Below are 67,806 nucleotides of genomic sequence, written 5' to 3' on the forward strand. Positions count from 1 at the left end.
TCTCTCCCTCCCTCCCGGGGGGCGGTTCTGGCCTGGCAGACACAGCCCTGTGATAGTTTGGGTTCCAGTTATTCCTGTGGAGGCGGCTACAGCCCTTGGAGGGGGGGAGCGCCTATGCCGGCCGCGCCGTCTGCAGGCACTGCCGTCCACAAGTGGCTTGTCGCATCCAGAGGACTGGCCGGGTAATAAGGCGCTGCCCCTGGGAGCTTCCACAGCCTTCCCGGGATAAGCAGACCATTGGCCAGTCCCAACCCCTGGTACAGCCGGGGAGAGGCCCGTCCTAGAAGCTCTGGTGGTGGAAGGATTTCCTTCCAGGCTCCTGCCGTGCAGCCAGGAACCAGGTCGGCGATCGGGGACGGGGGGCGCCGCCTTCCCACAGGAGGGACGCCTCGCATTCGGCACTCCGCGGCCACGGAAACTGCTGACCCCTTGTGGGCAGAGTGTAAATGCGCTGTGGCCAGACAGCCTTCCAGCGCCAGCCCCGCAGCCGCTTGCCTCTCGGGAGCCCGGCTCCCTCGTCTTCCTGTCCTTCGGCAGCCGGTTTACCAGCCTTACCAGGTTTGACTTGTCTCTGACAGTGCCGGAGTAGGTAGGTCTCTGGACCTTGGCTTCTTTCCCTATCAAATGGGGATAAAAAAAAAAAAAAAAGACCCCCACCATATTTTAAGACACGAGGAAAAGCTTCAACTGGGGGGAAATGTAAATTCAAGACGCCAAAGGCCCCCAGTGCCCACTCAAGAAATTCTTGGTACCTGGCCAGAGTGATCAGAGATCATTCGACGACATGAATCAACCCTTTTCATGTCACAGCACACCCAGAAAATACTTGGCTAGCACACTGGGAGAGACAGGAAGAGGCTTCTGTGGACCAGAGCTGTGGAAGGAAGGAAGGAAGGAAGAGGCTTCTGTGGACCCAGGCTCGCGGCCCAGCTAGCCCCAAGGCCAAGGGCGCGGACAACGCTGCAATCCTGAGCTGTCCGCGCCAGAGACAGAAGCGGTGGCCGAAGCGGTAGCGAGCCTTGCTGACCTTCTCTCTCCCCTCTTTCCTGGCCGTCAGCCGGCCCAGGGCTGGGGTGGGAGGCCCTGCTCGCCGAGACTCGGGTGGGAGTGGTCGCTGAGCCACGGGCAAGGCTCTTCTCTGCCAGGCTGTGGCCAGAGCGTGGCCGGCTCGCTTGTGCTCCCTCCTAATGCGGGAAGGTGAGGCCATCCCAGCCAGCCGCAGAGCTCGGGGCAAGCAAAATCCTGAGAGGGGCACCTGCCTTCGGTCTCCTCCCAAGCTTCTCGTTCTCTTTCCTCCTCCTGCTACCCCTTCGTGCCTCATTGACTCATCCACCCCCCAAGCCCTTAATAAGTGGCGACCGATGGCCAAACCCCGTGCCCGGTACTGGGACTGCAGGATGGAACTGTTGGCTTCAAAGAACTCAGTCCGGCGGAAAGAAAGACCTGGAAGGAGAGGCAGTGAAGAAGGTGCCCTAAGTCTAATGGATGTCTGCAAAGAGGAGGGAAAACCCGGGGGCCAGAGACAGCCTCGGAGAGCCTGGGAAGTTTGCAAGGACACTTGCAGCATAGATGGGGCCTGGAGGAGGGAAGAGGAGCCCGGGGAGTAATGGGGCAGCTTTCCAGAGAGAAGGACATGCACAAAGGAGGCTTTGAGACATGGGAGAATGAAGCATGTTCAAAGCACTTCAAGTAGTCCGGTTGTTCGAGAATATAAACCACTAGATGGGGTCGGGGTAGGGGGGTGAGGAAGCCAGGCAGGCGGTAGCCAGATGAGAGAGGTGCCAAGTACAGGAGTTTTTACTTCATTCTAAAGGCCACAAGGGGCCGCTGAGGCATTTTGAACAGGGGAGCCCCACGATCCCAATGCCTTCGAAGGAACACTTCTCTGGCAGCAGAGGCAAGGGCGGGTGTCAAGGCAGAGAGGCTGCTGAGGAGGCTTGTTGCCGTCATTCATTTGAGTTATACAGATCCAAAGCTCGAACTAGGACATTGTCAGTGAGGGCGGGAAAGAGGGATTCGAGAACCTTCGAATGAGCAGAATCAACAGACCATGACGGTTGTGGAGAAGGTGACAGGGGAGAGGGGTCGTGCCGAGAACAGTGGCAGTTTTCCGGCTCGAGCCACTGGGCACGCGGCGGTCCCATTCACTGAGATTGGAACACAGGGAGGACGCAGGCTGGGGCAGGGGTGGAGACGAGCGCCATGGCGTTGAGGTACTTGTGGGACGTCAAGGGGGAGCTGTCTCATAGCTTGGCCTGGAGATAGGAATTTGGACACCTTCGACCTATGGGGGTGGTTAAAGCCATGGTCATGAATGACTTTCAGAATAAGGAGAGAAGAGGACTAAGGGTGGAGCTCTGGACATCACACCATTCAAGGAATGTAAAGAAAATGGGAGAGAGCCACGTGTCCTGGAAATAAAGAGAGAGGAGGGAGTGGCCATCAGAGCCAGACGCCCCAGAGAAGTCAGATGAGACAGGGCCGAAGCCAGACGGCAGCGGGCCAGTTCCAGAAGCTTAGACTGCGAAGGGGAAGAAAGAGCAGAAGCTCGAAGGGGGCTCTGTGTCAAAGGAGGTTTTTGTTGAAGACAGTTGTTCAGGTTTCCATGCCGAGGGGAAGAGATGGAGGGGGTGGGGAGGTTGAAGCTTCGGGAAAGAGAGAGGAAATGAGTGAGTGATGGAGCAGGGCCCAAGGGGAGGTGAGGGGGACTGGACCCCAGCACACCGGGGAGGTGGGTCTCAGCCTTGGGCAGGAGGAGGGGGTGGGGGTAGGAGAAGAGAGTGTGGCAGGTCGGGTTTGCTGAAAAGCCAAATCTTTCTATTTTAAGATTTTATTTATTTACTTGAGGGAGAGATCACAAGTCGGGGGGGGGGGGCAGAGGGAGAGGGAGAAACAGGCTCCCCGCTGAGCAGGGAGCCCGAAGCGGGGCTCAATCCCAGGACCCTGGGATCATGACCCAAGCTGAAGGCAGACGCTTCACGACTGAGCCACCCAGGCGCCCCAAGAAGCCAATTCTGAGATCAAGATCAGCAGGTTTATTAGGGAGTGCTCTTGGGAGCACTTCCACCACCCATGGAAGGGAAGGAGTGGGAGCAGGATGGGAGGAAGGAGATGTTGAGCTGCAACATCGGTTCCCCAAAGCCTCAGGCAGCCCTATGGGAAGCTCTGAAGCTAGGAGTGGGGACCAGGGGACGGGCCTTTATACTCAGTCATTCATGGGGTGCAGGCTGCCCTAGGAAGGGGGCCTGCCCTCGGGCAGAGCAGCTTTCTTCAGCTGAGGCAATCCCCAAAGGGGTCTGAGAGCTGACGGCCATGTACCACAAGCACCACTGAGTCCAGTCCTCAAGGGGGTCCCAAGAGCACACCCAGTGCCCACGACAGAGAGGAAGGGGGCGCTGTTGCATTTGAGTTGAATCTGTGGGCCAGCTGGTGACACTGAAGAGGAGCTGCTCGGGGACAAACGACAGGATTGCCAAGTGGTGTTGGGATCTTAGTGAAAACTAGAGGACAAATCATTTAGGCACGCCCAAATAGTGTTTAGATTTCAAGGTCCCTCATCTGTGGCCACATGGATCCGCCCTCTCTCCCTTGGATTAGTTTGTACCAGGAAACGTGTGTATTATTTAGAGAAGAACTGTGTTGCTAAATTCCCCAACTTTTTACCTCAACTACTTCCTTTTTTTTTTTTTTTTAAAGATTTTTATTTATTTATTTGACAGAGAGAGAAATAGTGAGAGCAGGAACACAAGCAGGGGGAGTGGGAGAGGGAGAAGCAGGCTTCCCGCCGAGCAGGGAGCCCGATGCGGGGCTCGATCCCAGGACCCCGGGATCATGACCTGAGCCGAAGGCAGACGCTTAACGACTGAGCCACCCAGGCGCCCCAACTACTTCCTTTTTTAAAAACGTTTATTTTTTTGTTGTAATCTACACCCAACATGGGCCTCCAACGGACAGCCCCCGAGATCAAGAGTCACATGCTCTTCTGGCCGAGCCAGCCTACCTACACTACTTCCTAAACGGGACTCAGATCCCAGGATTTGGGTAGATAACCACTATTTTTGTTACGACAATCACTACTTATGTTAATGCCAACAATCTAGCTAATAGGCAAATAAAATTATGTGGATATTGCATGTTCTAAAAACCACTCAGAAAACTATTTCTGAACGGACAATGAATAAACACTTGTCTCTGAGCAGATGAATGAAAATTACAGGCGTCAGGACTAAATCTAATTAGTAGGCAAATACAATATGTAGAAAATGACAAAGGAAAACTAATTATAAAGCTACAAAGGAAAACCCACGACGGTGGTGACCCGACATAGAACCGGAGGCTCATCAGGTACTAGAGTGACAAAAGAGAAGTATGCTGCCTAATTACATGGGCTTTCTGAATCCATACAGGAATGACATAGATGACCATTCAGAAACAGTGCGGTCTGTTCTGAGAAGAAAGGGTCCCTGATTGGGGGGGGTGTGCGGCGCAGAATGAGAGCCCCCCTCGGTTTACAGGGCAGGCCAGGCCACCAACTGTGCCTCACTCAGGAAGACAGCTTGCCACCCCTGAGCAACTCTGAGTGAGTAGCAACGACTTTTCTAACCGGCCGTAGCAATAGGGTTCCTAGGACGAAATGAAATATCCAATTCAAGAACAAAGTCAGCCTTGATGACGGGGCCTCACCCTGTGTCCCCACACAGGTTTGCCGCCGAGCATGCATTTTAACAAAGGCTTTGTCGATAGGGCGATGAGTGACTCTGATTGCAGGAACATTAGGACAGAGAGAGTGGCAGACCGGGAGGGGAGCTATTTAGGAGGGATCACCTTGGTGTGCCCTAAAATCATTCTAGATACAAGGGGAGTCAGTCCTGCTGCCAAGCCTGGCCTTAGGGGAGAGATGGGGCTACCTACAGCTTCTAGGGGCAGATCCCTCCTAGTAGATACCATCTTCTAGCTCTTGCCGCCAGCCTGCCAGACCACTAGGTGTGAGTTCTCGGAGTGCCAACTCTTGTTCGCCATCCCATACCTCCTAACCCTGGAAACACACGCGCGCGCACACACACTCACACACATGCACACACAAACACATGCACACACACATCCCACAGGTGATCTTCTGAATCTCTAATGACAGTACCTACCTTACCATGTTCCAGACCATCTACTGGGGGTTTTGCCTTGTCTTTTCCCCTCAAGAACCCTATAAAGTAGGCACTGCTGTGTTCCCCACTTTATAGATGAGGACATGGATGCAAAGACGTAAAGTGATTTGCCCAAGGTCACAGGCAAGCTGAAGGTAAGGTTGTGCGTTTCCCATAGACTATTATGCCTCCCACAGTTTGAGTAGATTCCTCTCACAGACAGGTGATTCCTAACCATTCTTTCTTTCTTTCAAGATTTTATTTTTTTATTTGAGAGAGAGAAGGAGCAGGGGAGAGAGGCAGAGGGAGAGGAAGAAACAGGCTCCCTGCTGAGCAAGGAGCCCGATGCGGACTCCATCCCAGGACTCCAGGATCATGATCTGAGCCAAAGGCAGACACTTAACCAACTGAGCCACTCATGTGCCCTTTTTTTTTTTTTTTGTAAGATTTTTATTTATTTGAGAGAGAGAGAGCATGAGCAGCGGGGAGAGGGAGAAGCAGACTCCCTGATGAGCAGGGAGCCCAACTCGGGGCTCGATCTCAGGACCCTGGGATCATGACCTGAGCCGAAGGCAGACGCTTAACCGACTGAGCCACCCAGGCGTCCCTAACCATTGTCTCTTCATGGGCCCCTCTGGTGAAATCAGTGACTCCCCTTCACAGAAAAATGCCCATCTCTCGCATGCACACAAAACATACTTAATTTCAAGGAGTGCAGGGACTCTCTGAAGCTCAACCTGAACCCTGTGGAACCCAGTTTAAGGACCTCTGTTGTAGGCTAGTCCACTCCCAGGAAGCAGCTTGTCCCAGACCCAGCTTGGCTCATCGTGCCCCTAGCTTCCTCTGGGAGAGCTGACGTCCCGGCTTGGGGGCTACCCTCACAGCTGAGGTTCAGAATGCTCGGGCTTTGTAACCCTGCACTCGGGACCTCCCCCACCCCCACCCCCCCAACCCCGTGAGGTTTCTGGTGGGCTGGCCCAGCCGCGGGCCAGAGAAGAGAAGAAAGCTCTAAGCTGTTCCACAACGAGACCCGGGCACTGGGCTCGGACTGCGGAAGCCGAGAGGGAGGGAAATCGAGCTCCCCGGCAGAGCTGGTGAAAACAGGTGAGGCCAAGGGCGCCCCAGGCCCTGCCACAGGTCAGAACTGGAAATGAAGTGGAGAAAGGATACAAGGGGGCCCGCAGAGGGAGACTCGCTTGAGGGCCTGTAGGGTGGGTGCTGCGGTGTGGCCTCCCCTCCCAGAAGGGCAGTAGATGTGAGCCGTTCCAGAGCTCGAGGAGCTGGCTGTGCGGCCGAGCCGTGCGAGATTCCCCTCCGAGCTCAGGGCAGAGGGGGCGACCCCGTCGGCGGCTCATGCACGAAGCAACAGGTAGCCCGGCACCCGTGCTACGCACTTGACAAATGCGAACCCGCTCAGTGCTCCCAGCGCCAGGGCAGGTGGGTACTACCGTCGCCTCCGCTCGACAGATGGGGAGCCCTGAAGCCCGGGGGCGGGGGGGGGGGGGTCAGGCGACGTGCCTGAACTTACACAGCGAGTAAGAGGCAGAGCGGGCTTCAGCCTCCGGCAGTCCCCGCTCGGCAGCACGGAGCTCGGCGCAGAGCGGGACCAGGGGCCGCGCCCGCGACGGGCCAGGGAGCCGGGAGCGGCGCCGACGCAGACGCGGTCTCTGCCCCGGAGGGGGCGCACGCCTAGCGGGCCACAGGTGACCACGGCCCGAGGGGATGCGTGTCCCCACCAGGGCGGGGAGGCTGTGGCCGTGCTCCAGAGTGGCCGGGGAGTGGAGGGGGGCGGCCCAGGCTCCAGAGCGGCAGCCTGCAGCTTGCAGGGGCTCCTTTCTCAGGCCCCGGTCGGAAGCAGATACCTGAGGGAAGAGCATTCCAGGCGGGGGAAGGGCAAACGCGAAGGCCTCAGGCGGGGAATGTGCCAGGCGTGTATGAGAGCCCCTGACGAGACCGCAGGGGCTGGAGGGGAGTGAGTGCAGGGGCATCTCGTAGTAGGAGCTGGGGGTCAGAATGAATGAACGAGCACTGGAGACTGTGCGTGGTGCCTACGAGCAGGGGGAACCAAAGTGGTTCCCCAGCTTGGAAGCCCTCCAAATCGTGCTGGACTCACTGCGGGAGGGTGGGAGGCCCCACAGGAAACTCTATTAATAACTCGCTCTCTCCAGAGCTCCATTCCAAAGGCATGACTGGATTCCCTCCTCCACCCCCGACCCCCAGCCACCCGGGAGGACAGGCAGGGACTTTCTGGAAGCTCATCCTCCCTCTCGGTCTGAGGCTGGGGCTGAGCCGGCAGGAGCAAGCTGAGATTAAGACCTGACCTTTTCGGGGCGCCTGGCTGGCTCAGTCGGTAGAGCATGAGACTCTTTACCAAAAAAAAAAAAAAAAAAAAAAAAAAAAAAACGCCCTTTAAATTTAACCAGAGTACCCCTTTTCCCCCCAGGAGTAACCCCCCCCCTCCTCCCCCTTGAGCCTGCGATGGAGGCCATGATGGGCTGGGCCCACCTGTTCCTTCTGGTCCTTCTGAGACAAAAAAAAAACCTTTCAGTGAGGGTCTTTAGACAGCAAATTCTCTTTCAGAGTCCTACTTTCCCACTTCCCTCCCTCTCTCTGGCTCTACCTTCAGAGGCAAAAAGAGTAAGTGGCCTTGCCCTCCTTGTGGGATGTCTGTGTCTCAGTCCCAAAGTCAAACCCTCTGTTGTCTAGAAGATAATTTGTAGTTCTCTAGAGGTTTTGGACATGAGCTTTATACTTTCCTGTATTAGAAATATCTTCGCCCGCTCTGTGGTTTGCTATTACACTCTCTTAATGGTGGTTTTTTTGTTTTTGTTTTTTATGAACGGAAGCTCTTAATTTTAATGTAGCCAAATGCATACATCTTTTATGGTTAGTGCTTTTTGTGTTTTGATTGAAAGGTCTTTCATTTCCCAAAAATAATGAAAATATTTTGCTATATTATTTCCTAGACATTTTTTTAGAAGTTTTGTTTATTTGTTTTGTTTAAAGATTCTATTTGACAGAGAGAGCGCAGGCGCACAAACAGGGGAGTGGCAAGCAGAGGGAGAGGGAGAAGCAGGGATCCCGCGGAGCAGGGAGCCCGATGGAGGGCTCGATCCCAGGACCCCAAGATCATGACCTGAGCGAAAGGCAGCCGCTTAACGACTGAGCCACCCAGGTGCCCCTAGAAGTTTTTTTTTTTTTTTTTTTTAAGTAAACTCTACACCGAATGTGGGGCTTGAACACATGACCCTGACATCAAGAGTTGCATTCTCTACCAACTGAGCCAGCCAGGCACCCCATTTTCTAGAAGTTTTTTTTTTTATTTAACCTTGCTCAAAATTGCTCATTTAGATCTATGATTTATCTGGAATTGATATTTATGGATAATATGAGGTAGTGGTCAAGTTTTCTTTTTGCCATTCGGCTAGATAATTGTCCTAGCAAAGTTTATTGAAAAAAAAAAAATCCTTTTCCCACTGAAGAGCAATGGCACCTTTGTTATATAGCGGTTATATCTGTGTGGGTCTGTTTCTGGATTCCCTATTCTGTTCTATTGGTCTATTTGCCTATCACTGGGCCAACATCATATTGTTTTAATTACTTCCGCTATATAATAAGATAATATCTAGTAGAACTATCTTCCCACCTAGTTCTTCAAGAGTGCCTTGGCTATTCTTGGACCTTTTCCATAGAATTTATTTTTTAAAAGATTTTATTTATTTGTCAAATAGAGAGAGCGCACAAGCAGGGGGAGCAGCAGGCAGAGGGAGAGGCAAGCTCCCCTACTGAGCAGGGAGCCTGGATGCGGGGCTCAATCCCAGGACCCTGGGATCATGACCCGAGCCGAACGCAGATGCTCAACTGACTGAGCCACCCAGACGTCCCAAGAATTTAAATTACCTTGTCAAGCTCCCCCCGCCCCCAAACACACACACACATACAAATGTTGGGATATTTGAATGGGGTCTCATTGAATCTATAAATCACTCTGCTGAGAACTGATGCCTTAAAGCTATCGAGTCTTCCAACCCATGAATATCACTACATTCATTTGGGTTTTAATTTTTCTCGATACTCTTCCATATTTTTCTATGTAAAGGCCTTACCCGTTTTCCTAGATTTATCCCTAGGTATTTTTTATGTTATTATAATGACTTAATATTTATTAAGTTTCCAAATGCTTGTTGCTTATATTGACAAATACAATTAGTTTTCCATATTGACCACATGTTCAGCAACCTATCTAAATTCATTTATCAATTCAAATGTTTATCCTTCAATTCTTTTGGATATTCTTTGTACACAGTTGTGTCTTCTATAAATGATGACAGCATTATTTCTTCCTTTCTAGATCTTTAATCTTTTTGTTTCTTTTTCTTCTTTTATTGCACTGGCTAGGCTTTCCAATACAATAATAATAGAGGGAATCCTTGTCTCATTTCCAATTTCAGGAGGCAAGCTTTTAAGCATGATACTTCCTGTATAATTTTTTGTAGATACCTTTGATCATAATGAAGAATTTTTCTTCTATTCTTAGTCCCTTACTCCCATGTGTATCCTTACAGTAAATCCCAATTATTTAAGATAACTTGAGTATCTGTTCCTAATATCCAAAAAAACCCTAATTAAAACAATGATCATTTTGTCACTTCCTTTAAAATATTTATTCCTCTCAATTTTTTTATTTTATTCAGTAAGGTAGAACATCCAAAATAATATTGAGTAATAGCAATGATGGCAGGCATCCTGGTCTCATCCCTAACATTAATGAAAATGCCTCTAGGATATCATCTAAATTTTACTTGTCAGTATCTTATTTAGAACTTTGAAACATCTATATTCAGGATTTTTTATATGTATATTTTTAGGTGAGATTGGTCCACACATTTCATTTTCCTGCTATCATTGTTAGGTTTGGTATCAGTTATCCTACTTTCATATAAAGAATTGGGGGAAATGACCTTTTTCTAGTCTCTAAAACAGTTTAAGAACTGTCTGTTCATTGAAGTTCTGCTAGAACTCAATGACACATTTTCATTACCCAGAGATCACCGCTGTTAGTATCTTAACGCATATCCTTCCAGATCTTCCCCCTCCCCGTGTATGTGTATATACACATGAACAGATATATAATAAACCAACTAAGATCACTCCAATACTGTTCTGCAAACTGCTTTTTTCAGCCACTAGTCTTCACAATTTTAATAAATTTTCATCTCATCTAATCCCACATATTTATATTTTTCCAATTGACCCTGAAATGACTATCCAAAGCATAACCCAATCCACAACAAGGCATTAATTGCATCTGATTGGTTTTTTTTAAATATTTATTTATTTGTCAGAGACAGAGAAAGAGAGCACAAGCAGGGGGAGTGGCAGGCAGAGGGAGAAGCACGCTTCCCGCTGAGCATGGAGCCCAAGGCGGGGCTTGATCCGGGGACTCTGGATCATGACCTGAGCTGAAGGCAGATGCTTCACCGACTGAGCCACCCAGGTCCCCTGCATCTGATTGTTTTGAAAAGGAAAGTTTTTCTAACAATTATATCTGCCTTAAAATGGAAATGGCTGCTTTGGGAAATGGTAAGACTGGAGACTCTCAAGCACTGAGACATGGACCAATGTGTCTGGGGGGCTGCCCGGAGAATTCCAGCACATGGGAGATTAGAGCACATGACTTTTAAGGTGGTTTTCTAAAGTTGGGTGATGAAGATACTAGGACTGATTTTCTACAAATCGTATGATTGTATCCCTTTTGCCCTGGCTCCTATCCCCTCCTGTCTACTCAGGTAGATTACTCCAGTAATTCTCTCTCCAGCATGATCAATTTCTACTTCTCTCTTGGCTTTTTCCTCACCAGCATTCAAGTATGCTGTTATTTCTTCCATCTTGAAAATACCTACTGTCAATCTTACTACCCACTCCACCCACATTTCCCCTTTACTTTTACAGCAAAACTCCAAAAAAAAAAAAGGCATCTGTATTCACTGCCTCCAATTCCTCTCCTCCTGTTCTCTCTTGAACTCACTCCTGTTAGGCTTTTTTGCTCACACCACTCTATTGAATTGCTCGTCAAGGTCACCAATGACCTCCACTAAATGCGGTACTCATTTCCAAGTCTTCATCTTATTTACATGTGCTGGCTATTTGCCTATTTGCTCTCAGAGCCACCCCCCTTCTGCTCTGTTGTGTAGAACAGACAACTACATTTCCCAGGTGCCCTTCCCCTCTGACTTCCGGTCGGGCTTGGCCAATGGGAATTTCTGGCTGAAGACTGGAGAGCAGGAGGGGAGAAGCCAGCCCCTTCCTTCCCTATGTGTGGAGGGTCCTCTGTAACCGTGACTGCCTCTCTTCCATGGCTCCCCCTAGATAGGCCCTCCCTCCACAGACCAAGGTCCTGCTGGGCCGGCCTTTCTGCTTCTGCTGGGTGGTCCCTGATCCTGGACTTGAGTACCACCACCTTCTACTTTTACCTCCTGTGGAGATGAAGCAGCTAGAGGCTCTAGAGGTGAAGCAGCTTCCTGCCGTTGCTTAATTTCTGGGTTAATTCACCATCTCCACCTTCGCTTCTCAGCACTTCCTTCTGAAAAGAACAGCTCTCACCTGAGTAACCAATTCCTCATGTTAAGTTCTTTCTGTTTAAAATTCTGTGTGGTTTCTGTTTTCTAACTGGCCCCTGGCTGAAAGAAAACATCCACTACTCAGGAGCGCCTGGGTGGCTCAGTCGTCAAACGCTGCCTTCAGCTCAGGTCACGATCCCAGGGATCGAGGCCCGCATCGGGCTCCCTGCTCCACGGGAAGCCTGCTTCTCCCTCTCCCACTCCCCCTGCTTGTGTTACCTCTCTTGCTGTGTCTCTGTCAAATAAATAAATAAAATCTTAAAAAAAAAGAAATCCACTTCTCTTAGCTTTCAGGATGGTTCCCTCTGCTTCCCTCCAACCTTACTAGCCTAAGTAATAGTAAGCCTAAACTTACTATTTCTATTCAGTCTTCTTGGCTGATTTCTCATCTCCTCATCAAGATCCCATTAAATGTTGGGAGTGCCCCAGGATTCAGTCCTTGCACCCATGCTCTTTGCCATTTACACTTACGTCTTTGGGACTCTCATCCTGGCTCGTGGCTTTGAATAACATCTATCTACCAAAACCTCCCAAATTTCTATCTCTAGCTAGACCTCCCCAGTTGAGCTCCAGACTACATAGCCAACTGCCTACTTGATGTCTCCACTTTGATAGCCAGTAGGCATTTCAAACGTAACACATCCGTCCAGTGTTTGGCTTTTCCCCGCAAAAGCTATCCCTCTCCATCTCAGTAAATGGCACTTCGATTCACCCAGTTATTCTAGCCACAAATCAAGAAGTTGTCCTTGATTTCCCTCTTCCCCTCACTTCCCATGTCCAATCCATCAGCTCGTCCTGATAACAACGCCCCCCAAACACATCTCCATTCACTTTCTCCAACTCTTCCTTTTCTACCCTGGCCCAACCACTCTCATTGCTCGTCTGGGCTATGACTGTCGTCTGATTGGTCTCCCTGCTTCCATTCCGGCCTCCCAATGACCAGCCATTTTCTGTGTGGCAGCTAGATTCATTTTAAAGCATAAATCATGTTACTCTTCTGCCTAAAAGTCTCCAATAATTTCCCCACTGTGCCTTTAAGGTCCAAACTCCTTGTTTGGGCCTGCAAGGCTGTATATGGCCGGGCTCCTGCTCACTCCTGTGACCGCACCTCTTGCTGCGTGCTCGTTCTCTCGCTCAGTACAATCTAGTCCTACTGGCCTTCTTTCTGTTCCTCCAACGTGCTCAGCTCACCACTCCGCAGGGCCCTCGTATTTCCTATTGCCCTCATCTGGGTTGCTGTCCCCTTCCATCCTTAGCTGGCTGAAATCTTTCTCATCCTTCAGGTCTGAGAGGATCAACGGCCCCTCCTCAGAGTCCATCCCTGGTCACCGGTCATTCTCTGTCACATCACGCTATTTTAACTGATCCATTTCGTGTTTACTTGTCTGGCACCCCTGCCCCCAGAACGTGAGCTCCTTTGTTCTCCACTCTGTCTCAGCTCCTCGTGCAAAATCTAGCATCATAACAGCTACTCAGTATAAAGTAGTTGATTGAGGAAGGTACCAGAGTAGCCTTGAGCAGGAAGCGGGCTACCTCTTCCTCCGGGACTGGAAGAAGAGAAGGTCGGGAATGGATGCAACTAAGGATGCCCCTATGTCCTCGATGCTTTGGGAAGAAAAATGTCTGCTGCGAGAGAGGGGGGGCTTGCAGGCAGAGAGGTTGGGGGAAAGCACTGAAGGCTCTGAATTGTTCCAGGGGAAAACAGGAGGGCTGCTGACGCGAACACACGGGGGGATCGGCTAGCTGTGGCGGGACCCCATCTGATATGAAACCAGATATTCATGATGTCGGACTCCACCCACTTACAAGACCTGGACACTCATCTATTTGGGCAAGAGGTCAGAGAAAGCAGATTGTGGGGCTGCTGCTGAACTGGGAGTTTGCAGGGCAGATGGTATAATATTAAAAGGAGGTAAGGGGCGCCTGGGTGGCTCAGTTGTTAAGCGTCCGCCTTCGGCTCAGGTCATGGTCCCAGGGTCCTGGGATCGAGCCCCGCATCGGGCTCCCTGCTCGGCGGGAAGCCTGCTTCTCCCTCTCCCACTCCCCCTGCTTGTGTTCCTTCTCTCACTGTGTGTCTGTCAAGTGAATAAATAAAATCTTAAAAAAAAAAAAAAAGGAGGTAAGATTTATCTATTTATGTTTCCAATGAAGCACGGTTGCTGTAACAGAAAGCAAGTCCAGAGTATTGGTCAGAATGCTTGATAATTAGGAATCGTTGGCAGTGGCTTAGAATATTTGGGCAGAGGGCACCTGGGTGGCTCAGTTGGTTAAGCGACTGCCTTCGGCTCAGGTCATGATCCTGGAGTCCCGGGATCGAGTCCCGCATCGGGCTCCCTGCTCGGCAGGGAGTCTGCTTCTCCCTCTGACCCTCTTCCCTCTTATGCTCTCTGTCTCAAATAAATAAAATCTTTAAAAAAAAAAAAATATTGGGGCAGAAGAGCGCTACTGTATAAATTGGTGTAAATTTTTTTTAAAGAACTGTAGGCCTGGCCTCTGCACGCCGGACTCTAATCACTGTCATTGCCTCTCACCCACTTCCCAGACCTGCTGTAACTCCATACCGGCTTACCTCGAGACCTCTGAGCCAAGAGACAATAATGTGTCCCCTGGACACTGCCACAAATACATATTATGAATTTTCCTTATGGCCTTCCCCAAAAGGTCCGGCAGCTACTGACCACAGCTCCTGTCAGCTAGAGAAGGAGAGCCAGAACACAACCACACGATAAGTCAGACTGGGGGCTCAGAGCAGGGGGTCAGGAGATAAATGGGAATTTCAGCCAGAGTTCGTATCAGAATAGGTCTCAGGGAGTTTGCAGATCCACTCGGAGATTATTTTCCTTGTTTAAAAGGAAGTAAGGCTTGGGGCACCTGGCTGGCTCAGTTGATAGAGCATGTGACTCTGAGTCTCGGGGTTGTGAGTTTGAGCCCCATGTTGGGTGTAGAGATTAAAAAATAAATTAAAATTAAAACAATAAAAAAAAGAAGTAAGGTTTACAATAGCACCAGAAAAACACCCAAGTACTTAGATATAAATTTAAACAAAATAATTGCCAGATCTGTACAAGAAAAACTAAAAAACACTGATGATGGAAATCAAAGATCTAAATAAATGGAGAGATAACTGTGTTCATGGGTTAGAAAATGCACTATTATTAAGATGTCCATTCTCTCCAACTTGATCTTTAGTTTTTACACAATTCCAATCAAAATTTCAGGAAGAATTTCAGAGATACCAACAAGCTGATTCTAAGATGTATATGGAAAGGCAAAGGAACTAGAATAACCAAAGCAATATTTAAAAAGAGCAAAGCTGGACAAGTCATCCTACCCAATTTCAAGACTCACTACAAAGCTATAAGAACCAAGTCAAGCCAGTGTGGTATTAGCGCAAGCATAGACAACAGACAAAAGAGAAAGTCCAAAAATAGTTAATTGACTTTCGACAAAGGTACAAAGGCAACTGAATAGAGAAAGTCTTTTCAGCAGATGGTGCTGCAACAACTGGATGTCTATATGGGAAAAAAAAAAATGGGGCGCCTGGGTGGCTCAGTCGTTAAGCGTCTGCCTTCGGCTCGGGCCATGATCCCGGGGTCCTGGGATCGAGCCCCGCATCGGGCTCCCTGCTCCGCGGGAAGCCTGCTTCTTCTCTCCCACTCCCCCTGCTTGTGTTCCCTCTCTCACTTGTGTCTCTGTCAAATAAATAAATAAAATCTTAAAAAAAAAAGAACCTCTACACATGCATCACACCTTATACAAAAATGAATTCAAAATGGGGGCGCCTGGGTGGCTCAGTTGGTTGAGCGTCTAATTTTTTATTTCAGCTCAGGTCATGATCTCAGGGTCATGAGATCAAGCCCCGCATCAGGCTCCATGCTCAGCGGGAAGTCTGCTTGAGATTCTCTCCCTCTCCTGGCTCGCTCTCGCTTTCTCTAAAATAAAAATAAATCTTTTTAAAAAAATTAATTCAAAATGGATCACAGACCTAAATGTAACATATAAAACTTACGGAAGAAAATCTGCATGATCCTGGGTCATGAAAGCTACTATACTATTAAGAAAAAGACAACCACCACCCTGGGAGATATTGCAAATCACATGTCTGATAAAAGATTTATATCTAGACAATCAAAGAGCTCTTAAAACCCAACAATAAAAAAACAAACCCAATTTAAAAATGGGCAAAAGATCTGAAGAGATGCTTCTTCAAAGAAGACATACGGGGCGCCTGGGTGGCTCAGTTGGTTAAACGACTGCCTTCGGCTCAGGTCATGATCCCGGAGTCCCGGAATCAAGTCCCGCATCGGGCTCCCTGCTTGGCGGGGAGTCTGCTTCTCCCTCTGACCCTACCCCCTCTTGTGCTCTCTAATAAATATATAAAATCTTAAAAAAAAAAAAAAAAGACATATGGATGGAAAATTAGCTAATAAAAATGTTTAAGACAACAAATCAAACAATCCAATTAAAATGACTAGACCTTTCTCCAAAGATATTATACAAATGGCCAAGAATCATATGAAAAGTTACTCAACATCATTAATTGTGGGGCGCCTGGGTGGCTCAGTCAGTTAAGCATCTGCCTTCGGCTCAGGTCATGATCCCAGGGTCCTGGGATTGAGCCCCGCATCGGGCTCCCTGCTCAGCAGGGAGTCTGCTTCTCTCTCTGCCTCTGCCCTTCCCTCCCACTTATTCTCTCTCCTTCTCAAATAAGTAAATAACATCTTTTTAAAAAATTAAACATAGAATTACCATATGATCCAGAAATCCCACTTATGGGTATTTGCCCAAAGATTTGAAAGCAGGGTTGCAAAGACATCAGCTGTCATTAGGGAGATGCAAATTCAAAAGCACAAGATACCACTGAGAAACTGTCATGGATCAGAGGAGACTAAAGAGACACGGCAGCTAAATGCAGTGTGCAATCGTGAATGGGGTCCTCGAACAGAAAGAGGACATAGTGGAACAGCTGGTGAAATCCAAATAAAGTGTGTGGCTTAAGATTATTGTACCAATGTTAACTTCTTAAGTTTTGGGCACTGTACTATGGTTTTATATATATTAGTCTGCTTGGGCTGCTATAACCAAATACCATAGACGTATGGTGGCGTAAACAACAGACATTTATTTCTCACAGTTCTGGAGACTGGGAAGTCCAAGGCCCAGGTGCCAGCTGATTCAGTTCCTAGTGAGAGCTCTTTTCCTGGCTTGCAGATGGCCGCCTTCTTGCCATGTCTTGCGGCCTTCTTGCCATGTCTTCATGTGGTAGAGAGAGAGGCAGGTAGAAAGAGAGAGAGCTCTCTGGTCTTTTCTTCTAAGGGTACTAATCCCATCATGAGGGTCCCATCTCATGACCTCATCTAAACCTAATTACTTCCCAAAGGCTCATCTCCAAATCCCATCACACTGGGGGTTAGAGCTTCAACATAAGAATTCTGGAGAGGACATGTTCAGCCCAAAGCATTATATAAGATGTTAATATTAGGGAACCTGAGTGAAGAGTATACAGGAACTCTCTGGACTATCTCTGGAACTTTTCTGTATATCTAAAAGGATTCAAAGACTTTAAGGTAAAAAAACCCAAGGTCAGAGGCACCTGGCTGGCTCAGTCAGTAGAGTGTGTGACTCTTGATCTCAGGGTCGTGAGTTCAAGCCCCACGTTGGGCATATAGAGCCCACTTTAAAAAAAAAAAGAACAAATGGGGCGACTGGGTGGCTCAGTCATTAAGCGTCTGCCTTCGGCTCAGGTCATGATCCCAGGGTCCTGGGATCAAGCCCCACATCAGGCTCCCTGCTCCGCGGGAAGCCTGCTTCTCCCTCTCCCACTCCCACTACTTGTGTTCCCTCTCTCGCTCTGTCAAATAAACAAATAAAATCTTAAAAAAAAAAAAAAAGAGGGCGCCTGGGTGGCTCAGTTGGTTAAGCAACTGCCTTCGGCTCAGGTCATGATCCTGGAGTCCCAGGATCGAGTCCCGCATCGGGCTCCCTGCTCGGCAGGGAGCCTGCTTCTCCCTCTGACCCTCCCCCCTCTCATGTGCTCTCTGTCTCTCTCATTCTCTCTGTCTCAAATAAATAAATAAAATCTTTAAAAAAAAAAAAAGAACAAACTCAAGGTCAGAAGGTTGAAGGTGAGAGGACTTCAGATCCCCAACCATAGGATCAGGCTGGGTCAGAAAGACGATGGGTAGTGACAGAATGGCAATACTGGGAGAAAACAGGAGGATCGAGGTTCTGTGAAGTGTAGAAGCAGGTTTAGTTCATCATAAGTGATGGTTTTTGTTTTCCTGGAGGAGTATCAGATACTAAAAGCTCAAGTGTAATGGACTGTGCTTTGTTTTAACTGAGTAAAAAAATGGAGTAGTTGGGGACACCTGGGTGGCTGAGTCGGTTGGGCATCTGCCTTCGGCTTAGGTCATGATCCCAGGGTCCTGGGATCGAGTCCCACATCGGGCTCCTTGCTCAGCAGGGAGCCTATTTCTCCCTGTGCCTGCCACTCCCCCTGCTTGTGCTCTCTCTCTGACAAATAAATAAATAAAATCTTTTTAAAAATCTTACAAAAAACAGAGTAGTCAGAGAGGTAAAGCAGCAGCAGAATAAAACATCAAGGAAATTAGAAAGGGAAGCTTTTGCCTTAAGAAAAGGAGGTGGTCCACAGTGATAAGGATTGCAAAATGGTGGAGACAAGCTAGTTTTTTAAAAAGATTTTCAATTTCTCTTATGCGGAAGAATTACACTTCCAAATGTCACTAATTATTAGTGGAAACATTTTATAACATTTTACTATTTTATTACAGTTGACAATCTGCACAAACACACAAAAAAATAGAGTAAGAGTCTCCAAAATTTCAATATGGCTCTTAGTACTAACATTTTTTTTTAAAGATTTCATTTATTCATTTGAGACACACAGATACAGAGAGAGAGAGCATAAGCAGGGAGAGAGGCAGAGGGAGAGGGAGAAGCAGGCTCCCCGCTGAGCAGGGAGCCCGATGTGGGGCTCGATCCCAGGACTGTGGGATCATGACCTGAGCCGAAGGCAGACACTTAACGACTGAGCCACCCAGGCGCCCCTCTTAGTACTAACATTAAAACACCGTATTTGCTGCTAAAATCCTACAAGAAAATAAAGAGAATAGAGAAACCATGGCATATCATTTTAGTAAGTATTTCAATATGAAAGAAGCAAACATTAAGGAGCACATGTTTATTTGGTGCTAATGACATCATGATTTGCAGTCTTTTTTTTTTAAGATTTTATTTATTTATTTGACAGAGAGACAGACAGAAGAGCACAAGCAGAGGGAGTGGCAGAGGGAGAGGGAGAAGCAGGCTCTGCATCGAGCAGGGAGCCCGATGTGGGACTCGATCCCAGGACCCTGGGATCATGACCTGAGCCAAAGGCAGACGCTTAACCATCTGAACCACCCAGGCGCCCCATGATTTGCAGTCTTAAAGACGAAGCAAAATGTGTAATTTGAACCAGATGTTAAAATGGTTTAGGGATAGTATCTAAGGACACATATTTCAGAAAATATGTGGAAACGTGACGACACATCTGCTACAGGGAGTCCTTTATGCAAGTGTCTCGACATCGCATTTTACTTGGCTTCTCAACATGAAATTGCTATCTGTTCTCAATATTAGATTAAAAAAAAAATCCTACAGGAGAAGCAATTCAGCCTAGTTCTATAGTCAGATTTTTGGCTTTATCAGTTCTTGGCTATGGGATCTTGGGAAACTTATGCTCTCGGAGCCTCAGATACTCGTTTGTGAAATGAGAATGAGAACAGTTAGACCTATCTCATGGGACTGTCGTCTTGTTTAGATCTGGATAATACCCCGGTAAAGTGCTTTCCATGGCACGTGACACTTAGTAAGTACCCATTAAAGAGTATTATCCTCATCGGTAAACTACTGCTATTTTTGATTATAAGTACTGATAAAATAACCATCCTTCACATCTAAAAACAAACAGAACAGGTTTAGTGGAAGTAAGAGCATGAGAGCAGCAATGTTAGGAGGCTGTGATCACAGAAGTTTGGATCGCTCTAGAATCTTGGATCTCAGAGGTTGTGGACATGGCAGCCAGGCTGCGGTCATGGGAGTTTGTGGCTAAAGTGGCATGAAGGTAAAGGTCACTGTTTGGAGGGGAGGTCAAGGAATTGTGAGGAGATTATGGTTGGCCATCCACATGCTGCTGAAGTACCTTTCAGAACAAGGACAGGAAATGAGGTGGGGAGAGGAAGACTCCGTTGCAAAGACCTCACTGGATGCAGGAGAATAACTTGGGAAGATGGTAACACAGCCACACCCGTGCTTTCCCAGGACCCCGGCCACCCCTCTTTCTCCCAGTTCTTGCTAGCTCACATCTACCCCCCTACTCCAAGCTACTTTGCCTTCCAAATAAGGAAGGCAGGAAAAAAGCAAAGAAAAATGCCCTATTATTTCCCAACAGCACCTCGCATACCTGTCTTGGGCGACTGCTCAGTGCAACCCACTGTAGAGAGTACAAGGAGGTTCAAGGCCCCTTCTGGCCCTGGCAGCTTGTAATACAGGTGAAGAGATCACAACAGGCATGTGACACTCCATACTGCTACCACTGAGACAGCGTGACATGAAATATGTTTTTTATTTTTAAAGATTTTACTTATTTGAGAGAGAGACAGCGTGAGAGAAAATGAGAGAGAGCATGAGTCGGGGAGGGGGAGATGGAGAGGGAGAGGCAGACTCCCCGCTGAGCAGGGAGCCCGACGTGGGGCTCGATCCTCAGGATCATGACTGAGCCGAAGGCAGATGCTTAACTGACTGAGCCACTCTGGCACCCCTTAATATTTAAATAGACAACACTCCTCTACAAATAGCAAATGTGAAATACAAGCTAGCCAACAGATACTTTTGTTTTGTCTCAGTATCATTTCTTATTCTAGGTCTCCCTCCCATACCCACATAGGGAAGCAGTACTCTTCGTAGCTGCCTAATGGACGCTAGTTACCTTGGGTTGCTTAATGCGAGCCCGTTTTCCTTTAGATCTGGGCTACCCTACCCACCCCCCCTTACTCTAATCTGGCTGTTCCTTCTTTAAGTACAAAGTCCGATAAGGACTCACCTATAACTTTACCATTTGAAGTAAAGGAAGCAAGACTATACTTTCAGGGATCATTTCTGTAGTTTGTTACCAGGGAAGTTTCTCTGAACGTGAAGTTAAAGGAAGCTTTATGTAGATTCTGGCTTTTCATGGATTCTTTTTCTGACAGTAGAGAGATTCAAACCCTAGCCAATTCCTGCCCATCTAAGAATAGAGTCACTTAAAAGAATCAGAGTTGCTGTAACTTTAAATATAATCCATGCCACTTTTTCTATGACACATCATACTACTTTTTTCAAAAATCTATAAACATTTTATTAACTTTGAAGAGGGAAGAAGAACAGCTACTTTAGAAACGAGAGACACTCGAGCACTGATGTGTTCATAGAGTTTCCACACAGCTGAAGAAGTTTACATCAAATGGACAAAAAATAGTACAGAAGACCTATATACAGAAAGATTTAGAAAGCCCATCTCTAGAAAGCAGGTCAGATGGACTCAAAGACCTCACCAAAAGTAGGAGGAATCGATGGGAAGCAATGGAAAGCCTTCTGCTGGGGCAAAAACGTGGCCACCTGCCCATGGAGTCAAGAAACGGTTCTTTTTCCTCCTCCTCTAAACGCCTGCCTCCGGTCTGGGTTGAGAGAAGGGTCCTGATCACTTGAACTGGTTGTCAATCAAGGTCCCCTTCATCTTTGCTTTCTTGGCTTCCAGTTCAGCCTGGAAAGGAAGAAAAGTATATGCCCTGAGACGTGCCATAGAAATTCTGACTTTCCTTCCTTCTTCTTACTGCCCAAACACTATCCTTTGGTGTTCATTTAGTACAGAAACTAGAATAGTGGTTGGCAGGTCGTTATGAATCTCTGGCAACCGCTTTCCACCCCTTCTGATATTACGGTACAGACAACGATGGTGTCTGTGTGGTAAAAGGCTGCAGTCGAAGGTGATCAGCGCAGGGCTCCTCCAGCCCCAGGCCCCCCAAAGGGCCAAGGGAATGGATACTGTGGTATACCACTGTCCTATACCTGGCAGAATAGGAAGAGAAACACTGTTCTAGAATGGTGTTACTTCAGGTCGTGCGGTCCACGAACTGTTGGTTGCTGGTTCGTGCAAGATACACGTAAAACCGAGTTAGCATTCAGAAACTTACACAATCATTTGCCAGAGTAATAACAAAATAAAATAATTTAACAAGAGCACTCGAGGCAAATGCATTTCTGTGGCATTTTATAAATTACAAATCTGTTCTTGACAAATAAGAGACTTAAAAAAAGAAGCAAGCCCCGGTGTTTCCCCTGGGCAAATGTGACAGGCACGGCTCTCGACCACGAAGGCAAGGCAATGCCGCTCCCAAGACCCACCACCTTTGTCAGCAAAGAAGCCTCTCTGGTCATCAGAAGGGCCGGCACAGCCCCTGATGGGGCAGCAACGCAGTGACGTCCGATGGTAAAGAGCTAGCGGAAGCGCATCAGGACCCAGAAGACCCAGCTTGCAGGCGCCATCAGACGGGAAGGGTGCGCGCGCCACGAGGAGCCCGTGACCGACACAGAAAGTGGGGGCAGCCCCCGTCCCGGTGCTGCCGATGTAGGCCCTGCTGCCCGCCCTCGCACCCCGGGAGCGCATCCACAGACCCCGACCTTCACCTCCTGACCTCGGGCCCCAGGTAGCAGGTGCAAGTACCGTTCTGGTCAGGGCGAGCCGACAAGCCCTCTAACTTCGGGCCTGGAGCCCGTGGTCACTGGACAGGGTATGCCGACCGTTACAGGCCAGGGTTAGACAGCTGGCCGCCAGCTACACCAGGGCCCCCCCGGACTTCCTGCAGGAGTTCCCTGAGCGAGGCTCTCTCAGACCGAGAAATGCCTGCCGCCCTGGGCCCACTCACCAGCTCCTGCAGCCGCCTTTTGCTCATGCCCTTGCGCTCCAGCTGCTTTTCGATCACTTTGGCGTTCTGCGCGTACGAGTCGGCGACTTCTCTCTGGGGGAAGAAAAGGAGCACCCGTAAGCCGGCAGTACCAGAGTCAGAGACCGCAGGTGGCAATTCATGCTACTCACATCTCACAATTATTCCGGAAATGGACTCTGTTCCCTTTAAACTCATCAGCTGTTCAATAATCCAGGAGAGCTCAGGTTTCGGCCGAAACCATTTGAAAAATAACCAATGGCATCTCCCCGTAAACCTCATTATACTGAAGGACCATAAAGGTTAGGAGAGCCTCATAGACCACTCGAGCCGGACTGGACGGGACCCGAAACTGTGGAGTCCAATAGGCTTTACACTCAAGAGGGATGAGGGATTTGCCCCATGAAAGTATCTCAAAACACATTAGGAAAACGCCACCGATCCAGTCCAACTCCCCGGTTCTCATTTTACGGATGTCCTCGGGATCCAGGGAGACAGGAACCGGCCCAGGCTCCTCTAGTTTCTTACTAGCAGACTAACGCCTGGGAGCAACATTTCTTTCTTTCTTTTTTTTTTTAAAGATTTTATTTATTCATTTGACAGAGACACAGCGGGAGAGGGAACACAAGCAGGGGGAGTGGGAGAGGGAGAAGCAGACTCCCCACTGAGCAGGGAGCCCGATGCGGGATTGATCCCAGGACCCTGGGATCGTGACCTGAGCCGAAGGCAGACGCTTAACGACTGAGCCACCCAGGCGCCCCTGGGAGCAACATTTCTAATTACTCCGCTACTCGCTACTCGAATGGGCTGGTTTTAGAGTCCCCGTTCCTTCCGGGCCCACCCCCCAATCCAGTTCCCTTGAGAGCAGAAGCACTCACAGCCTCGATCTCCTCTTCCTCCTCATCAATGGTCGACACCGTGACGGAACTGAACTTGCCCATGTCTTTCGTCCGTTTGGTCATCATGACCTGGAGTCACAGGAGGAGGAATCAGTCTTGTTCACTGCAAGAGGCTCTGTGAGCTGCGCGCGCGCTCCTGCGTGTATCCACCCGCGGGCGCGCACACATGACTGGTTGCAGGGGGAGGCGGTTGGGGGGGAGCACACACCTCTTTGGGACAGGCTGACCTATCTAAAAGTGCCAATGGGGTGGTTTTTTGTTTTTTTTTTTTCTATTTGGATTCTATTTTTCTAACATTTGCCGTCAAGGCTTTTAAAAGTATATTCAAAAATGAGCCTCCGTCCTTTCGTTTTAACGGTCCACACTGAAAAAAGAAGACATTTCAAAGGAAATCAATGTGAATCAAAACCATACAATTTCTAGCTTTACTCCTGGGACAGCCGTAGGAAAGAAAAAAGAACACATACTGGATGTTACATGTAACATCGGCTTACCCATAAAGATGGCGTCCTCTTAATAAAGAATGCATCCATAAAGGGCACTTTCCCATTATGATCTTATTTAAAGATGGAGGGTGATCCGTAGATTCGTAGCTATATAAACCAGTCAGTCTCCTTCAATAATTACCTTCTTAGGAGGCTCTTGTTTCTGAGTATAGATGTTCGTTTTGCCAAAGCCCTGGCCGAACTTGACCACTGCTCCGTCCACAATGAAGGTCACGGGGGCATTCTTAGGCTGGGACTGATAGAAGAGTGGCAGGCCACACCTGCAAAGAGCAGAGCCAATCTCTGGGAAGCTCACAAGCCAAATCCCCGAAACACTGACTCCCAAAGCGCGCTCAGACGCTGGGGAACAGTTTTGTTTGTGGCGTAAACTAAGGATTCACTCCTTCCAGTGTTTCCCAAAACAACTTCGTAAGAATCACTGAGGAATCACTTTAAACAAGTAAGAATTTGTTACAACTGCTGCTTGGATTCCCAGGTCCCTCCTTCTGAAGATCGTGATTCAGCAAATTGGGGAGCTGAGGCCTGGGAACCTGTCACTTTCCTCAGCATCCCAAGTGATTCTTATCATTGGAGAAGTTTGGGAAAGGCTGGTCCCTGCCGCTGTTTGCTTTCCAGTTAAAGCTGCTGCCATTCTGGGGCACCTGGCTGGCTCGGTTGGGAGAGCATGCGACTCCGGGTCAAGGGGTTGTGAGTTCAAGTGCCATGTTGGGTGGAAAGCTTACTTAATAAATAAAAATTTAAAAATAATAAAAGTTTCCTAAAAATACGTATTTTTAAAAAAACTGCTGGGGTGCCTCGGTGATGCATCCAATTCTTGGTTTCAGCTCAGGTCAGGATCTCAGGGTCGTGGGACTGGGCCCCGCGTCAGGCTCTGCACTCAGCATGGAGTCTGCTGGGGTTCCCCTCTCCTTCTCACATAAATAGATATATCTTTAGGGGGGGGAAAAACTGCTGCCATTCTTCCAAGAGGTCTGGGTACCTAGCGTGGGGTTTTGTCCGGTTTTGTTTGAGTTTTTGCGGTGTCGAGAGGGAGTATGAAGGCTCCACTGCAGTGGTTAGCAAACTACCCTGTGGAGTAATCGTCGTACTTTCTTTGGTCGGGCAGTTTTACTGTACTTTTTCAGCTACATGAAGTAGACTCATAAGACATGATAAAATGGGGGGCACCTGGCTGGCTCAGTCGGTGGAGTGTGTGACTCCTGATCCTGGGGTTGTGACTCTGAGCCCCACGCTGGGTGCAGACATCACTTAAAAACCAAATCTTAAAAAAAAAAAAAAAAAAGACATGAAACGAAGTTAACAACTCTAATGTGGCTGGGAACTAAAATGCCTTCTCAGGCATTTCCGTGCCTTGATTCTTCCGTCATGAGTCTTCTGAGAGCCGAGATGTAACTGTCGTGCCATCAACAAGATGAACCTTACTGTAGTTTAGTATTCTCACTATTAACGGCCTAAAGCTGGACATGTATACATAGCTTTAAAGAACAGTTTCTAAAGTTCTTGGGTCTGGGGGCCTACAACAGGCTTTATAAATAAGTCTGGATAACATTATGCTATGTTCCATTTACCATATGACCCAGCAATTCCACTCCAAGAGAAAACGCATGTCCCCACCAAGATTTATACTAGAATGTTCATAAGAGCTTTATTCAGAATAGTCAAAACCCTTAGCAACTCAAATGCCCTTCTGCAGGTGAAGAGCAAAACTGGTGCTATGGATACTACTCAGCCACAAAGAGGAACAAACTAGTGATAAATGTGACACCTTGGCTGAAACCCAGAAGCACTGTGCTGAGTGAAAGAAAGCAAACGTAAAAGATACATACTGTACGTAGCAGAACACATGTTGTAGAATTTAGATAACACTTTTAGGAAAGGCAATAACATTTTTAGAAAAGACAAAACCGTAGCTACAGAAGGCAGATCAGTGGCTGCGGTGGGCGGGGGGGGGGAGGGCAGTGGAGGGTGAAGAAGGGGACTGACAGCAAAGGGCACACGGGGAACCGGGGAATGGCCTGCATCGTGGCAGGGGTGGTGTTAGAGGACTGCATGCTTCTGTCGGGACTTCTCAAATTGTATGCTTAACACAGGCAAATATGGGGGGCGCCTGGCTGGCTCCGTCAGTAGAGCGTGTGACAGTCTTGGGGTTGCGAGTTCAAGCCCGACAGTGGGCACAGGGATTACTTAAGGAAAAAAAGGGCAAATTTTGTCATATATAAATTACATGTCTATTGAAAAAATGATACGATGTTAAAAAAAAAAAAAACATTTCTGTGACCACCTGGTCAGAGATGTGACTTTGACTAGTCTATCCGAGGAGCATATTGGTATTTGTGTAGCTGAAGTTCGAAGGCAGCTGGGATCGTAAGGATAAAGATACAACAGAGAATTGTACCCGCCTAATTCTTTTCCAAACACGTTATTGCCTCTCCTTTCTTCTGCTTGGAGAAAGCCGCGCTGTTAAATACCTACTTGGCACACTTCTTCCTGTACTGCCGTTCAATGCCTTCAGGCCTGTGCAGAAACGGAATTAGAAAAAAAAAAGAGATGAACAAATCTCATAACCTACCCGCCTTACTACCTCATTTCTTCAAATGCTAAAAAAGGGCCTTTCGAAAGTTTTCATTTCCTAGATGAACCGGCTAGTTGAACGTGTATTAATCTTAAGACATCCCCGCCTCCCACACGTTTCCTGAGCCCCGAGGACAGGTCAGGCGTCCCCCTGACCCGGGGGGGAGGGGCAGAAGCTATAGTCATAGCAACGGCCAGGGTCACGGGTAACAACAACAAGAGCAGCGCTAATACTAGCAACCACGTGTACACCGTGCTCAAGATCACCCGGAGTAAGTCACTTGCGCCTTAGAGCGACGCTGTGAGGTCGTTCCTATTACCATTCCCATTTGACAGATGAAGGCCCCCGAGCACAAACCAAGCACATGATTTGCCCCAGGTCAGAGTCCGGAAGCAGAATAGGCTGAATTCAAGCCGAGGCCGCCACGCTCAAGAGCCCACAAGACTGCCTTAGGTAAGCAACTCTGCCACCCACCCAGATGCTTAACGGAAACCTGGGGACTCATCCTTGATTCTTCTCTTTCCCTTATTTCCCACACCTACTCCATCAGCAAATCCTACGGATTTATCATCTCCAAAAAAAGATCCTGAGCCTGTCTGCTCTGCTCTACCTTCCGGCCACCATCTTAGCCCAGGCCACCAGTATCTCTTCCTTGGCCAACTGTCATAGCTTCTGGACTGGTCTCCTCACTTCCCCTCCCCTTGTTTGTTTCCATTTTTAATAAGCAATATGCATACATGGTATACATATGAGTACAAAGAAAAGCAAATATCCTCCCCACCCACCCTTCACCCACCCAGTTCTCTTCCCTGGGGGGCAAATATTGTTTCTGGTTTCTTCTGTTCCTCCCAGAGATAACTGATGATATAAGCAAAGAATCCTTATTGATATATAAATAAAATATATTTTATTTCTTTTCCTTTTTAGACAAATGCAGCATACCTTACACTGTTCTCTACTTCTTTTTTTTTTTTTTTAAAGATCTTATTTATTTGAGAGAGAGAGACACAGTGAGAGAGGGAACACAAGCAGGGGGAGCACGAGAGGGAGAAACAGGCTTCCCGCGGAGCAGGGAGCCCGATGAGGGGCTCAACCCCAGGACCATGACCTGAGCTGAAGGCAGACGCTTAACAACTGAGCCAGCCAGGCGCCCCTCTTTGTTTGCTTAAAAATGTGTCCTGGTTAGAAAATATATATGTGACCCTTCCTTACCAATTGACAAAGAGGTGTCCCATGCTTCATAAGGGCTGCATTGTATTCCTTTGTGTGGATGAACCGAAATGTCTTTTACCTGTTGGATAAATTCCTAGAAGTGTATCCACTTTATTTTTTTTTTTAAGATTTTATTTATTTATTTGATGGAGAGAGAGACAGTGAGAGAGGGAACACAAGCAGGGGGAGCGGAAGAGAGAGAAGCAGGCCTCCAGCCGAGCAGGGAGCCCGACGTGGGACTCGATCCCAGGACCCTGGGATCATGACCTGAGCCGAAAGCAGACACTCAACTGACTGAGCCACCCAGGCGCCCCGCATATCCACTTTAAATTCTGTTAAATACTGCCAAATTACTCTCTAGGGAAGTTGAACCAATTTATGTTCCCACCGCCAAAGTGAGAGTTCCTGTTTCTCTCCAGTCTCACCAACACCGAATGTTATTAAATTGCACGACTGCCAATCTGGCACGTGAAAACTGTGCTCTCACAATTTGCATTTCCTTTTTTAAAGAGTGAAGTCAGGCATCTTTTCCATATTTTATAGGCATTTGTGTTTTCTCTTTTTGGGTGAACTGCCGGTTCATATCTTTTGCCTGTTGAGTTGTCTTTTTATTGTCTATTAAGGAGACTTGCAAATGTTGACAGGCCTCATAAATATTTCTTCCCCAGTTTGACATCTGTCTTTGACTGCCCCCCCCCGGCAATGTGGAAATTTTAGATTTTTGTGCAGTCAAATCAACAGCATGTGTGCATGCGTGCGCACACGTGTGGTATTCAGTTAGGCCTTCTCCATTCTAAATCCATACCTAACATACAAACTTTAACTGCTATTCTAGAATCTGCTTCCACTACTGTTTCGCTCCAAATCATTCTTTAAACAGAGGCAAGAGTGGCTTCCTAAGACACCTAGAATAAAATCCAGCCTCCTTACCATGTAGGCCTCCCAGGCACAAGCTGAGCACAAAATTGGGCCCCTGTCTCTCTCACAGATGCCCTCCCTCACTATGAACTAGCCACACCAGGCTTCTGTTCTTTGAACAAACAAGCGCTTTCCCACCTCAGACCTTTCACACACACGCTTCTCTCTCCCTGGAATGCTCTTCTCACTGCTTTCCCCTTCTCATTTTCGGGGTCTCAGCCACCTTTTCAAAGAGGTTTTCATGAGATTCTTTGTATGAGCCCTTTGTTTCATTCACAGGACTTCCCCTAATCATAATGACTTTATTTTTCTGTCATCCCACTAGACTGTAAGGTCCATGAGATCAGAGATTAACGGAGACCATGCCCGTCTGACCACTCTATCCCCAGAGCCGAGCAAAGTACTGGAAACAAAATAGACATGCAATAAACACTGGTTGAAAGAATTCTTTTAAGAATTCAGTTTAGTGAGGAAAATTACCATCATGGAGGTAAGTTCTTACATGGAGAAATGCGTACTGGGAACGCAGAGGTGGGAGCACCAAGTCTGTCCGAGGCAGTCATGGAAAGCTTCACAAGCAGGTGATTGAAAGCCAACAGTCCTGATAGAAAGTGGTATTTCAAGCAGTGGGAATACTATGTGCAGAGCCAAAACAGCACAGCACATTCAGGGAATTACACAGTCTAATGTTAGTAGGACTTTAAAAAAAATCAAGAGTACTACTGGTCTGACAGAAAAAGATCTGTAAGATTATACTATGAATGACCATATGGCAACAAATTAGATAATTGAGATGAAATGGGCAAACTCCTAGAATAGAACAGAAACTGCCAAAACTCACTGGAAAAGAAACAGAAAATCTGAATAGACTATTCCATGTAAAGAGATTTAATTAGTAATCACAAAACTCCGCACAAAGAAAAGCCCAGGACGAGTGGCTTCACTGGTGAATTATACTAAAAGTTCAAAGAAGAATTAATACCAACGCTTCACAAACTTTGCAAAAGAGGAAACACTTCCCAGCTCATTGTATGGAGCCAGTATTACCCTGATACCAAAACCAGACAGAGGCACAACGACAACAAACTAGAGATCAGTATTGCTTAAGAATACACAGGCAAAACGCCTCAAAAAACAAAAAATACTAACGATCTGAATCCAGCAGCATTTAAAAAAGATCATACATGACCAAGTGGAATTTATCCCAGGAATGCAAGATTGGTGCAACACATAAAAAATACCCAAAGCAAGACACCACAGTAATAGAACAAAAGAGAAAAAAAAAACACACGATCATCTCAACATCTCAATAGACACAAAAGAAAAGCATTTGACAAAATTCAAAACCCTTTTAATATTCCAGGAATAGAAGGGAACTTTCTCCACCTGATAAAGGGCATCTATGAAAAACCCACAGGCACTAACAGTTACCTAACAGTTACATAAACTAATATCATACTTAACGGTGAAAGACTGAAAGCTTTTTTCCTAGGATCAGGAACAAGACAAGGATACTCACCCTCAACCCTTCTATTCAACATTGTACGAGGAGTTCTAGGAAACACAAGTAGGCAAGAAAAAGAAGTAAAAGGCACCCAGATTGGAAGGGAAAAAGTAAAACCATCTCTATTTGTAGATGACATGATCTTACATATAGAAACCCTAAAGAACCCACAAACATATACACAATTAGAGCTAATAAGTTTAGCAAGGTTGCAGGTTACATGATCAATATATAAAAATTAATGGTAGTCCTATATACTAAAAATGAACAATAAAGGGGCGCCTGGGTGGCTCAGTCTTTAAGCATCTGCCTTCGGCTCAGGTCATGATCCCAGGGTCCTGGGATCGAGCCCCACATCGGGCTCCCTGCTCCGCGGGAAGCCTGCTTCTCCCTCTCCCACTCCCCTCCTTCCTTGTGTTTCCCCTCTCGCTGTCTCTCTGTCAAATAAATAAATAAAATCTTAAAAAAAAAAAAAAACAATAAAAAATAAAGTTAAGAAAATTCCAGTTACAATAGCATCAAAAATAATAAAATACTTAGGAAAAAGTTAACAAAATAAGTGCAAGACTTGTGCAATGAAAACTATAAAACATTACCGAAAGAAATTAAAGAACACCTAAGTAAATGGAACGACATCCCATGCTCGTGGACTGAAGACTTAACATTATTAAGATGGTAATACTCCTTAAATGAATCTACAGCTTCAACACAATCCCTATCAAAATCCAAGCTGGCTTTTTTGCAGAAATTGACAAGCTGATACTAAAATTCACATGGAATTGCAAGGAATCTAGAATAGCCAAAACAATCTTAAAAAAGAACAAAGTTGGAGGACTCACATTTGCTGATTTCAAAAACCACAAAAGCTACAGTAATCAAGACAGGGTGGTACTGGCATAAAGATAGACAGATCAATGGAATGAAACTGAGAGTCCCAATAAACCCACACATACACGGTTAATTGATTTTTGACAAGTGTACCAGACCATTCAAAGGAGAAAGAACAGACTTTCAATAAATGGTACTGGATATCCACATGTACAAGGATAAATTTATTAGATCCTTACCTCACACCATCTAAAAAAATTAACTCAAAATGGATGAAAGGCTTAAACCTAAGAACTAAAACTATAAAACTCTTAGAAGAAAATGTAGACATAAATCTTCAAGACCCTGAATTAGGCAATGGTTTCTTAGATAAGACTCCTACAGCACAAGCAAAGATAAAAATAACTGGACTTGATTAAATTAAAAACTTTTATGCTTCTAAGAATACCATCAAGAGAGTGAAAAGGCAATCCACAGAATGGGAGAAAACATTTGCAAATCATATATCTGGTTAGGGGCTTAGTATCCATAATATATGAATTCCTATGACTCAGCAATTAAAAGACAAATACACCAATTAAAAAGTGGGCAAAGAATTTGAATAGACATTTCTCCAAAGACATGCAAATAGCCAAAAGGTACATGAGAAGATGCTCAACATCATTAGCCAGCAGGGAAATGCAAATCAAAACCACAATGAGATACTATTTCATACATACTAGGATAGCTATAATCAAAGAGACAGACAATAACAAATATTGGTGAGATATTGGAACTCTCATACATTACTGATGAGAATGCAACCGCTTTTGAAAATACTGTAACAGTTCGTCAAAAGGTTAAACATAGAATTACCATATGACCCAGCAATTCATTAGTATACACCCATGAGAACCAAAAACACATTCACACAAAATCTTGTACACACGTTCACACATTTACAACATTACCCGTAATAGTAAAAAAAAAAAAAAAAAGGAAAGAGCCCAAATGCCCATCAACTGATGAACAGATAAACAACATGTGGTATGTCCATACAATGGAATGTCATTCAGCCACAAAAAAGAATAAAGTACTGAGTCATTCTACATCAAGGATGAACCTTGAAAACATGCTAAATGAAAGATAGTAGACACAAAAAGCTATAATATTTATGGTTCCTTTTTAATGAGGTATCTAGAATAGGCAAATCCATAGGGACAGAAAGTAGATTAATGGTTGCCAGGGGCTGGGGGAGAAGGAAATGAGGAGTGACTATTATTAGGTACAAGGTTAGTTTTGGGGGGTGATGAAATGCTCTGGAATTGGTGATGATAGTTGCACAACCTTGTGAATATACTAAAACCACTGAATTGTACACTGTAAAATGGTGAGTTTTATGATATATGACTTACCCCTCAATTCAAAATACTAAATCTCTGAGGGTGGAGCTGAGGCATTAGGGCTTTTCTTTTTTTAAGTGTTTTTTTTTTTTTTAAGATTTTATTTATTCATTTGACAGAGAGAGAGATAGCGAGAGCAGGAACACAAGTGGGGGAGTGGGAGAGAGAGAAGCAGGCCTCCCGCGGAGCAGGGAGCCCAATGCAGGGCTCGATCCCAGGACCCTGGGATCATGACCTGAGCCGAAGGCAGATGCTTAACGACTTAGCCACTCAGGTGCCCCGATAAATGTTATTAAAAAAAAAAAAAAATCAAGGGGCACCTGGCTGGCTCAGTTGGTAGAGCATGCGACTCTTGATCTCAGGGTCGTAAGTTCAAGCCCCACAATGGGCGCAGAGCTTACTTAAAAAAAGAAAAAGAAAAAAAAAAAAATCAAGGAGTACCAGGAGACAAGGATCACAGAGAGCCTTCAGGCTTCGATTTTACCCTGCTAACCATGATTTCTAAAATTGTACTCAACCATGACCCCTAACTGAAACTAGATAGGGGGAGGGGAGGAGTCCTTAATGGGTTGGGCTCGACTCTTCCCCAGTCACAGCAGCTTCCTGCTTATTTATACTTCTGGACAAGCACTTCATTTGAAGAAAGGATTCATTGTCTAAAAATGTTTGAAAAGCACTGCTATAGGTGACGAAGAGTCACTGAAAGATTTGAAGCAGGAGACTTATGTAATGTGCATCTGAGATCACTCAGACAGTAGACAACAGACTGGAGGAGAACAAAGTGAAAGGCCAAGAGACCAGGTAAGAGGCTGCTTCAACAGCCCAAGCAAGCGATGGTAGGTACTGGAAAGATGGCACTGCAGCAGGGCTAAACAGGAGGCAACTGCGAGAGAGACTGGAAGGCAGAGTCAACAGGACATGGTGAGCGACTCGACTGGTGTGTGCAGGGGATGGTGGGGCTGGGGACGGATGAGACAAAGGGAGGACTAGCTCGCAGATTCCGGCTTGGGCCACTGCATGAATGGGGGTGTCATCGTAGGAGGAGGAGGAGGAGGAGGAAGGAACTGTATTTGGCTGATAGTTAGAGACCTGTCTGCAGTGGCTTCAACACCATGGTTTGTTCTCCTGTAAAAGACATCCGGAAGAGGGGCGCCTGGGTGGCTCAGTCGGTTAAGCGTCTGACTCTGGATTTCGGCTCAGGTCCTGATCTCAGGGTCGTGAGATCCAGCCCCACATCGGGCTCCATGCTGGGCATGGAGCCTGCTTGGGACTCTCTCTCTCCCTCTACCCCTGCCCCCCACTGTCTCTCCCCCTCTTAAAAAAAAAAAAAAAAACGTGGTTCATGGCCATGACCGGGACCCAAGGACAGTGATGGCGAAAGCTCTGTAATTCTTGTGGCCTTTCCTTCCCGGTCCCAGGATGGCTGCCAGTCCTCCAATCATCACCTCCGTTTTCCCAAAAAGCAGGAAGGAGTAAGACTAGAAGAGTAAAAAGGCCTTCCCTTGGAAGCCTCATCCAAAAACTTCTATCCCTTTTACTTGGCAAAAGTGAAGTCACATTCAGAATCTTACGGGTCTTGGGGGGGGCGGGCACTGGACTATACACCCTAACTTTGCAGATGCCAGTATACAGGCAGGTATAAAAGAGGAGTGTCTGGTGGTACTGGGTCAGCCCATCTGCAGTATTTCCTTACTAGAGAAATGAGGAGTTTGGCCTTGGTCATGTTGGATCTGAGACAGAACATCAAGTGAAGAGGTAGAGTAGGCAGTTAGATATACAGTTCTGGGTACAGGAGAGAAATGTAGGCAGATCTAGATTTTGTGAGTCACCAGCACGTAAGTGTAACTGATGCCATGAAAAGTTGTGAGAACGTCCAAGGAGAGTATAAAGAGAGAGGGAGTAAGATCCAGGTCAGAACCCAGGGGAATACCAACATTTAAGGGGCAGGCGGCAGAAGAATCCAGAAGACTGAGAAAGCCAAAGAAGTACGAGAATCTCCAGAGCAGCTTCACAGAACTCAAGGAAGGAGAGCATCAAGGGAGGCAGGGTCAACAGACAGACAGAAAAGCACTGGATTTGCAACAGTGGGACTGCTGGATGGGAAAGGGGGCCCGGGGAACAACAGTGTCAAAAGAGAGGCACTTTAGAATGGAAGGCTTGGAGGGGGACCGTGATGGGCTCCAGGGCATATGTACTCTTTTTTTTTTTTTTTTTTAAAGATTTCGTTTATTTGGCAGAGAGAGAGGGAACACAAGCAGGGGGAGCGGGAGAGGGAGAAGCAGGCTTCCCGTGGAGCAGAGAGCCCGATGCGGGGCTCGATCCCAGGACCCTAAGATCATGACCTGAGCCGAAGGCAGACGCTTAACGACTGAGCCACCCAGGCGCCCCCCCCCTTTTTTTTTAAAGTAGGCTCCATGCATGTAGCCCAACACAGGGCTCAAACTCACGGCCCTGAGACCAAGACCCGAGCTGAGATCAAGAGCCAGACACTCAACCGACTGAGCCCCCCCCACAGGCCCCTGGGATCCTGGGCATATGGTGTGCAGACTGCACGTGTTCCGCAACTGGTGCTCTCACACACAGCTGGCTAAGGAGGGAGAATGGGCCGAAATGCTCCCAGGGAAGCACGCCAGAGTGGGCCACTGGACAGACTGCTCATGATTAATGCAGGAATGACGTCAACTGGGGGGAGGGGTGGGAAGGGAAGTTTACCCTGCCTTGTTGGTAAACTCTTGAGAACTCTCTGGCCCAACAGAGTCACTTGGCCAGAGGCCAAGAGCCTGGGCAATACCTGGCCCTAAGGCTAGGTCCCAAAGCTGGCTCGCTTCCAGGAACAGGCTGGTTCGATGCCGGGGTTTCCACTTCAGACTAAAGCCACTCCGTTTTCTGGCCTCTGGGTGAGGGCATCTGCCTTTTAGTGCCATGGGGGCCTGTGGCCTGCTGAGTTCTTAGATCGGTTTCAATATATAGTAATACTATTATAATTACTGTATGTAACTATGATATATATATAATAAACACATCATAAATATCTTAGTGATCTTAAAGAGAGCGAGAGCGAGTGAGCTCAAGCAGGGGGAACGGCAGAGGGAAAGGGAGAAGCAGACTCCCCCGCTGAGCAGGGATCCCGATGTGAGGCTCGATCCCAGGACCCCAGGATCATGATCTGAGCTGAAGGCAGACGCTTAACAGACTAAGCCACCAAGGCACAGTTGGCAATTTTCAAAATGAGAAAACTAAATAAGGGTTAATGGAGGGAGAAAAAGCATAAGACAACGGGTTAGCTTTAGATAGGGCATCTTACTTGTCAACCTTCCTATTTACCATAATGGAGTATTTTCCCCATGTTTCCCAAAGGGCATTCCTTTGTAGATTTCATCAATTTTATAATCTGGTTGTATTATTGGCCTCGAGTTGTATCTGGTATATAACCAATTTCCTCTTCAGCTGCACAGTTCTAGAAGCCCAGTTGTCACAATGGTGCTCGAGGCCTGATTTGCTATTGAATGGCACCTAGCGGTACTTCCTTTCGTTACTGTGGGCTGACAACAGTTTGGTTTCTTAAATTAACATAGCAAGATGTCAGCCTGTCACTTTTCCCAGCTCAACACTAGAATACAAGCTCCATACAGGCAGGGTTCTTTGCTTGTTGACTGGTTGTACGGGGTTGGATGGTATCCCTTAAAAAGTCATGTCCTTCCAGGAACCTCAGAATGTGACCTTATTTGGAAAGAGGGTCCTTGCAGATATAATTAGTTACAATGAGGTCATGTAGATGAGTAGAATGTGCCCTTAATCCAATGTGACTGGTGTCCCTATAAAAAGAAGAGAAGAAAAACAAGAGACCGAGACACAGGGAGTAGGCCATGTGTTGATACAAAGACTTAAGTGTTGCATCTACAAGCCAAGAAATGCCAAGGATTGCACGCCTGGGTGGCTCAGTTGGCTAAGCATCTGCCTTCGGCTCAGGTCATGGTCCCAGGATCCTGGGATCGAGCCCCGCATCGAGCCCCTGCTCAGCGGGAAGCCTGCTTCTCCCTCTCCCACTCCCCCTGCTTGTGTTCCCTCTCTCGCTATCTCTCTCCGTCAAATAAATAAATAAAATCTTTAAAAATAAAATTAAATAAAAAATGCCAAGGATTGCTGGCAACCACCAGAAGCTAGGAAGGGCCAAGGAAGGATCCTCCCCTAAAACCTTCAGAGAGACCATGGCTCTGCCAACAGCTTCATTTCAGACTTCTAGCGTCCAGAAATGGGAGACAATTTCTGTTGCTTTGAGCCACCTAGTTGGCGGTACTTTGTGACAGCAGCCCTAGCAAATAATACACTGGCATATCACAGGCTTCTGGACAGGACCTGGCACAGAGCGGGAGCTCAGGAAATGAAATGCGTGGGAAGGAACATCTGGACTTTTTTTTTTTTTTTAAAGATTTATTTATTTATTTTGAGAGAGCGAGAATGAGAGAGAGAGAGAGTACATGAGTGGGGGAGGGTCAGAGGGAGAAGCAGGCTCCTCGCTGAGCAGGGAGCCCGATGCGGGACTCGATCCCAGGACTCCGGGATCATGACCTGAGCCGAAGGCAGTCGCTTAACCGACTGAGCCACCCAGGCGCCCCAACATCTGGACTTTTTAATTCCCTACAACTGACCTCTCTGTGGCCTCAGGCACCTGTTGATAACCACCCTCCCCAGACATACGCACTTCCTGATACTCTCGCCTCCCGTTTTCCACATCGCCAGGTTCCAATTATTTTGTCTGCCTTTTAAATGTCAATGTTCCCCAGGATTATATCTTCAGTCCTCTCTCTTCTTGCTCCACATTCCATGCAATGTTAGCCTTTCCCAGGTTTCAATTCCTTACCTCAACCAAGGACTCCCAAATCTCAAACAGATCCAACCATGTCACTCCCCTGCTTAAAAGAGAGAGATGGCGCTTGCCGGCAGGTACGGTCCAAACTTGCCTACTTCAGCATTTTACTGTCCCCACCTCAGGATGCACGAACCCCTTCCTGTAAAGTCACCTGGGCTACAGTCACCAAGGACCATTCCGAGTTCCCAAGCACACCGTAAGTGCTCCTTTCAATGCTTCCATATTCCCTCCACCGGGATGCTCCTCAGCCCCCTCATCTCCTTGGTGAAATCCCAGTTCGAGGCCAAACACAAATGCCATCATCTTTTGGTGCCTTTCCTGACCACCTTTCAGGAGAATGACCCGCTCCCATCCGTTTTCCCATAGCTTTTGGCTCACAGCTTTAGGCATTTTATCCTATCACAACAGGTGGCCTGTTCCCCCACTGAGCTGTGGGCTCTGCAATGGGAAGGGCAGTACCTTATTCATCTCCACAGAGCCAGTCCCCAGCTTGGTGCCTGGCACATGGCACACTCCAAGACATCACAGGTTGAATGAACTCATTCTACTTGCAAAAAAACCAAATTACAGCTATCAAATAGCACATTAGCACATCTCAGCAGCATTTCAACAAAGCACAGCAAAGGTACTGCTGCATTAACAGAAGTTAGAGAGTGAACACAAATGTCAAAGTGTTGGGCCCATAAGAACAACCTGTTTAGCACTAGATGGGGTACCCACATTCCTCAGAACCAGACCGAAACACAAGAAGGAAAGCCTAGCATCAACCTCTTACCTCCGAAGATACATGGTCTCCTCGTCTTCCGTGTTACAAAACTTGTGGGCGTGTTTGGCAGCATCAATCACACGGGACCGATCCCGGGGCCTCATGGGCAATTTCTCTAACTGACAGTCTGAAGAAATGGAGTAAGATTCGGTCACCAGAGCCACTGAAAGATACCCTGGGGCAATCACAAGTGTTCAGTGGGGCCCTTAGCACTATAATGTTTTACTATAATTACTAAGGCTTATGGAAGCCTATTATTGAATTTCCCAACTGAAAATGACGTGGTGTCAGAAGATCTGGAGCTCTGTTACCATCGTGGCGATCTTTGGCAAGTTACTTCCTTTTGTTTTTTTTTTCTTTCCTTATTTGAAGGATAAGTAGATGACAATATCTCAAAAGTCCCTCCCAGCATGGCAAGTTTGCTGTGTTTCTGTGATCACAGTACACTTGGTTTGAGTTCTAATGCATGAGAATCAGATGAGACAATCAAGCGTCCTGAAATGCCTATGAGGAGGGCATTGGGAAAAGTGGTTAAGCGCTTAGAAAAAGAGAGAGAGGGTCGGTGCTATGCTACATGTGGCGAGGAGTGTCAGTCTGAAAACAATGAAAACATACAGGAAATAAATGAGGTGCAGTTAAAAAGCAGACGGAAATTGATATAATGCAAATGAAGTACCTAAAGGGTCACAGAGAAGTCAAGTGATCACAGTGATTTGAGATTAATGGAGGAAGGGGCGGGGGAGTTAGCACCAGGCAGTCTGCATGTTCATTAATCTTCACAATGACCTGCTGGAGTAGACATTTTGTATTCCTAGTTTAGAAATGAGGGAACTGAGGCTTACAAAAGGCAAGAGACTTGCCACACATTTACTAAGAGAGAGAACAAGAATTCAGACTCAACTCTAGGTGATTAAGAGCGAACTCATTTATACAACAAAGATTCGAGGGCTCTCTACGTACCAGGCGCAGTTCAAACACAGTGCTGGGGATTCAGCAAAGGACAAAGCAGAGTCCCTGCCCTGATGAAGTTTACATTCTAGTGGAAGAGGCAGAAAATTTAAAAATAAGAATTATATAACATGACCTTGGATAATGATAAGTGCTAATAAAAAAAATTAGCAGGATATTAAGAGGATGGACAGTGATCTCAGATAGTGACAAGGGCTACCAAGAAAAATCAGGCAGGGTAAGAGGACAAAGTGTAATAAGGGTGCCATTTTAGATAGTCAGGGAAGAGTTTTCTAAGGAAGGGATATTTCAGCAGAGACCTGGATGAAATAAGAAAGCACCAAGGTTAGAGGGTTTGAGGCAGGAAAAAACAGCAACCCCAAAGACCCTGGGGGCAAAACATTTTGACATGATGAAGAAAAATCAAGAAGGCTACTGCAGCTGGAGCGCAGTGAGCCAAGGGAAGAGTGTTAGGAGACGAAGTCCAAGAGGTAACTGAGGATCTGAACATGCAGGGTCTAGGTACGGACTTTGGTTTTACTCTCAGTTTTACAGGAAAACACCAGTTTGGAACAGGACTCTGGTTGCTGTGCAGAAAACAGACCACTGGAGACAAGGAGTGGAGAGTAAGAGGCTGTGGCAATTCCAGGTGAGGGATGATGGTGGCTTGGACTAGAGCGGCAGAAATGGAAGTGGTAAGAAGTAGTCAGATTCTGCAAAGATTTTTAAGTACTGGCAGGATATGTTGATGGGCTGGATGGGTGTAAGGTAAGGGAAAGAAAAGTCAAGCCTGATTCTGAGATTCTGGGTGACTAGTGCTACCACTGACTCTGCACTAGGGTGGAACAGTGGCGAGCAGGAAGTACGGGATCATGAAGTCGATTTGAACACGACTGTTTTTGAGAGACCCATCAGACATCCAAGTGGAGACAGGGAATAAGCAGCTGGAGTGTGAAGGGAAATGTAGGTTAAAGATGAACATTTGGGAGGCATCAGCATGCAAATGGTATCTAAGGCTTGGGAATGGCTGTGGTCACTTAGGGAGCGAGTACAAATTGAGAATAGGTGAGAGGACTGAGCCCTAGGGGCTTGCAGTGCCTAAAAATAGGAGTCAGAGAAGGAGCTAGACACTGAGGAGGGGCAAAATCAAGGTAGGAGGAAAATCGGGACATTGTGGAGTCTTGGAAGCAAATGAAAAAAAAAAACTGTTTTAAGAAGGATGGAATCATCATCTCTGTCAAATGACACAGATGAGGACTAAAATGAGCATTGATAATCGACCACGGGGACTACTAACAGGTTCAGTTATTGACCTTGACGGTGAGGTGGGAAGAGAAGTCTGCCCCAAGTGAGGTCAACAGGCAATGTGAAGTGAGGATGCAGCGACAGGCAATATAAGCAACTCTTTTTAGAAGTTCTGCTAAAAAGGAAGCAAAGAAATGGGGTTACAGCTGAAAGAGAACGTAGGATCAAGGGAACTAGTTTTATTCTCGTTTAAGAGCTATGACAGCATCCTAGTACGCAGCAAAAAGGTTACAAAGTTTCTAGAGGCGGAGTGGGAGGAAAGGGAGATAAACAGTCTATTTTTTCTGAAGGAGGAATTTAGTTTTGAGGGAAGCCTGGATACACTCAAGGTTAAACAGAAAAGCTGCCCTGGAGTGGGGCAGGGAAGCATCAGCATGGAGCAGGAAAGCCCACCAATCTTCCAAGAGACGCGCCTCCCAGATCACAGCCAGAGAAAATCTGCCCTCGAGAACCCGAAGTTTCGCTTCTCGCAGACGCCCTCCGGTTCCCGAAGATCACATCCAGAGAATATCCGCCCTCGAGAACCCGAAGTTTCGCCTCTTGCAGACGCCCTCCGGTTCCCGACTACTTACCCAGCACCAGGACCATCTGGCCACACAAACAGTAGTAGACGTGGAGGGGCTTCTCGCCGTCGTCATACTCCTCCCGATCCCGGGTGTCGGAGCAGACTACCGACCGGGACACTACTTTCGGCATCGTTCGCAGGAGCAGCCCGAAAACGCTCTGCCAAAACTGCGGGTCGCGCAGAAATGACGTCACAGACGGGCGTCGAGCCTTTTCCCAGCCGCAACGCTGGTCACGTGTCAGTAGCGTTCCTGTGGACTTCCGGGCCGGTCCATTAGGCCCGGATGCGCGGGGGCGTCCTGAGCCTTCAGAACTTCGTTTGCCTCGGCCTGAGTTAGGTGCAACTGCTGTACTTGGGACACTCTTAACACTATTTAAATTATTCATGTATATTTCTGTACACGTATGTATATGCAGATACAATAAAACCAGATATAACAAAGAACTGTATTTACACGTTATAGGCATAATACAGGTTTTAGGTGTGCCTCTAAAGAGGATTCTGATTTTAATGGTTGTATTCAGGATGAGTACCTAATGAAGTAGAGGTATCTTTTTTAACTTGAGATATAATTCATATGACATAAAATTCACCCTTAAAAAGTGTATTATGTGGTGGTTTTTAGTATATTCACAAAGTTGTGCAACCAGTACCACTATCTAATTCCAGAACATTTTCATCGTCCCATATAATTAGCAGTCACTCCCCACTTCTTCCCAGCACCTGGCAACCACGAAGCTACTTTCTGTTCCCTAGGGATTTGCCTCTTCTGGACATTTCATATGAAAGGAAGTAAACAGCGTGTGGCTGTTGGTGTCTGGCTTCTCCACGTAATGTTTTCAAGGTTCATCCATGTTTTAGCATGAACGGGTAAAAATAGGAATGAATCCGTAAAAAGGAACTTCATTCTTTTTCATGGCTGAATATCCTGTTTATGGCTATCCCACATTCTGTTTATTCATGAGTTAGTGGACATTTGGGTTTTTCCCACTTTTTGGATATAATGATTAATGCTACTGTGAACATCGGTGTACAAGTTTTTGTGAGAACATATGTTTTTAGTTCTCTTCGTTGTATACTTAGGAGTGGAATTGTTGGGTTATATGGTGACTTTATGTTTCACCTTTTGAGGAACTGCCAAGAGTGTTTTCCAAAGCAATTTTACCATTTTACATCCCCATCAGACTATATATGGAGGAGGGGGTCTGATTCCTTCAAATCCTCACCAATAATTATTTTTGTCTGTCTTTTTGATCATAACCATCTCGGTGGGTGTGAAGTGATATCTCACTGTGGTTTTGATTTTCCTTTCCCTGGTGGCTAATGTTGAGCACCTTTTCACATGCTGACTGGTTATTTATGTATCTTCTTTGGAAGATACTGAAACAACATACTGAAACTCTGCCAGGACCCTCTTTGTGGAGGACAAGAGCCTGGAGCAATCCAGAATAAGGACACTGAGACAGTTTACATTGGCTAACTTCAAAAATCCAAATGAAGACACCAAAATAGTGGATTTTTAACAGAGAACTTAGTGAAGGCCGTAGGAGCTTGTGTCTAGAAATTGACAGTTTGGCTGCAGGAAGAGTAGTGTTCAAGACACACAGGATGTAAACCAAGGGGAATTTAAAGCCATCTGCTAGACCTCAAATGAACATGAATTAAATAAAATATGCAAGAAATGTGGTGTATATATATACAATGGAATATGACTCAAGCATAAAAAAGGAGATCTTGTCATTTGCAACAGCATGCATGGACCTGGAGGGTATGATGCTAAGTGAAATAAGTCAGACAAAGAAAGACAAATACCATATGATTTCACTTATATGTGGAATTGAAAATACAAAACAAAGAAAAAGCAGAACAGACTTCTAAATACAGAGAACAAACAGTTGCCAGATGGAAGGGGGTGGAAGAATAGGCAAAATGGGTGAAGGGGAGTAGGAGATACAGACTTCCAGTTACGGAATGAAGGAGTCGTGGAAATAAAAGGTACAGCATAAGGAATATAGTCAATGGCATTGTGTTAGTATTTCATGATAAAGGATGGGAGCTACACTTGTGGTGAGCATAGCATAATGTATAGAGTGGTTGAATCACTATGTTGTACGCTTGAAACTAATGTAATATCGTGTGTCAAATATAATCAGATTTTAAAAAATCAATTCAAATCTTAAGGAATCACAGTGTTCCTTAGATCTTACTCAAATGTCATCTCTATGATTTCATGTTATTCAGTATTTATTGATCTTCTACTGTGTAATAGGCACCGCACTATATACTAGTTGTGTAATGATCAATTATAAATAATCTCACCCCCTCATGTGTCTTAGTCTGGTGCAGGGGTGAGGAAACTTTTTCTGTAAAGGGCTAGAGAGTAAATATTTTAGGCTTTGAGGGCCAAGAAGCAAAATCAAGAAAATTATGTAGACCTATATAACAAGAGGGAAAACAAATTTCCACAAGTGTTCTATTGATGAAATTCAAAATATAATAGTAATTATATTTTTGTAATATAGGTCTGCTAATGAGAAGAATAGCATTCTTTTATGGAGGGGGACAATATTTCACTTAATTAGGGTTCAAAGTGAGTGTTCTCTACCATCAGAATCATTTGCAATCTCAATACACCTTTACAGGTTTTTAAATTGCTTCATATCTGGTCAAACTGAAATTCTCAAGAACCTCATTTTTCATTTGTAATACAAGTTTACAACTTTTTTCAAGAGTCAACAAAATGAAAGCACCTGTTAATAAAAGTCTCTTTTAAAAGATTTATTTATTTATTTTTAGAGGGGTGGGAGGGGCAGAGGGAGAGGGAGAGAGAGTCTTAAGCAGGCTCTGTGCTGAGCGCAGAACCCAGCACAGGGCTTGATGTCATGACACTGATATCATGACCTGAACCGAAACTAAGAGTCAGACGCTTAACTGGCTGTGCCACCAGCACCTGTTAATAAAGGTCTTCATGAAATAAATCAGTTGCAAATACTCATCTGTTAATACTTACCTGTAATGAGATTTTACATATTTCATCTTTGAAAACATTTTTTAACACGGCTAAGTACTGCCAAACACTGATACCAAATACCTGATTTTAATTGAGCATATTTATCTTTTAGAAGGCATTTTTGAAATTCTGTTAGATTCTTCTCTTGGTATTTGCCTTTTAGCATGTCATTGCGTACAGAATAATCACTTCCAATTAAAATTTAGGTGGAAGCTCCTGCAATGCACAGTGAAACTGATTTGTTTAAAAGATTTGATTCATTTATTTGACAGAGAGGGAGAGTGGGGGGAGCACAAGCAGGGGGAGTGGGAGTGGAAGAGAGAGAGAAGCGGGCTCCCGGTCTAGCAGGGAGCCCGATTCCGGGGCTCGATCCCAGGACCCTGGGATCATGACCTGAGCCGAAAGCAGACGCTTAACTGACTGAGCCACCCTGGCGCCCCCAGTGAAATTGATTTTTAAATATAGAAATTTCCTTTGCAATTTTTTTTTCTTTGCATTTTGCATTAAGTTCAAAAAAACACCACTGGAATTGTAATTTGAGCCCAGAAAAGATATTCATTGCAAATTGGTGTGGGAATGCAAATCTTGATTTTTGTTTTCATTTTTGACAGCACAGGAAGAGATTAAAGTAATGACATTACTTGCAATTCAAACAATGTTAGTTGTCATTGCAATGACTTTACTGAAATGTAAGTTTCACACATAAGCAGTGTTTTGCCTTGTAATTTTAGTTTAAATGCATTAAGTAACGTTAAGTCTACAGCAAAAGTTAATTTAAAAAACCATCCAGCGTTCAACAATAGTGGTTGCAGGTGGTTCGTCTCATTCAGAAAACTTTCCATCTCAGCCCCAAGCTCAAAAAAAAATTTTTTTAACTCAGAAAAACTTCGCCACTGCTAAGCTATTGAACTGCTGTTGGTTGGGCAAGTCAAAATCTTCGGCTTCTACTTCTGACAAAAATTTATGTAACTGACAGCGGTTTAGTCCATGAGTAAATGAAGTGTTGACACTAATAGTTGAAATACACAAGATAGACTCAAATATGTTCCTGCAAAATACCTGCAGATTAATAATACAATGAATAACCAGAGGATTTAAACAACTCACATTCTCACAAGCTTTTTACAATTGTCCAACTAAGCTTTGTTCTGCTCCATACGTATTTGTAACACATCTTAGCAGAGTCTACTTCAGGTTGTACTGAATTAGTATTTTCTTGACTTCTTTGAGAATTTTCTCATCTGGGGCACCTGGGTGGTTCGGTCCGTTGAGCGTCTGCCTTCGGCTCAGGTCATGATCCCAGAATCCTAGGATCGAGTCCTACCTCAGGCTCCCTGGTCAGTGGGGAGTCAGTTTCTCCCCCTACTCATGTGCTCTCTCTCAATTTCACTCTCTCTCTTTCCCTCCCCTCTCAAATAAATAAATAAGGGTTAGGGTTAGAAGATTTTATTTATGTATTTGAGAAGGGGAGAGAAAGAGAGAGAGAGAGAGCATGAGCGGGAGGAGGTGCAGAGGGAGAGGAAGAAGCAGACTTCCCGCTGAGCAGGGAGCCAGACATGGGGCTCGATCCCAGGACGCTGAGATCATGACCTGAGCCGAAGACAGACACTTAACGGACTGAGCCACCCAGGCGCCCCAAATAAATAAAATCTTTAAAAAAAAAAAGAAAATATTCTCATCTGAGTTATTCCACACAGGCCAACTCAGCATTGGCTCTTTGAGTAAAGTACAACAACTGAGCAGTATTGGTAACATCTGTCACCTCATTGAGAGCCGAGGAAAATCACTTGAAATCATTTTCCCTGTTTTTTTTTTTTAAAGATTATTTATTTATTTGAGAAGGGAGGGAGGGGCAGAGAGAAACTTAAGCAGACTCTGCGCTGAGCACAGAGCCAGACGCGGGCCTCGATCTCACCATCCTGAGATCAGGGCCTGAGCTGAAACCGAGAGTCAGTCATCTCAACCGACTCCGCCACCCAGGTGCCCCTGCCCTGTTTTTTTTAATGACTGTTGGTGTCGCTTCCAACGTCCTCAACTCTTTGAGCCACTATTCTCTCTGAAAGGCTAATAGTCTTTGGAAAGTTTCTTTTCCCTGGACACCTTTCTTTGACTTCGGCAATCAAACACGATTTAATTAACTCATCATCAGTAAATGGCTTTCCTTGCTTGGCTAACAAATGAGCCACTCAGAAAATTATTGTGGCTGCAGCCTCATTTTCATTTTTTTTTTTTAATTCTTGTGACAAATTTTGCTATGATAAGATATTCCATTTTAAACTTTCTAGTTTTTCTAACCACTGCTTTCCTGGGAGTCAGGAACATTGCAATGAGTGCTTATTTTGGTGATGTTGTTGCATACTGTATTCTTATAGCAACACTACAGGGTCACTGAGTAATAAACGCAGTGCTTTGACATCTAATGTGATAACCAAGTAATCTACGTTCACTGTGCCTTAAAAGCATGACATTCGAAACCCCTTTCGTTTTCTTTTTTTTTTTTTTACATGATAGGTATGCACATCTAATAAAAAAATGAAATGCCATAATCTGGGGATACACGTGGCATTCAAAATGCGGTCGAGTTATAACCGCGTCACTGCGATGTATGGTACACCCACCAACAAAAATGGCCACAGACAATACATGATTGAAATAGCATGGCTGGGGGCGCCTGGGGGGGCTCAGTCGGTTAAGCATCTGCCTTCGGCTCAGGTCATGATCTCAGGGTCCCGGGATCGAGCCCCACATCAGGCTCCCTGTTCGCCGGGAAGCCTGCTTCTCTGTCTCGCTCTCCCTCTGCCCCTGCTTGAGTTCCCTCTCTCGCTGTGTCTCTCTCTGTCAAATAAATAAACAAAATCTTAAAAAAAAAAAAAATAGCATGGCTGTGTCCCAATGAAACTTTATTTATGGGCGTGGAAAATATGAATTTCGTATTATCCTCATGGGTCCTGAAATATTAAATAGTCTCCTTTTGATTTCTGCAACCATTTAAAAATACAGAAAATCACTTTGGGCTCACAGGCCCTAGGGGAAAAGATGGTGGGCTGGATTTGGTTGTAGCTTGCTGGTGGATGTGGCCAGTTTGAATTCCTATACCCAACGTTGAAACCATATGTATTCGTTTTCTGTTGCGGCTGTAACGCATGACCAGACCACAGACTTACTGGCTTAAGAAAATGAAAACGTATTATCTTACTGTTCTGGAGATCCGAAGTCCAAAATCAATCTCACTGGCTGAGAGTCAAGATGTCAGCAGGGCTGGTTGCTCCTAGAAGCTCCAGGGGAAAACCCATTTTTGCCTCATGCAGCGTCTAGAAGCTACCGGCATCCCTTGGCTCCTTGGCTGGTGGCTGTATTGCTCCAATCTCTGCTTCCATGGTCACATGACCTTCTCTCTGACTTCAGACTTTCTTCCCTCTTATGAGGACTCATGTGATTACATCAGGCCCACTGGTTTATCCTGGATAATCTCCCCATCTCGAGATTCTTAATTTAACTACATCAGCAAAGTCCCTTTTGCCATATAAGGTAACGTATCCACAGATTCCAGAGATGAGGATGAGAAGGTCCTGGGGTAGAGGTGCATGATTCAGCCTACCACGCCACGCCTTTGTTTTTGACTCTGCAACTTAGCAGGTAGTGAAAGTCTATGTTCATGGCCCTAATGTCCCCGTTTCTCTAAACTTCACTATTTCTCTCTCCGCTCTCTCCCTCTCCCCTCTCTCTCCCTCTCTCTCCTTATGTCCTAGGGTCTAGAGAGGGACAGCATACTCCTGTTACTGCCAAGAATACATATTGTGACAACTGTTGTTTCCTATAGGCAATTTCCTTGACTTGTCTTCTGAGGCTATTGGAGTCAGGAAAGACCCTGTGGTTTTATATTCTGTTGCTTCTTGGTTGCCATTTGTACTAAATGTTAGTGATAGAAGTGGGAACCATAGGAAAATAAAATTCCTTGCCTTCTCTGGCTAACAGAAATACAAACTCACAGCCTCATAAGGCAGGAAATGACAGTTTATTCAGTCTCTCTCTCCCCGACCCAAAATAGTTCAGGAAAATCACAATCCAGTCTGCATTTTGAAAGCCCCATGAACAAAATCCCACAGTTTCCCTAGTTATATATTCCTGTACCTCACGGTCCTCCCTTTTAGGAAAATTCTCAAGTCCTTGCCTGGGGATGGTTTGGAACTTTTTATCTTCCCAGCAGCTGCATTGCTAACACACTTTTCTTTCCAGTGAAAAGAACTTCTATTCTGGACCCCTGCTTTTGGGAAGGGGAGTGGTGCTTGGCTGTGAAGAGGGTATTTCTTCAAGAAGTCAGGGTGAGGGGTGCCTGGGTGGCTCAGGCGGTTAAGCGTCTGCCTTCGGCTCAGGTCATGATCCTGGGGTCCTGGGATCGAGCCCCGCATCGGGCTCTCTGCTCAGTGGGAAGTCTGCTTCTCCCTCTCCCTCTGCCTGCCTGCTCTGCCTACTTGTGCTCTCTCTGTCAAATAAATAAATAAATAAAATCTTAAAAAAAAAAAAGATGTCAAGGTGAAAAGGGGATGGAAGGAATGCTTGGCCAAGTAGGCTATAGTTAGCATGTTCTAGCCCGATAATCATCTGTGCTAGAGAACGATCTTCCGTGTTGCTGCTTGTTATGACAACGCTGTTTCTGGTGAGGAATGTGGGGGCACAGTATTTCTGCAGTGGGATTCCACCGTGCTGTCAGGGCCTGCCCTCCCCATCCCCTGGTGCCACGGGGCTTCCCAAACTGCTGTGGTTCGTGTCCCCGAGGTTTCTTGATTAGACAGAGAGCTACTCATGAGCTAGGGCAAAGGAATTTCAGAAAATAAACAAGCCCACAACAAACCCAGCTACATCTCTGGCCTTCAGTGAGTTTCAGACATTTCTATCCAGCAGCAGGAGCCTCCCCTCCCAGCCCCTTCCCTGCTCTCCAGTACGGTATAGGCAGCTTCTCAGCACCTCTGCAAAACAGACCTGGAAAACCTCTAAAAGCCCCCTGTCAAGCCTAAAGCCCCCATCCTTGTGTTTGAGGGCATCTAACCAACTTCTGTCCCCCTCACTTTTCCAAGCAGGGGTCTCATCATCCCCCATTAGCCCCGCTAGTCTGTCCAGTATCCCCAGAACCTTCTTGAGCTCCACGTGTTCCTTCATGCTGTGGCGCTCATAGAAACTGCTTGACTTCTCTCCCGGGGAAGTCTCTCCCTGCTGTCACTTCTGTTGAAACAAAACTGAAACAGACCCATTCCAGGAAGCTCGCTCTAACCCCCACCAGACTGAGGGTTTCCCCCGCTGCGCGGTCCCTCCGCATTTGTAGATTCGCACGCTTCTGCTATGTTTCTTGAGGCTGCTCTGGCAGGCAGAGTTCAAAGATCCCTGGCCGTGGACGTACACACACCTTCTCCCAGTTACTCGAACGTTAATCTAGGTTCTGCTGTGAGGGAATTTTGCAGATGTGATTAAGGTCCCAGATCAGATGATATTGGGGGTGGGGGGTAACCCAGGATGGGCCTGACCTAATTAGATAAGCCCTTAAAGTGAACTGGGCTCTTCCTGAAGAAAGATTCCAAGTGTGAGGGGGATTTCATGGGAGAGAAGTTCTCAGGTGCTGGCTTGAAAATGGAGCAGGCCACGTGGCAAGGAATGTGGGTGACCTCTAAGAGCTGCGAATGGCCCCTGGCTGGCAGCCAGTGAGCAAATGGGGGCCTCAGTCCTTACAACTGCAAGGCATTGAACTTGACCAACAGCTTGTGGTGATTTGTTAAGTAGCAATTGAAAACAAATGCACTTGCTTTTGTAACTTACATGTGTATTAGTAGACTGCCAGTTACTAGATGAGAGGAAAAGGAGATTTTTCAACTTATTTTTGTACCCCCTGCCCACCACAGTCACAGTGAGATGCTATTAGGGAGACGTGCCTTAGCTCCTGATATCTTGGTGTCAATGGGAGATATAAATCCTTTCCCACGAAAGTACCTGTGTTTAAACAGCAGCTAGAATCACGACCATCGTCAAGTGTCTCCCACCTCCCACCTTAGAAACAAATTTCTGCACATCTGATATCTTACGGACATCTCTGCTCGGATTTCTCACCAGTCCCATGCACTCAGTAAGTCATTGCACTCAGTAAGTCCCCAAACTGCCCCCCTCCCCACTCTGTTCCCCAGTTCTGTCTGTGGCACCTTCAAAGCCCCAGGTATCTTGGGGCTTAGAACTCCAGCCGTTGTTGACTCCTTCCTCTCTCTTGCCTCCAAGTTCAATCTGTTGCTGAGTCCTCTCCATTCATCCCATCCCCTCCGTTTTTGTTGTCACTGCCCGGTTCAGTATTTCTCACCTAGACTACTTCAAGCGTCTCCTAGCTGCTCTCCCGGGACCCACATCTCTGACTAGCCCGACTCTAATTATGCACAGCCACCTTCCAAGGAATCCATTAGCTTGACGTTCAAAACTCTCCATGACTTAACCCAAACTTACCTTTCTCATATTTTCAAAAATCCTTAAAATGAGTATTTTGCCTACCTTCTAAGTTATTTGAGGTTGACCTTTACAAATTATTCTTTAAAACTGTTATTGCTTTTGCAGGTCCACATAGTAACTGTGACTCTTCTCTGCAACCTGCAGCTTTTTCACGTGCGTCTTACCGTTACTTTTACTTCAGACTCTCTGCCCTTGCAATTCTCCGCAGTCGGATATTCTCACACCTTGGACTCTTCCGAATACATAGTAGCCGCTTGGCTTGTTGAACTGCCAAGGGGAAATGTGGTTCCAGAGCCAAATTGTGAGTGCCCAGAGCTACAACCTCATTGTGCCTTAAGCTCTCATTCCCTCCCCCAGGACACACACCACCATTTTATCCTGCTTGGGGGTGATCATTGGCCTAAACATTGGGACCGGAGTCCCGCACGTTCATCTCATAGACGAGGGACCCACAGCTCCCTGTCATAGCCGAAGCCGATTTATTCTTTTGATTTTCAGTGATTTGAACCAGTCACACACCCTCCTCCCCAGCCTCCCGGGTCCCTGGAGTTCCCGCTTTCCGAGAACCAGATTTGCCTCCACCCACTGTCTCCTCCCTTCTACTTAGGGACTTCCATCTTCTTCTCTCCCCCTCCCGCCCCCCCGCCGCCCCCAGCCAGAGTGCGCACTGCCGTAAGTGATCCGATCTCAAAAAAAAAAAAAAAAAAGGAAAGGAAAGAAAAAACAGAAAAAAGCTTCCCAGGGTCCGTCCGAGCCTGGGCAGGTGGAGACGGACCCCATTCCGCCACGAATTCCTAGTGAATTACAGGCTTCCGCTCGGCCGGCGGCGTGCCTCTCACTCCCGCACCGGCCCGGCGCTCCCCGCCTCCCGCTGGGGTTTAATGACCTAAGCAACTTTCCCGGCCGCCCCCCCCGCCCGGGCTTGGTACGGCCTGTCCGGCGTTCGGCATTCGGCGTTCCACCCCCCCTCTCCTTCCAGGTTGGTTCAGCCCCCGTCTACTCCGGGGTGGTGCTTAGCCGGCGCCAGACCGACCCTCGACTTCGGAGGGGCAGTGCCGTTCCTCTGGGCGCTTCCTCGGCGGCCGCTTCGGCTCCTTCAGCCTCCTCGGCCTCCTCAGCCCCCGCCGGGACCCGAGACCTCGGTGTATGCCCCACCCCTGACCCCGCTAGAGATATGTCCACCCCGGCTCGGCGGCGCCTCATGAGGGACTTCAAGAGGTAAGGCGACGGAGGACCGCCGAGGCCGGGGGCGCTGCCAGGCGGGGCACAGGGCGGGTCCCGAGGCGGGCCGGGGGCGGGGGGGGCCCGGAGCGGACGCGAGTGCCGGATCGCGGAGCCCCTGTCTGTTTCCCTGAAGGTTGCAGGAGGATCCTCCGGCCGGAGTCAGCGGGGCTCCGTCCGAGAACAACATAATGGTTTGGAACGCGGTCATTTTCGGGTGAGTCTGCGTTCCGGGAGGTGGCGAGAGGTGGGGGACTCGGGCCGGCCCAGCCTGCCGTCGGGGACCGGCCCCCGGCGAGGACGGAGAGGGAGAGGGGGAATGTTTGGGTCCGGCTGGGCCTAGGCGCCTCCCCGGAGCCTGTGCCTCGATTAGCTCAGTTCCCGCTGCCCGGGGAACCGTTTGGGGTTCTGAGGGGGGCGGAGCGGGCAGCGGTGGCGGTTAGGCGCGGCGGCCTGCGCCGGTTTCCGAGCCCCAAACATCCATTTGTAGTGGCTTTCTGACCCAGGAAGCGGTGGCTTCCCAGCGGGAGAGTTGCCAGAGCTGGGAATCGCAGTGTCTTAAGGGGGAAGGGAGCCCCTGAAGCGGGAACTGACTGTGTTTTCTCTGTGTTGCAGGCCTGAAGGGACCCCGTTTGAGGACGGTAAGAGAGTTTCTTTACCCACCTTTCAGGGGCCTGATCATCTGGGGGAAAGGGTTCCCAGTCGTCCTGGGAGCGCCTCCTACTTAAGAACCCGCTTCTCCCTAGCCTCTGCCTGCTAAAGGCTTGAGTGAACTCCCATACGTGGCAGGTTGTTCTGGCCCTTGTCCGCTTGACTAGGACTGCACCTTTTTTCTTGCTTGCTCCTTTAAGAAAAAAAAAATCTGGGTAAAGCAGTCACTTTTTAGAAGGAGCCCCATAGCACTGGTGTTAAGGATTTTTGAGGTCTGGGCTGTGATCCAGCTCAGTTCAGCACCCTGTCTAGATACTGACTTAGTATCAACCCAACCACTTGCTGATAGACTCAGAGACCCCAGAAACCACCTACTTGGGAATTCTACCACAAGGGCAGGAACTGTGTTCAGCGGGTGCTTAATATGTGTTTGTTGGGTGTTGGATGGGTGTGAGAGTTCCTTGCACAGAACTATCTGGTTTCTACAATCTGGCGTTGAATACCTGTCAGCCTCACGGCTCCAAGATGGTCTTTAATGGCACCTTTAATGGCCAGTTTGAATATAACATTGTTTCTTATTTTTAAATGAGTTTTCAGTGGGCTTTTATCGAGACTTGATGGTCCGTATTCTCAAAGCAGCCTCAGAATTGAGGGGAGCCTTAATGTACCCTCTTGAGAAGTGTCCAGCCTACTTGAAGGTACTCTGTGTACCTATAGGTACAGGATTTTTAATGGATTTAGGCTTGACTTTTAAAAACACGTTACTTGCTTTTTAAGTTTTTCTTTAAACTTTCTATTTTGAGATAATTACAGAGTCATGTGCGGTTGTAATTAATACCGCTAATACAGAGAGACCTTGTATACCTTTCACGCATTCCCCCACCCCTTTGGTAACATCTTGAATGACTGTACTAGAGTCTCATGACCAGGAACTTGACATCGATGCAGTTTTATGTACATTCAGTTGTGTGCATGCGTGTGTAGTCGTTCTTGGAAAGCTTAATACATTTAAGACACAAAAGTATTTGAACTACTGATCGACATCTTTAATATTTGAGGTATTTAAAAAAGCAAAGGAGCTTTGTTACTTTTTTCAACGACCATCTTCCTTTACTCATTTAGCGTGTGATACACACACACGCACACACTCATACGCAGAGCTCAGTTTGAAGGTGGGAACAAAAACATTTCTGCAAACTACTAAGTATATACTTATATTGCCGAGTCCGATTGCTCTCTGATTCTCCCAGTCTGCAAGATGTGGTGAGGAAGGGCAGTATCAGCCAACTCTCGGATTTGTCTCAAATGCTCAGATTTCCCTAGGAGACTGTGGACGGTCACCTGAATACTTTTAGCTTCCTCCCTGCCTCCACCCCCTGGGTAAATGTCACTGCTCTTCAGTGCTGCAATAAAAAGAAGTGACAGCAAGAGAGTGATTCTAAAGGCATACTGCTTTGGTGCAATAAATCATTTGAACTGATCCATAGCAAGAGCTAGCTCGACTTAATTTTCCTCTGCTAGATTGGTGCTCGTTCTTTCTACCTAAGCATTGTGTGCAGATTAACTGTGTTTGCTTTAGCCCTGGCAGGCTTTATTTTCATTGGCTTCTTTTCTTCCTCCTGACTTTACTCAGACGGCTTTATGCTGGGCACAGCTTTATTAATAGTACATCACTTTGCTGGAGGATTGGCTACTTAAATATTTCAAGGGTGCTTCACTCGTTTTAAGTGGTATGCATTGAGAAGGTGCTTAAGGAATCCATTATCTACCTGGATCTTCCCCGTTGACATCACCGGTTCTGTTTTTGATGATGTGTATCTCCATACTGGCATTACTGAAAGGAACTACTCCAGCTAAATAACAATACCCTTTTCTGATTCATTCTCTTGAGCAGTCTGCTATCCATGGATGCTTCCTCAGGTGTCTAGAACTGGGGCTGTGGCTACAAAAAAAATATTTTGACCATTTTTTAATACCCTTTATTTTCAATTAGGGAATTTACTAGGAAAGCCTCATTAGGGACAAGTGGCACAATTGATTTTGCTGTTTCCAATGTATTATATAAATCAACAACCCCAAAACTACTTTTGCTGTTTCCTTGTAAATCATTTGTGGTGGACATTTCTGGAACAGCCAGACCCCAGTTAAAGAGATGAAGACTTAAGAAAAGGAACTCTTGAAGGTATTTTGACTTAACTTCACACACTTAAAGTAAGAGGAAAATGTTCTCAAGAACTTACACTACCAGACAAAACACTGGGGGGCAATGCTTCCTCATCAAAATATCTTGGCATGGATGCTGAATACAAAGACTTTGGAATAAAGTAGTCTCCATCACATCACCTAAAAATTGTTAATACACACAGTGAGATACTAGTATTTGCTTCTTGTAAGAATTTGGTTGTAAGTCCTTTAAAAATTATTCACTCAAAGTCCACTGAGGGTGTACTTAAGGTAAACACATCCTATGATGAGGAGTATTTGGGTATTATCTTAAAAATCAGAATCTCTGGTCATCAAAAAAATTTTTTTTAGGTGCATGTACTTTGTTTTCTCCTCCGGGGTCACAAGCTGGTGGCCAAATGGCAGAAAACACGCAGGTGTTTTTTTGTGAATGTCTTCAGCGAACATACACTCTCTAGTCTAGCCATATCACTCCTTATTGCCACGCCTCTGCCATTGAACACAAAGTTTGCCTAGTCCCCTGTATAGATGGATTGATACTTTCCTTACAATGTTTTGGCCTCCTCAGGAAGATGAGCAAAAGCTGTACAGATTGTGTACAATAGTGAGGCTTACGTCTTCCATTATTTTAAAGCCTAACCTTCTGAATATCCAGAGGATAAGCTCTGGTCTCAATTGCATCATATTCTAGGATTTTAAATTTCCTTAACGTTTGTTTTGGATCTCAGAAATTGCATTGAGGGTTGTATTAAAAAGGTTCCAGTAGTATAATGTGGCTGAAAGTATGAACTATCCCCTTTTAAATACGTATTTGAAATACGATTTGGGGTAAGTCCTAATTTATAGTCAAGTAGACATAAGCAGGTTGTTTCACTTCCCAAGATAGTAAATGAGCTGTTTGAAAAGACTTGATTAACTTACTTGGTATCTAGTGTTGAACTTCTGGGCAAGTGTTAGGCAGAAAGTTCAAGTCAAGGGTTTCGAGAGCCACCAACCTCCATACTCAACTTGAATTCAGCTGTGAGCGTTTGGTGTAGGTCAGAAAGAAAGTAGTATTTAATATTTAAATTCATTAATTGTGTATTTCTTACTGATAGTCAAGTTGGGATATTTGGGTTTTGCCTCCTTCAGCTGGGTCTAGGAGTGTGCAACTTTAGAATTATTATAGCTACCATATTTATGGAGCACTTACTTTGTGTCACTGTGCACATTTCCCTCATTTAAACCTCACAACAATGTAATGTGGTGGGTACTATTACTAACCCCATTTTACAGATGAGGAACTTGAGGTTTAGTCAAGTCAAGTGGCTCCTAGTAAGTAGCAAAGCAAGGAACTGAGCCCAGGTCTGACTGCAAGGCTGTGCTCTTCCCCACTATGCTCTACTGTTTCCACTTAACGCCTGTCTTATGTGTTCCTTTACCACTTTTGGATATCATATTTAATGATGGTCTTAATTTAAAGTACCTGGGCCCTAGTACCTGTGTGCTGTTAAATCCGCCCACTTTTAGAGCAATTCCGTGATGATAAATCTCTTACCTCTAATTTAATCAGATTTCAACATTGAGCCAAATGTGTTTATACTTGAGATGCATAAGGAAGCTCAAAGTTTTGAACTCTCTAACACTCATTCCCACTTTTTCCTGTGTATTATAATATCAATGGCACTGAAAAGGAAGAACCAATATTTCTTCCTCACAAATAGGAAGATTCATGACCAGGTGGTAATAAGGTGAAGTAGGTTCTGACAGACTGTAGCGTGTTTGTCCATTCCGAAATATTTCACTTTTTGCCCTTAGTTATAATATACAGTATCTTCAAATCTGTAGCAATTGTTTGGGGAATATGTCTGTATATGTTGCACTTTAAAGTATTCTGAAACTTTGGAACATACGTTCATCATACTAAGGGCAACTCTGTTAGCAAATTGTTTCCTGTGAGTTCGCTGGTAGGAAACAAACTTTGGTATTGTTATGTAATGGATCTAGCAATAGAATGTAGTCTTTTTTTTCTTAAGTGGTGATAAACCTATTGATGGAGGAAATTGCCAACTCTGAAGAAACCAGAATCAAGTTGTACTCGACCTGAAGTGTGGTCTATAGTATTAGAATAAATTTTTTAAAAGGACCAGAGTAATAGTGGAACATCCACCCCCTTATGCCAGACAGTGATTGCTTAAGTTTACTTGAAGAGATTTCAGTCAGGAATAAACAGTTGCCCAATTGTTTTCTTGGATTTATTAAACCCAATTTTAAAAATATTTTGAAGGAAACAATCTCCCCAAAGCAGAACATCCTACAATTCTTGAATGAGATCCAGTTTGTTCATTCCTTATAAATAAGTCTATAACCTAGTATATGTCAGGGCCTCCTGCTACCTGGGTTGACACATATTCAAGGAAAATAAATTCATTTCATTAGAATTGAATGAAACAAACATCATTAGAAAGATAAATTTGCTGGAGACATGAATGCAATCTAATGTGATTTTTTAATTATTTCTGCCATTAATTCCCTCCATTAGTGTGAATAATGGAGTTGATTTTATAGTGTAGTATCTTGTGAGTCATACTTAAGGATTTTTGAGAGAGACTATAAAGTTTTTTCTGGCTTACATTCAATTGTGTTTTCATTATAGAGTCGCTATTGTATGAAAAGGGGCTGGTGAACACTTTTATACTTATTCCCTTCCGTTTTTAAAGACAATTGGGTTATAGATTTGTATTTCTAGCACTGACTTTGGAGGCTTTGTACTCTCGTTCTCTTTAGCCCGTGTCAAAACCACTGGAGAGTTTAAGATGGCGGCTGGTTAAAATAGGCCTTTGAGGTCTCTCAGTCTTCTGAGGCAAGAGCGCCAAACTTTGGCTCTAGTTTCTTGTCATTTTAAGGATATCTTCAAAATGGAGAGTGGCTAAAGTTCTCCTGCAGGCAGTACTTTTGAGCTTAAGATGACTGTATTTAAGTTTGGGGGAGAATGATGGCAAAACAAAAAAATCCCCGTTGCGTGGTGGTTCTTACAATATCTGTTTTTAGAGCAGTTCCTAGAGATCATGACTTACCTTGTCTCTCACCTGGCCTTTCTTTCCTCTCTACCCTCTATCTTTGCATTATTTCATCTAGTACGGGAAAAAGTGTCATGTAGCATTAAAAAGAAAGTACTACTGAACAAAGTGATAAATCTGTTTCTTAAACCTTTCTTTTCTAACTACAGGAACATTTAAGCTTACAATAGAATTCACTGAAGAATATCCAAATAAACCACCTACGGTTAGATTTGTCTCTAAGATGTTTCATCCAAATGGCAAGTATCACTTTTAATGCAATATTTTAAACTACACTGTTAATTATGGGAGGTGTTCCGCGTTTCCTGTGTATTTGTCCGTAGTACCTGAGTATTTGTTTAGGCATCTTGCCGTTTCCCGAAAACAACTTGTTCATGATGGTCTGTTGCTGTCTTGATCTCTAGCCCTAGAACTGAAGCAGTGAAGGTACTCTGCTTTGGCTTGGAGTCTGCAAGCCTCCTGGTTTTGATGATCTTTATCATTTACTTATTATACAAAAATAAGGACGCTCTTGACGTTTCCTGTTACTGTCGGATTGGGGTGGTCTTGGGTTGTGACTATTTTCACCACATTTAGAACTGTTTATTTAGAACAATCGTTTTCAACTTTAGATGCAGAAGAAAATTACCGTGGAACACTTTACAAATAGAGATGCCTTGGCACCACTCCAGACCTGCTGAATCTGAGATTCTGTGGCTGAGGGCTACGGTGTATTGGAAAAGCAGCCCAGTGATTCTAACTTACATTCTGCTTTTCTTGGCTAGTAGTAAGCCTAGAACAGCTTGCTTTTTTATTTAGGTTAATAAAGTATTTTCCGGGATATCAGATAGTTTGATCTTCATGCTGAAATGAGACCTTGTGAACTCCGAGCTGTCTTTTGTTATTCCGGATAGGAGACAGAGTTTGCAAATTTAGTGGAATAAACTTCCCACGTGTCTGGATGACTAGGGACCCCATTGGAAAACGCGTATGATTTCCTGGTTAATAGGGCAGTCTTTTCAGAAGAAAGTGCACTAAGTATCTTCTAGTTTTATACCAATTATATTTGACATTCTTTGACTATTTCACTAGCAATGATTAGAACTCTTCTTCTTAGGAAGGTAACTGAGAAGCAGTTTAGGAATCTTTTTAAACCTCACAGGCAAAGTATTCTTGACTATGTTTGTCTTGACTGTGATGTTAAAAATCTTAATGGTTTTATTACGTTTAACATACCTACTTCTCTCTTAGTCTATGCAGATGGTAGTATATGTCTGGACATACTTCAGAACCGCTGGAGTCCAACCTATGATGTGTCTTCCATTTTAACATCCATACAGGTGAATTTTCCTTAATGTGACCAACTGTGGCCTTTGATATGTTTCTGTTAGCACTTGGATTGTTTCTGGAAGTCCTAACTTAAGGTAAAGGGCAGGTCATCAAGACCCAAGCCCCCAGAAAACGTATTTGCCTAGCTACTAGCAGATTAATATTACTCTAGGTTAGTATGCTAAGAGATCCACTGTAGCTGTTACTGAGGGCAACTCAGCTGAGTGTTTTGAATATATAGATATATAGATATAGATATATTTTTTTCTGCATTGAGGAACTGACCTTTTACAAATTGTCTCTGTAGTCCCTATTGGATGAACCCAATCCCAATAGTCCAGCAAACAGCCAGGCTGCTCAGCTGTACCAGGAGAACAAGCGGGAATATGAAAAACGTGTTTCTGCGATAGTAGAACAGAGCTGGCGTGACTGTTGACCCGGGTGCAGCAAAAGAAGAGGCTGGTCATAAGGAAAATATATATTGATGTGTGTGTCACCTTCCTGTTCCTCAATGTCATTACATTACTTTATTAAAAGCAAAATAGCTGTCGTGCTGTTTCCATCTTCCCTTGCCGAGCTTTTCCTACCCCTTCTACCCTCTCCTCGAACCTCAGCAAACACCCTCTACAAGATCAAATGTACTGTACCTGGGTTACGTGCGAACATTACTAATGCTTCATCCCTTTTCTGTTGTGTCTCAGCTCCAGTTTTAGGGCAGGATTGTGTTACCGTACTTTACACTAAGCTTTTAAAGTGAATCGTTATACAAGTGGTGCTTATGCAGAGCTTGATGACCAGGATGTTATTTTTAACAAAAGGATTGCTACAGTGTTTCATCCTGGCTGGTCCTTCACTTGTGTTGGATTTAGAAGTGGATGTTTGGAATAGGCCTATGGGAAACAGGGGAACAAATCCATATAAGCATCCATTCTGAAAGAGCAGTGGAGGCTAGAAATGCTATCATACTAACATCCAACCAAAATGAATTACAAGACGGTTTTTACTGGTACGAGGGAAAAAGTTAAAGGACTCGGCCAAAGGAACGCAGCGATAATTGCAACTGACACATCCTCTCCTTGCAAGATACTCACTGGGCTCACCCATGCTAAGTTTCAGAATACTGAAGTCTTCTGGGTTTTTGCTGTTTAAAGAGGTGTGGGAGCAGAGGAATGGAAACAATCATTCGTTTTTAAGCTAGGGAAGGTGGGAGATCCTTTAATCTTTTTAAGGGAGCAGTGCCACCCTAGATACATTTATAATCCCCCATCCTTTTTTTAGAGTTTTAGTTAACCCAAGGAAGGGAGCGTATCTGTGGCAAACTATTTTCCACTCAGATCCTGAGTTAATGCTGCATATGCTTTAGTTTCGTCTTCCCTTTCAGTATTGTAAGAACCTCCAAGTCCCGCTTGTGATCTCTCGTTGGCTATTTATACTTTAGATAGGACAGTACCTTTAAGTAGCAGCGTGGGACAAGGCTTGTACATGTTTTGTCTAATGTTCCATCGTCACCTTTGGTGTATTTGTCACTCTTCTAAATCTAACTTTGCACAAGTAACCCATGTAAAAAATGTACATTTTTCAAAACTTGTAAATAAAAATAACCTTAAAACTTTGTAGTCAAGGTATAATTATATTTTAGCTCACTATGAACTTTTAGTATTAACTTATTGGAATCCCATACCTACTCACTTTCCCCCTTGAAATAAACATGGTAAAAGAAAAATACACACGCTGGGAGAGGAAAAAGAGGAGTAGACACTGTTGGAGAGGACCTTCTTTCTTGTCATAAGTGTTAATGCTTTGTTCTTTTTTTAACGTTTTAACAAGAATGTAAAACTGTTAAATAAAACAAAGTTCCTTCAGCACAGAGTATGGTCAATCAAGCGAATGAAGTTGTGTTGGGGAGGGGGTGATAGACAAAGCTGGGTATTTACCAGTGCCTCCAGAAACCAAGAAGCCCTAGCTTCAAAACGAATAGTACCAAACCATTATTAAGTGGTATTTTAACTCCCGAGTGAAGTTTGGTGGGAGTCCAGGTAGCCTCGATCTTATCTAAACAAAACTGCTTTCTTCTGGGGAGCAACCGGTCTCATTTTAAAGAGCCCAGAACAGTGACTTTGTAGAAACGCTCGCCTCTCGTCTGGGGTAGGGGCTAAATGAAATGAAGCTAAGTCTTTATATGGGGTGCCTGGGGGAGCTCAGGTCATGATCTCGGGGTCCTGGCATCGAGTCCCACTTGGGGCTCTCTGCTCAGCGGGAAGCCTGCGTCTCCCTCTCCCTCTGCGCGCGCTCTCTCGTATAAATCTTTAAAAGTAAGTCTTCATGGTGTATGGGCTACACTCATCTTTAAGACATGGCACTTAAAGGAACGTCAGTGTGGCAGAGTTCCTTCAGTGCATACGTTGGTTGGTTCCACCTAGGAGCATCATCCTTCAATGTGCTCAATATTTTCCCTCAAGTCCATTTCTGCTTCAAAGTAGAACCACATGAAATTGGTCTTTATTTGGTAGATGCGTTTTACATTAACTTTTTCCTCCTACTGTGGCTGGGGACCTTAAATAGTGACACTCTTAGTCACACTTTAAAAGGTGAGATCGGTAATGTGCAGATTTTTTTTCTTTTTATACACCTCCTGAGAAACACCATTCCATCTTTTTCATGGGATAATCCTTTTAAAACGTTACAACAGTCAACAAGCTGATCTCTAAAAGCATCATATCCAAGGTCAAAGGCACTACAAAAACCATTCATTCAAACATTTAATGCTAATTTGCCTTTTTCTCTTTACAATGTTTTTTTACAAATGCCACAGGCTGCCTGCATGTAAATAGAATAAGGTTAAAACAGATTTGTGAGGTCCCCTTACAAATGGCAGTCTGATTTGAACTTGAGTCTTCCATTCTACACCTGCTGATACGGGGAAAGGGGCATGAGGGAACCATGAGGATTATAACCAAGTTATAATCAAAGAGTCCTTTATATAGGACCCATCTCCAGCTTCAGGGGTTACTCACAGTGAAGGGAATGCACTGCATCCTACTAAAAAAAAAGTGTCCCAGCAGAATGCAGGAAATTCCCATTCATTTTGCAATCAAAGGAGAGGGGAAAAAATCTAAAAAGTAGATCTGTGAGACTTGAGGCTATCTATGTACCTGAAGGTTACTTAGTATCTAACTTACTTAAGTAATTCAAATAAAACTTGAGGCAGCTCATTTATCTGTGCAGGTTTTATAGCAAAGTTACTGAGCTACAAATGACTGCTCTTTAGAAGAAAAGGAAAACACAGGAGCCAACAGAATGGGGACAAAACAGAACAGCAAGGTTGTCAGCAGCTCATTCTCAACATTTTATTGTCAAGCAGAGTCAAGTGACTTCGCCCTAATTCCACATCAATACCAAAGTCGATCCAAGAAGTTAGGAAATCTGGACCCTCAAATCCAGAACCAAATATATAGCTGGCCCAATTACTTGGGAGCCTTAACTGTGACTACGTTAATACTCTGTTAAACTTATCTAAGAAACCCAGATTTATGTGTAACATGTCCCTACTCCCCACCTCCCTCCCCCTGCCCAATCGTTTTGGGAAAAGAAATGTGAAGAGAGAAATGAGTTTTCACCCCCTGCCCTTGAGCCGCAAAGCCACTCTTGCTAATTGAACCACAGCTTCTCAAGGTTGGCATGAACCCTGTAGGTTTAAAAAAAAAAAAAAAATCCTATAAAATCTATAAACAGCCTAGCTTATGTTCCCTTTGCCGCTGTTAAAACATTAAGTGCCAAAATAAAATGCACCCCTCATTTCTCTTCCTACCAACATTAGGAAAGGCCACGCACTGTTAAGAAAGAGAGTTAGTGAAAAGCAAACATCACACAGTTAATCACTGTGGGTGCCTAACACTTAGAGATCCAGGTACAAAAGCCAATCCCTTTGTATTTTTAAACTACTGATTGAACTACAATGGGCAGCTTCTTGATGGAAAATATAAAAGAGAGGGGAAAGGCAATTGCTGTTTATAGTGGGCCAATTACACGTCAAGTGTGGGGCTAAATGTCTTCAGACACTGTAAACACCCTAACTGTTCTATCATTTCACTGGTGTGTTTAACTCTTGAGATTAACATTCGTCTCTAAATATCGATCCTTGATTTATCGGAGGTACAAACCCCAAATCACGGAGAAGTACACAGCCGGAGATTGGGTCGCAGCCAGCGTGTTGGCCCACAGCAAAAACGTGATGGGTGACCGATCAGCTGTTCGCATCTGCTGTCATCACGTTCATCCACATGTGCTCTGGTGTTGAAATATTTTGTGCAAACACCACTTCCCCTCTCCAAAGACCAGAGGGTCTGCTGCCCAGAAATAAGCACACTGCCCATTCTGATCAACGTCCGCTCCTTTTTATTCAGGAAGCATACACTAATTCTTTTTTATACATTTTTGTTTTTTTTTTACATTCCAGAAATAAGCGAAAATAGCAGTTTTAAATATGTTACAAAGTTGGCTTTGGGGGCTTAATAAGCTTTTTGAGAGAGGGACCAGCCAACTGACCTTTTCATCAAAGCACCAAGGTGTCTTCGGTCTCTTACCAAGCTCTGCCCCCGCTGTGGTCACCTTGGATGTGCTGTGCACCCGACCCGCGGGAGAAGCTGTAATGGAGAGTTGCCGTGAGGCTCTCTGCAAGGCACCAAGAACAAACAGCTCCAGCTTCCCTTCTTCAGATTGAATCAAAGTTTTTGAAACTTTTCAACTGCTCTCTCAAGTAGTGCTCTCTCAGCATGAAGACTAGAATTTATTAAAATTCATATATCACAAGATAACAGTAAATCACTTCCAATATTCTGGAAACCACATGGTAGAAGTTATAAATAAATGAACACTAAAATTACTTTAAGAAAGTTTTACATCATTTAGTCGGCAGGGACATTTACACGTACAGCACAATTTACTGTTAAACATTCTTTAACTGGCTTCACACAAAGATGAAAATAGTAATACAAAATGATCTGACATTTTCAGGAAGTCTGAAATTAAGACTGTGGTTTTATCGTAATCAGTATCAACTTGACATATTGTTGCAGATTGCTGTGCTATGCCCTTTAAAATGGGAATTTCTTTCTCGGGGTGAAATTCCATTTGGATATGTGTTCTTGCTTTGTACAAACTACTAAAATCGGAGGGACACAGCAATATCAGAGACACAAACAGTAACTGCACAATATCATCTGCTGGATTTAGGCTAATACAAGTGGACAGAATTCTTCGGGTTCCAATAGCTAATAAAGCACTATATGAAATGAACAAGGTGAAACATCTTGAGAATGGATATACTCTGCAACCAGGACATGTGGCATTTCTTTAATTCATAAATCTGCCTCACTGGGCATTTACAAAATAAATTAGTTAAGAGCTCAATTTGCTTGAGGCATCACAAGCTCGTAATGCCCCACTTGGCCTTCCTGTTTGAGCTGATCTAGTAGGTCTTCCTTCCGTCGTTTTCTACCTACCACCAGGTACCTATCGTGGCCTACCCCATGCGACTTACTCTTAAGACCGTACTTCTGGGCAATCTGGTGGATTTGCTTCCGCTCGTCGTTAGTCAGCTCTGTGGAGAAAGTCAAATCCGTGTGGCTCTCCGAGCGGGCGTAGTTTCTGATGATCTGTTCAATATCTCTCTTGGCGATTTTGTTCACCCTCTCTACATCAAGACCGAGCCCTTCTCGCTTATGCTGCTCTTTGACGGAGATTGGCTCCCGAATGCCCTCGCCAGATTTACCTAAGCCACCACCCGTCCAGCCCATCTTTCTCAGCAGCTGGTTTCCTATGTTATCTTCTTTGATTTGTTGTTTGTAAGCCTCCTCTGCTGAGCGGCCCTGAATTTCATTTCTGGAAATCACATCTTCGATAGCTCCTTTCTTCAAATTGTTAATGACGGTCGGCTGGGTCTTTTTGAGGGTTTTCACAGCTTCCCCAGCAGCTTCGTATTTGACCGTTTTCTTCACCCCAACTGCTTCTGCGATCACTTCACTCTCTAGGATCACCTTGCATTTCCATCGGAGGCCCGTCATTCTTTCGTAGACGTACTCGACTGTCATGCGGTTGAACTGAGCTGTGTCGTTCAGGGTGCACACCGGATTTGAAGAATTCTCATAAACTACGAGATCCTTTATATCTTTCTTCTTTCCAGATCCCCTGGGGGAAGAGCCTGTCTGGCACTGTGAACTTTTGACCGAGGGGTAAGTGGGCTGTGTTTTTTGAAGGATTTTCAAAGCCTCATCGGCAGCTGCGTGTTTGCTTGTTTTTTTGGTCCCATAACCTTCAGCTAAGCAGTGATCTTGCAGAAACACGCGGCAACGCCACGTGCGATTCGGCATCATCTCGTATTTGTATTCAACTGACATTTTGTTGTATGAGGCAGAATTGTTGAGGATGCCAATCGCATCATTTGCATTTTCTGTAAGGACAAAATTGGTCCAGTGTTTGGCGGAAGCATTAAAAATCGGCTGCCCGGAAGCATCTTTAGCCAGCACCACCAGCTCTTCCGGCGGCTTCAGAGCCGGGGGAAATTCGTATGCGGGCATGCCGATCTGACACACCACGAGGTCCTCTCCGATCGTGTGCTTGAATTTCCGCCGGACAACTCGAACTTCGATACGTTTCTGCAAGAGTTTTACAGCTAGCTCAGTAGCTCGATCCCTGGACCCATTCTTGCTGCCAGCATAACCGGTGGTTAAGTAGATATTTTGGCATCTAACTTCACACGCATAACCGTCTGTTAGAAGTTTCTTATTTTTGGGGATGTCGGCAGGAGGGATCTCTTTTAAAGGAGCATATATGTACTCAGGATTTGTCTTACATGCCTGAATACACCGAGTTAACATGTATGTATAATTAATTTTATCAGAGCCAGAAGTCATCTCTGGATTAGAAAGGTTCTTCCAGATAGTCGCTGTTAATTTTTCAATAAAATACTGCTTCTCAGCGACCACAGACTCAGGAAACGTCTGTGATGGTGAAGGCTCAGGAGCTGACTGAGAGTTTGCCTGCTGTGATGTGCTGCCTGGGGCGGGGTTCCCACTGTCGAAATACATGTTGGCTGTTACGGGCTGGTCTTTTGTGAAAATAAATCCTGATGAATCACAATACTGAGAATTCCCGTCTTGCACACTGAAAGAGTCTTGAGTATAATCTTGGTAGATGTCTCTTGGCATGCCGGCAAAATGTGTTTGTTCATTTACCTCTTTTGTTTGAGGGCCATAAGGATCTTCCTGTCTTTCATCTTTTGAACTACTAGCTACAAAATGTACAGGCTCAAAACGAGGTCTCGCATGGAATTTGGAAGCGGCTTGCTTTTTAGGAGGATTCTGACCTACAGAATGAGTGAAATTCACAATTCATTAAAAAGGGAATATTTCAAAAGAAGCAAACAGGAAAATAGTACCAACCATATTATTTGCAGGTTGCACTGTTGGCACAAGATCCTTCCCATCACAAGAACTTCAGGTCATTTAGGTGAAGGGACTACCAACGTAGGATTCCAGCATAACAAGGGATGGTCCCTGTCCCACGGGTAAGGGAAGAAACTTGACAGAAAATATGCCCTGAATCAGGTATGCAGGTCACCACCACACGTGACTGGTAGGTGCTTCTGTATCTCATGAGGCAAAGCCCAGGTGAAGTGTGCTGAGTAATAGGTTGTTCCAGTATAATCTCATGCCACCTGTGCTGGGAAGCGCCCTTCTTAAAACCCCACAAATGCAATAGATGGTTCTACCGCAAAGGAGGTGATGGCCAGGGGCGTTTACACAGCCTCTTGCTTTGGCAGCAGAGGTAACGCTGTCATAGTTCTTTACGTGGTTGTGACTAAAAATCAAATAAAAATAATTATCAAAAGATCCCAAAGGTTTTCAACTTCAAAATCTTAGTTCCGACCTATCCCGCACAAAAGGGTGGTTTGCTATATTTTATTTCTAGAACAGACAGCAGCTGGAAACTAGTGATGTACGGGGGACAGCGAATCGAAAGCTATGGAAGAACTCTCTGTTGAGGCTAGGCCAGACACTAGGGCCTCCTCCCTGTAGCACTGTTCAGTAGAAAGCTGGTCCATCTTGGACCCATCCAAGAGGATTTAGTTACTTAGATGTTCAAATGATCAGAGTTGTTGTGGGGGACTTCATCAACAGAGTATCTTGCCTATAAAACTGAACAATGTGCCCTATAATACTTACCTATCAAATGAGTAATTATGTTACTGTCATTCGAAGACATATGAACATAAAATCATTTAAGTGAAGATCTTTTAATATGAATTAAAAGCATCCATATAAACTCTGTTGTTCTATTTAGAGGGAGGTTCCATGGCATGGACTTCAAGGATAGCATTATCGTGTGACATCAGTATTCTTAGTTTTCAGTTCCATTTACCATCCTCAAAACAACAACAACAACAAAACACAAAACTGTACATAACTAAAAGTTAAAACTCTTTTACATTTGTGTAAGATCCAATGTTAACCAATGTTATTTAAGACCATATACCACACTCCTACCATTTTAAAAAAAGCCATGTTTTTTCTTCAAATCCCACCTTCCAAAAACAAGTATACTCACCATCACATGTTGAGAGGTGACGTTTCTGACCCTTGGAAGGTTTGGACAGCATCAGATCATATGACGGCATCTCCCCAATATCAATACCTTCAGCCATTTGGAGAATTTTTTCCATCAGGCGTGGGCTGTACCTATTGAAATTAATATAATCTACCGTTAAAACAGGTAAGAATGTAGTTTTTTAAAAAGCTTCTAAATGAGCTAATCTTGCAATTGCTCCCACAGGACTTCATCAACAGAGTATCTTGCCTATAAAACTGAACAATGTGCC

The 67,806-nt window shown here is 45.4% G+C and overlaps 3 protein-coding genes and 1 pseudogene across 3 annotated transcripts in view; 2 read left to right on the forward strand and 2 right to left on the reverse strand.

Moving 5' to 3' along the window:
- Positions 1-20,895: 20,895 nt before the first annotated feature.
- Positions 20,896-21,009, forward strand: LOC118013567 (annotated as a pseudogene).
- A 124-nt stretch (positions 21,010-21,133) lies between these two features.
- CUNHXorf56 (chromosome unknown CXorf56 homolog) lies at positions 21,134-41,244 on the reverse strand. Its single transcript, XM_035007840.1, has 7 exons — positions 41,026-41,244; positions 38,210-38,327; positions 26,621-26,662; positions 24,270-24,408; positions 23,622-23,711; positions 22,726-22,818; positions 21,134-21,563 (listed from the first exon to the last, which is right to left on the reverse strand). The coding sequence occupies exons 1-7, from the start codon at positions 41,147-41,149 to the stop codon at positions 21,501-21,503; spliced, it is 669 nt and encodes a 222-aa protein (XP_034863731.1). The 5' UTR covers positions 41,150-41,244; the 3' UTR covers positions 21,134-21,500.
- A 10,238-nt stretch (positions 41,245-51,482) lies between these two features.
- On the forward strand, positions 51,483-60,543 carry UBE2A (ubiquitin conjugating enzyme E2 A). The gene is made up of 6 exons (XM_035007851.1): positions 51,483-51,726; positions 51,866-51,946; positions 52,345-52,370; positions 57,773-57,862; positions 58,854-58,942; positions 59,239-60,543. Exons 1-6 carry the CDS (start codon positions 51,683-51,685, stop codon positions 59,365-59,367), a joined length of 459 nt encoding a protein of 152 aa, XP_034863742.1. The 5' UTR covers positions 51,483-51,682; the 3' UTR covers positions 59,368-60,543.
- Positions 60,544-63,703: 3,160 nt separating this feature from the next.
- NKRF (NFKB repressing factor) overlaps positions 63,704-67,806 on the reverse strand; it is a 14,003-nt gene continuing 9,900 nt past the window's right edge. The window contains exons 2-3 of the mRNA XM_035007865.1: positions 67,536-67,666; positions 63,704-66,294 (exon numbers count right to left, since the gene is read on the reverse strand). Coding sequence (XP_034863756.1) covers positions 64,337-66,294; positions 67,536-67,666 — 2,089 coding nt within the window. The 3' untranslated portion in view covers positions 63,704-64,336. The remainder of the gene's footprint in view (positions 66,295-67,535; positions 67,667-67,806) is intronic.

This window comes from Mirounga leonina, unplaced genomic scaffold, assembly GCF_011800145.1.
Source record: "Mirounga leonina isolate KUSES-001 unplaced genomic scaffold, KU_Mleo_1.0 Mir_101664, whole genome shotgun sequence".
NCBI lineage: Eukaryota > Metazoa > Chordata > Mammalia > Carnivora > Phocidae > Mirounga > Mirounga leonina.

Bases quoted from the DNA above. Each gene is read 5' to 3' on its own strand.
- UBE2A (XM_035007851.1), top strand. From the start codon at position 51,683: ATGTCCACCCCGGCTCGGCGGCGCCTCATGAGGGACTTCAAGAG. The intron at 51,947-52,344 runs GTGAGTCTGCGT...TCTGTGTTGCAG, and splicing joins TGGAACGCGGTCATTTTCGG to GCCTGAAGGGACCCCGTTTG. The intron at 52,371-57,772 runs GTAAGAGAGTTT...TTCTAACTACAG, and splicing joins AGGGACCCCGTTTGAGGACG to GAACATTTAAGCTTACAATA.
- CUNHXorf56 (XM_035007840.1), bottom strand. From the start codon at position 41,149: ATGCCGAAAGTAGTGTCCCGGTCGGTAGTCTGCTCCGACACCCGGGAT. The intron at 38,328-41,025 runs GTAAGTAGTCGG...CCATTTCTTCAG, and splicing joins CCAGATGGTCCTGGTGCTGG to ACTGTCAGTTAGAGAAATTG. The intron at 22,819-23,621 runs GTGAGTGCTTCT...TTCTTCCCCCAG, and splicing joins AGGAAGAGGAGATCGAGGCT to AGAGAAGTCGCCGACTCGTA.